At 37.4% G+C, this 62,688-nt stretch overlaps 2 protein-coding genes across 2 annotated transcripts; both read right to left on the minus strand.

Moving 5' to 3' along the window:
- Positions 1-1,233: 1,233 nt before the first annotated feature.
- Positions 1,234-6,758, minus strand: LOC108674605. Its single transcript, XM_018162569.2, has 4 exons — positions 3,601-6,758; positions 2,973-3,076; positions 2,419-2,649; positions 1,234-1,377 (listed from the first exon to the last, which is right to left on the minus strand). Exons 1-4 carry the CDS (start codon positions 6,722-6,724, stop codon positions 1,234-1,236), a joined length of 3,603 nt encoding a protein of 1,200 aa, XP_018018058.2. The 5' UTR covers positions 6,725-6,758.
- A 10,018-nt stretch (positions 6,759-16,776) lies between these two features.
- On the minus strand, positions 16,777-37,101 carry LOC108674606 (zinc finger protein 425-like; the record flags this gene model as incomplete). The annotated part of the gene is made up of 9 exons (XM_047880554.1): positions 16,777-18,770; positions 23,679-23,864; positions 24,692-24,813; positions 25,101-25,133; positions 34,484-34,784; positions 35,555-35,784; positions 36,188-36,251; positions 36,678-36,799; positions 37,030-37,101. Coding segments are annotated over 9 exons (1,922 nt in total), but the record flags the coding sequence as incomplete, so codon positions are not given.
- Positions 37,102-62,688: the final 25,587 nt, after the last annotated feature.

A 62,688-nucleotide genomic window follows, 5' to 3' on the forward strand; every position in this document is an offset into this window, starting at 1 on the left:
CCCCAGGGGGGCGATATCGCCCACTTTGGGAACCACTGGGCACTGTTCTGTGTTCTAAGTCACTTCTAAGTTCTAACCATTTATTTAATTACAGAAGCAAAAATTACTACTTCAGTTTTATTCACGGCAGCTCAGCTTAGGACTCGTCCTTACAAAACCGTCGTTCCTAGGCCAAACAAGAGGATTACTGCAGACTGTGCAGTAATCCTCTTACTTCGACGGCCAGAGCACTCCAGGATGGCTAATGTAGCTAACCATAGTTTCGAGAGACCGGCTTGAGTCGTGACGATGCGTTCGTTCCGCTGTTACGTTAATTTAAAAAGTATTGCATTTTCAATTCCAAATCGAACGATTTTAATTTTTTCATGGGACAATTTCACATCCATAATGAATCTCGTTTGTTTAATTATGATCAGTTTTTGTTTCAAACGTCATGCCAAATCCAAGTTATTTCTAACACGTAGGTGCCTGTGATTTCAACAATGACGATCGAAGTAGACCAAGGCTCTAATTACTCTCTATGCACTTAAATACAACTTCCTGTCAGTTTGCCAATGTGTACACAAGTCTCGTTTTAATTGAACCTCCCGTAATTGAACCATTTCAGAGATTGGAGTAACAATACGTGTTGTAGAGAATGTGTGTTCGAATAGAGATTACAGTTTATACAAGACATTTGAGCTCTGAAGCGAAGACCGCGTTTAATCAACGAGCTTTTTATTTGTTACCATTTTTATTGGATATCAAACAATAAATTTACGAAATACTTTAATATCATAGGATAATTGCATTTATTTAATTAATAGGAGCTTTTTGCTTGACTGGGAACCAAACGCCAATATTTCCTTACATTAAACGTAGCCTAAACTGGCAAGAACGCAGTGATTCCCCGCTGGAAAATGCAAGGCGTGGGCCGCTGCAGTGGAGGAGCGTNCATTGTATCAATGTAATGATAATTATTAACATGGATGCTTTATTGTTCACACTTTCCTTGCCAACAACGCAAGCCTAACAGCCATTGTATCAATGGCACGATTATTTAAAGACGAGTATTCAAGCAAGGGTCAGCTCTGAGCATCACTATAAAGCATGCTGATGGTACATAGGGTAACTAAGCTTGCAAGCTTACGTTTACACTATTTATGGGGAGCCTACTTTCCCTAGGGGCAAAGAAAAAGTATGCTTTTTGATAGAATAAAAGATAACAGAATGATAACTAATATAATATCATTGTCATTTATCTAGTGGTGAATGTTTAGCAGATTTACTTTGATGAAGCCTATTGGGCAGTAGCTTGGGGCTGGATGACTTGAAGACGTCGCCGCTGCCACCAGCGCCTGCTGCAGCTCCCCTAGCAGTGGACGACTCGCCGCTGCTCTGTAGGTGCAGAGGCAGGTCATTTCAAGACAGGTTTATGCCTACAGGTTAACAATCCCTACATCGCTATCAATGATTGGTCACAATCAGCAACTAAGCCCAGTCTATATATGAACTACAAGCTGAAATAGAAGAACAATTGGTGTGGAGAATTGCATATTTCACTGACGTAGCAGATGACTATATATAATTAATTAAGAGAAGTACGGTAAAGACATGAATGAATTGATTGCCACAAAATGCAATAAAAACTAAAACATTAGACTAGGAATCCTATCAGTCAGTAATTTAAACATGATATAAACTAATGGAGGATTAAGACTTGGTTTCTGCCAGTGTTTATCTACAGAATTCCAGTTCTGCTTTGTGCTAATAACCTTCACCTGGAGAAAAAATGGAATATCCTTCACAGTAAAAGAAGAGACTAGCATAAATTTGAATGAAGGTGTGACGTATGAACTTAATAATGATTCTCTGGCAGCAGCCTAAAGCTAAGCTGAAAAAATGAATGCCAGTTTATCCTTCCTTAGCTTTAGCGCTTAACACGTTAAGTTGATACCTTAAACAGCCTTTGCCTTAGCTGAACTTCCAGGCACTCTTTATTACCAAAATTGTATATCAGCAAATATGGCCCAAGCTAAAGGTCTACTGAAAGCTCATGGAATTTGGCAAAGGGAAAATTAGTCGTTTTTTTGAAGCCAAAATTTGTCTATTCTCATTGAGAAATCTAGAATTGAAACAAATAAGAAGTAAAAATGCTTTAACAAATCCCAGCTAATGAAATTCATATACTTGCAATAAGAATATGATAACAAAGCTGGGTATCTAAAACTATATCACTTGCATATGGTAATTGACCAAGCAATTTCCCCCAATTTTAAAAATTGCAATCAATTTTAATTGATGATTCAAGCCACTTGTTATTTTGAAGCATTTCAATGAATCAGTTCATGCTTTGCCTTAACGCTTGTTTCACTCAAGGCAATGGAAATTAACAATTTAGGGCCCGCCAAGTGTCATGTAAATGACAATACCACCCACCTGTCCCTCAGCTCCATCAGTGATGAGCAAATAACACAGAGGGACGTCGTGGCCATCAGGAGCCATGGCAATACCACCCACCTGTCCCTCAGCTCCATCAGTGATGAGCAAATAACACAAAGGGACGTCGTGGCCATCAGGAGCCTCCATTGGAGCTTCCCTCTTGCACGGCACACACAATGGGGGAGGAACCAGCAGGCCCCCCCACCCGGGGCTGGGGGGCTCCAGTGCCTGCAACAACACGTGATTATGTTGGTTAATTTAAAATTGAATTAGACCAGCATTACATGAATACAGAAGAAAATATACAATAAATACAAATGAAGAGAATCATAAAACATAAAAGTAACCCAAGGAAGTTCCCTATCAAGCAATGTCTTCATGGTAAAAGAAGTAAACTATGAAAGCTTGTCTCTTAGTATGAGAACAAACACAAATATGCTTTCATGAACTTATTTAACCTAAATTTTTATCAACTGTAAACCTTGGGTTCCATGATATATTTAATGAGTGAAATTGTATTATTGCACAGAACATGTACCGTATATGTATACCTTATCATCATAGGAGAAGGGTTCCTCCTTGACATCTACATCCTCAGTCCCATCCTCAATCTCGTCCTTGATGTCAACAGGAGATTGAGCATCAGCCTCTAATGCTGCGCAAAAAAAATTATTTATGATTTTTCAAATTCCAGAAACTCTAACAATTGTGAATAATGATGACAAAAATCAATATATTCCTGAGATAGGAATTTTCCTAATGTACAGAACATGAGAATTTTCTGCTGCCCTTGTGAAATATTTCATACAATGGAATTCCAGCATCTGAACCTCACACATTTTGCATTTCAGTCTCCAATCCCAGAAAGAACAGACACAAACATGGCAAGAACTTCTTTCATTTCAAGCATTACCTGAAGACTTTCATACAATGGAATTCCAGCATCTGAACCTCACACATTTTGCATTTCAGTCTCCAATCCCAGAAAGAACAGAAACAAACATGACAAGAACTTCTTTCATTTCAAGCATTACCTGAAGACTTTCATACAATGGAATTCCAGTATCTGAACCTCACACATTTTGCATTTCAGTCTCCAATCCCAGAAAGAACAGAAACAAACACAGCAAGAACTTCTTTCATTTCAAGCATTACCTGAAGAATTACCTGAAGACTTACCTTCAGACTTCACTTCTACAGCAGACACTTGAGGGAGGCTCTGCTCAGCACACCAGAGACTCCCGTCTGCAGCTTCAGCACATTGTTGCAGGACCATGCGGCATTCTTGAGTATTATAATTGGTCAAGTCTTGTCTCAAGTTGGCAGCATTTTTCTCATTGCATTTTTGACAGTACCAGGGACCCTTTGGTACTCTGTTCATCTTCAAACACTTCAAATGGAACCAGTCTCCTCCTCCAACATTTTTTTCAGTCATTCTTTCAATGTATGATTCACATTTCTGAGCACTGGAACATCCAATAAATTTGGAAGATTTAATTTGAGTTCGACTTTCTTTATCGTTCTTCGTTTGGCAGATGCAATAAACTTCCATTTTATTCTTCTTAAAATTTGCAGTTTCATTCCCTAAATTTAGAGAGGTGCCTCCCATCTGGAATTCTTTGCACCCATTTGGTTGGTCAAATGCTATCATGTTTCTGGCATTACCTGCTTTATTTACTGATGCTGATAAAGGAGGTACAACTTCATCATGTTGTAAAATAGTTACATTTGCAGGTGAGTAATTTATTGACTGAGAAGAAACCACCTCAATTGAATTTGATGATGCTGGAACTTTAGAATTTTCTAGAACATTTGGCCCAGTAAAATACATTTTTGTTCTTTTGCAATCCTCCTGTTTTTGATCAAATGCATTTTTTCTTTTATTTATATATTGATTGCTGATTTTTCCACTAAGTTCATACAAGTAGTTATGAACAGCATCACTCATTGTATTAGATTTTTTATTTTTCATTAGAGATTCACCATGTCTGCTCAGAAATATTTGTTTTGCAAGGTCAGCATCATGCTGTACTATATTTGTGTTGCATCTGAGAAATACTTCCATCTCAACACTGTCACTGGTGGTAGAATCTTCAGTTATTATTTTCTTAATGTCATACATGGATTCAGATCTGCTCATTATTGATGCCACATGTGACATCACTCTCTCTGTGGCCCCAAGAGAAGGCTTCATGAGCTGGATGATTTCAAGGCAGCGAATGATGTTGGTTGGATACACATTTTTCTGATTGTTTTCTGCAATGTAATGAGCAAAGGCATGGGTATAGGATTGTGATATAGATGTGCCAGACCTGATAACTCTGTTGTTGGGTGCAGCATGCCATTCAGTTTGGAAAATTGCCATGAATTTTTCATAATCACTTATCAAACAACCACACTCATCAACTCCCTTGCACTTGCTTCCACAAGACACAAATTGGATGTTCACAGAATTGAACAGTTGCTTGATAGCAGCTAATTTGTCCTGCAAATTGTTTTCAAGGTGAAGTGAAAACAATTGTGTTGCAAGAGCAATGGGCTGAGGGATCTTCAAGTAATTGGGAGCTACATTACAAATTTGGTCAATCCATTTAGAATTGTCATTCATCAAATTGCTCACAATGTCTTTCCTTGAAGCTTCAAGCTCTCCTCTTGTTTCTAAGTTGAGCTTCACTGCTGTCTGGCACAAATTTATATAGTCATGGTCAGAATGATTGGAAGCTTCAGCACATGACCTAACATTTCCATCCTTCACAAAACTTTCAACATCAATAGAAGGCGTCTTCAAGTCCTGCAATTCTGATGCCAGGCTGTCAACTAGGTGCTTGTATTGAAATGGTCCGAAGTGAATGTTTTGAGCTATTTTTTCTTTCTCAGACATGAGCTTGTAGAGTCTTCTAATAAGCATGACTTTAATTACAAAGGAATCATTGAGTATTAATTTCAGTATGTCTATTGCTTCATTACTTTGGAAAGTCTGGGTATTTATCAGCGCAGGAAGTGCTTTAATCATGATGGGCAAATTTTTCAAAATTGCGTCCAAGTGAAGGTGTAGGTATTCCGCAAAATGCATCTGACACTGGTCTGGTATTTTAGTGAACCTTGATCCATGATAAATGTTTTTGTATCTAGGAATCATATTTTTTACAATAATGTGGTCATTGACAAATGCTGCAACACTTCTACAGATTGATAAAGTATCAGAAACCCATTTAGGCATGGAGTTGTGCAATAAATTTTCCATTTCATGGCAGAAGTCAGGGAGGCCATTTAAGGTCTGAAATTCACTTGACGTCTTAAGCATCTCAATCATACCAGTTTTCTTTCCTGTGCATACAGCTGCACTATCTGTGCACACAAAGGCAACTGATGTGGGGTCAAGGAATAGAGAAATATTTTCTTTAACATGATTAGTAGTAGCCATTGCATCTCCCTGCTTGATCATTGGAACCCCTAAAACAATTTCTTTGGTCATTCCATCATCATTAACATAGGTTGCAACAATGGCCTGTCGAGATGCATCCTTTTGAGCAGTGCCCTCATCACAGCTGATAGTGATTTTTCTCTTGCCGTTTGTTGCTGCAAAAGTGCTGCTGAAAAATCTCTTCATGGTGGTAGCACAGGCTTCATAATTTGCTGAGAGAACATGGCAGATATCAGTATGCATTTGATGTCGGTTGCCCAATGGATTGCTCAAGTGTGATGGGCTGATAAGGGACAGAAAAGCACACAAGGCAGTATACAATCTGAATGGTAATAAATGAGAAGTCCTGAAGATTCCAGCAATCATAGTGTTTCTTGTTGCTTTTTCCTGTTCTTCTCTAGTTGGGAATCCTAATTTTCGTTGGGTTCCATCATTGGCTTGGCCAAATTCCAAAGCTTCTTTGTGTTGTTTACTTTGCAGGTGCATTTTCATGGCTATATTTTTGTTCCTGGTGGTGGTGAAGGTTATTCCCTCGGTCCAGGATTCTACAATTTTACGCTTACCTTTGCTAAGACATCCACAGCTTAGGCAGACTTTACAAAAATAAACAATTTGATCATTTTTACTGTTGTACTGTGATAAGAAATTAGAACCATCAAAGGTTTTGGCATTGTCTTGTGAAATTATTTGTTTTTCTTCCTCTGTCCTTTCACAAAGCTCCTCAAACTTCCTTTTGCAGCAACAATCTTTTGTTTTGTGCCTGCATTCATCAAGTGCAACCTTCAATGAAGCTTTGAAGAATATATCTGCAGCTTTAAGCGAATGACAAGATTTGCATACAGGCTTGTACATCAGGACAGGTTGCATTTCTCTATTCATGGATGCAGATGAATGACTATGTTGTTCTGGAATGTGTGAAGGTGATGAAATTGATTAGAAATCATGAAAAATTAGAAATGATGAAAATGTTTAGAAATCATAGAAAATTTAGAATCATGATTTATTCATTAGAATCAATTATTTAATCAGAATTGATAAATTGATTATTGATTACCAATTGTTGATTGATATAGCTACCATCAAATGGGTAATAAGGGATGGGCAGGGTAATAAGGGACAGGCAGGGTAATAAGGGACAGGCTTTCAACATTTCATAGAAATGTTGTAGCAGCTAAACTAATTAAAATATTGCAAAGCAAAAAATAGTGGAATAAAGTTCAACATTTTTCCTAGCTATGTAGCATAAAGCAAGTTTAGAAATCATACATTTACTACCTCTAAAAAATCCTTGAAAAAAAGTACAAAAAGTGAGATTTTGGAAAAGTACCTCTGCTAAGGTCTGCAGCAAAAAAAAAATATATACTGTATTAAAAAATTTTACCCACATAAAAGTGGCACACAGGTGTTGGCTTAAAAATGTGATTGACGGAATTAGCACATCTCATTCCAGAAAAAAATGACGGCCATTTCTGCACAACAGGGTAATAAGTGATACCCCCCCTCCCCGGGGTAATAAGGAACCCCCCTGAAAACACATTTACAGTAGGGCCCTGGTTAGCAATGGCTCCAGTTAACAAAAAAAATCAATTAACAACAAAGAATTTCGATTAGATTTACCTCCCTCAGTGAAAAAATTTCACTTGACAAAAAATTAGTGCATCATTGGTCCTCACCAAACTGTGCATAGAATGTCATAGATAGAATTGTTCACCGGGCAACATAGATAGGAGACAAAATGGATTGTGTCGTGCCCATTGGGAGTGAAGAGGTGCTGCACGGAACTGATGTGACTTTCTGTGTTGTGCTAGGAGACAAAATGAATTGTGTTGTGCCCTTTGGGAGTGAAGAGGTGTTGCATGGAACTGATGTGCCTTCCTGTGTTGTGCTAGGAGACAAAATTAATTGTGTTGTGCCCATTGGGAGTGAAGAGGTGCTGCACGGAACTGATGTGACTTTCTGTGTTGTGCTAGGAGACAAAATGGATTGTGTTGTGCCCATTGGGAGTGAAGAGGTGCTGCACGGAACTGATGTGACTTTCTGTGTTGTGCTAAGAGATAAAATGGATTGTGTTGTGCCAATTGGGTGAGAAGGTGGGAAATAGGATTTCATCATGCTTTTCTCTCTAGCATCCAATGAAGAATAATTTTTTCTTTTTTCAAGATAAGCATTATACGCACTCAAGTGGTGACGCTTTAGGTGTTTAGTCAAATTACTGTAACTTTTTGTACTGAACTTTACAATTCCCCCACCAAATTTACAAAAATTACATTTAGCCTGCAATGAACCATTCTCTACAGATTCAACGTTTTTAAAGGCAAACTTAATTATCGGATGATGAGTAGGGATGGCCATTATGTAGAGCTTTCGAAGAAGAAAGTTGACCTGAGGAAAAATTTCACAAATTGTAAATGGAAATAATGTGTTATATAACAATGATATAATATTTAATTTTGATTTAACCCTTACACAGGCAAGATATCATGTATGGTCACATAAAATTGCCAGTTTCTGGTTTGTGTCTGAGGCTTCCTTATTATACCTCAGTCAATCACTAATTATCTGACCATCAACTCACGCATGGCATCACCACCTGCCATGCTGAAAAATTGAAATATGAGCATTTAAATGACAGTTTCAACTTGGACAACGAAATTCATGCTCTTTTTTCATTTTTCAAATGATGAAGTATCAATATGTATTTAATATTTAAGGCAACTTGATTGAATTAAAATTTTATATTACTAATTTTTCATAAACATAAACTCAAGTTTAATAATAAAAAAAATATTTTGGGTAGTGACCGCATTTAATATATTCAAGTGTGATTTAAAACTCCAGTGTGGAAAATTTTAAAAATATATACATATAAATATTTTGTATAACACTTCTTACTTTCTTAAACAAGGTTTTCTGGAATTTTAATTTTTGGATATTTAAATTCTAGCCTATGGAAGAGTTAACAAATACATTCAATGATGAATTAAATGCTGAAGAACTGCACAGTGCAGCTCTGCTACAATTTCTATCATATGCAGCATGATTAGTGGCAAACAAGAGATTTATTAGGCTTATTTTGAATTGCCTAATATTGTTATAAATTTCATTCAAAATCTATATGATAATGCAAGTATCCATGGTACTTTACTGGACACTGATCTACTAATAGCACAAAAAAAAAAATTATTCTAAAATCTTAAGAAATCTCTGCTTTGCCACTATGGCGGTGTGGTCATATGGAATATGGATAATTAATTTGATATGAATGATTTAGAAGACATTACCCTCATTACATACCTAACATAAGCAACAGGAAGTAAGGAATGCAAAACTAAGATGCATCTAATCAATAAAAAAGTGATACTATTATTTAAGCAATTTCACCCAAGTGAACTGTGAATGATTCGAATTAAATATATGAGTTAATGTCTCAACTCTCACATCTCAATAGTCTTGATATTCTTTTTCTCAATAATTTATAACTTCAGTAGTTCAGTGAGTACAGCACACTGCTATATCAGTATGTGTGATCTGGTGTCTAATAATCTAATTTTAGTCTATTATTTAATTAAAAGGATATGATCCAGATGATCAGATTTACTAAAGAAGACTATCTGAAGTTTAAAATGAACCGACAGAAAAATTCACATTGTACACATTTCACAGCCACATGATTCAATTGATCAATTCTCATTATATTGTGACATTGGTGACACTAAAACCTATTCTATGGCATGCCGCATGTGACCTGCATTGCATGCAGTCTGAACTTCTAGGAATGGAAGTTTACCTATGAAAAACTTTCCACCCAAGCTGGAAAGTTTCCTTACATGCAGCTCTCTGCCAGGTGACTGAATATAAAGGAAAAGGGGGATCAAGAGTGGACAAACTGTTTCAGTTGTGTAGTACCTCAGATTTGTTGTAGAATTGTTTAGTTGTTTGATTGATATATTTATTTTTCATTTATTTAATGTATTTTTTTTTTAATTTTCTGGGCCTTTTGTTAGTGATGATTAAGTTAAGTTAGTTCAAGTATCAAGTTAATCAGTACACATACCATTCTTGGGCACAACCAATCACAGCTGGAAAGGATGACATCACAATCCCATCAACCAATCACTGTTGGAAAGGGATATCATCAATGGATATGTATATGGTAGACTGGAAATGAAAAGTTCCTGGATTTTCCAAGCTTTCAGGTCCTGCTTTCAAATAAGCTATGTGTACTGATTAATTTAATACCCACCTAGAATTTCACACTGATTTCATTATGCATGTATATTGCGTACTGCTTTACCGGCTATGCCCATCTACCTTCTAGAATATATGATTTCTTCTTTGTTCCTTTCTCTCTTGGCTTAGGCTTAATTTGGACAGGAGTTCATATTCATATACTAGAGCTGAATATAGTTATAGAATAACTGAATATATATACTCAGTTTAATCAGTTATATTATAACATATATAACCTGTAGTATATAGATTATTTATCAAAGTACAATGGAGAATGAAAATAAAAACTTTGTATAATCATATTAGTACATTCCTGCCTTTAAAACCAGCTTTTATATAAAACATTGAGAATAAACTTCAGCGTAAAATAAATAATGTACGGTTGTTTCTTGTTTGGATACATTAACTTTCATTGAGTTAAATTTGAAGAACCAGTTGTGTCCTAATATCTATGCATAAGTTTTGCTGTCTACTTGTCAAGAAGCTAACAAAACAAAAGAACAAGATAGTTAACTTTATCAAACAATTATGTTGGCGGACTAGTGCCTGCTCTCCATGATTTTACCCATACAGTGAGCAAAAATTATTTTGTAAACTAATGAAAGCAGATTGGTAAAACTTTGTATATATATTCCTTACTTTAGGAGCTAAAGGTGATATTTAGGTCACATACATTTTTTCAAGCTAATCTCTGTGACATATACAGTCATAAGGGTTAAATTCAGCACTGAGCCTAATCAACCACAAAATCGAGAGTGCAGCCGTAGGGCATCCGGCATGGGCCACTAATTTTACTCATAAATAACTCATAGAGTCAATGCACAGCTTCACCATACATTACCTTTACTCAGCCTCAGCCTTCAGAGCTAGAAGCTGCAGACTACCATCAAACGGGGTAAAAAGGGATGGTTTTGAGACTTTTTTGTTAATAACTTCTAACCATGAAACATTTCACAAACATGTTTAGGCTCATTTTATAGCTCTTTGCAAGGGCTATCAAATGGCATCTTCAAAAATTTCCATATGCTATTTGTAAGGTGCTAGATGCAATATAAAAGGCTCCTGAATTTATCAGGAAATGGGGTAAAAAGGGACACTTGAAATAAAACACAATTTTAAACATTTGAAGTGTGCAGAGCACTACTCCACCTTCCTATTACCAGCACTACTCCAAAGTCCTCCTCTTCCTTTTAGATGTAACGTAACGATGAGGAGCTCAACAAGCTTCTTTAGGGAATGACCATTGCATTGAGTGACCTGGATGTTAGGAGTTCTGCCTAACATCCAGGCTGTTCTGCTCCCCAAGAAGATTTTATTTAAATTTAAATTTTCACTTAAATTTAAAATTTAAGCAAAAATCCTTGTTGATTAACACATATTTATCTTAACTGTGGCCTTTGCTAACAGAAGATCTGCTGTAAATGTGTTTTAGGGGTTGTCCCTAATTACCCCGGGGGTTGTCCCTAATTACCCTGGGGGTTGTCCCTAATTACCCCGGGAGGGGGGTGTCCCTCTTCACCCCATGGCGCAGAAATAGCCGCCATTTTTTTTAGAATGAGATAGGCAAATTCGGGCAATTACGTTTTCAAGCCAACACCTGTGTGCAACTTTTATGCAAGTAAATTTTTTAATATGGCAAATATTTTTTTGGCTCCAGACCTTAGTAGAAGTACTTTTCCAAAATCACACTTTTCACACTTTTTTTCAGCGTTTTTTAGAGATAGTAAATATTTTATTTCTTGACTAGCTTTATACATAATAGATAGTAAAAATGTTGAAGTTTACGCCACTATTTTTAGTTTTGCAATATTTCGATTAGTTTAGCTGTTACAACATTTCTACGAAATGTGGGATGCAAGTCCCGATTTACTGTTGTTGTTGACCCTCCCCGCCTCGCTTCATGGCGCGAGGCGGGGCCTAGACCCAGTTCTGGGGCCAGCCAAGTTGGTCGCCCCAGCGGGCCAGCAGCCCTGCAGCGTTTACGGGGTCCGACCAAAGGTCACCCACCAACAGGGATGTGGGCATTTCAGGGCAGGAGAAAAGAACTAAACGATAAATTTCAAGAGTCCTATTGCAATCCCTTACAGTATCATGGGTACCCGTACCAGTATTATCATACATAGGATATTGGCTTAAATCTTGAGTAAATGATAAAATTAAAAATGAACTGATTCTAAAAAATTACTCATTTGCCACTATCATGGCACTATGGACCAGATGCAGTAAGTATGGAGGTCCTGGGTATTGATGTTAGCCATGCTTACCTTACCTTTAGCAAGCTTATTTTGTGCCTGTGGACATTTGGCGCTGTGGTTGTAAGCACTCGACTTTATGGGCTGTTATGCCAATTGCCCTCTAGCGTTCTTACCTAAGGCAAGATATATTAACTAAGTGAGAAATTTGGCCAAGCAGGCCTCCGGCTTGTGCCCCATGTGTCGAAATCTATCTATCCAAAATAGGGTTGCCTGCCAAAGACCACTACTGCCTTGGATGTAATGGACCATCATGATTCCTGGCTTCCAGAACATAGCTTTCAACACTTCTGGTCTGGACAAGAGTGGAAAACACCTACCATTAGGGCTACAACTAGAGCTTTCCCACCATTTCCGGAACTGCGAGATTTCCGCCAAATGAATTACCTCCTATATTAGGATAAATAATTGTTAACACGAGTCCATGATAGGGCCATGAGTTTCCAAATGTATAAAAAAGCCTCACATTGGAGCTGCGAGATTTCAGAAAGAAGTGAGGAAAATTCCAATCTTGCTTCTCATAGTGACAAAGCAGAGAGTTTTTTAGGCTCTCCCTCACCCTCAACTTCTCAAGTTCATTTTTGAGTCTTATAAGTAGACCAGTAAAGTATCATGGATACCATCATTATCATACTTAAGGAATTGGTTTAAATCTTGAGTTATTGGGGAAATTAAAAATGAACTGATTCCAAAAAAGCTCTGGTTTGCCACTATGTTGCTTCTGGACAATCATATCTAGGTCGTGCATCAAACCAGCCCTCGGTCAGCTCGGTGGAATGGCCACTCATTGAAGAATGATAAATTTTGGAACAGAACTATGCTATCTGAAACCTAACCTAACCTCAGAGGCTCAGATGTGGTAAACATAAAATTAGGCATATAATATAACGATGCCCAGTGCCAGAAGTCATATTTGATCTGCGGTCTGGTGGTGCACGCTGCACGGCAGGTTTTATGCAAGGCTGGAGCCTTGGAGGAGGACAAAGCCGAGTGGTTCACGGCTGAAGGCGGATTGGTGGATGTCCAGAGAGATTAAAGGCGTTAGATTCAGGGCTTATTGGTGCAAAAAATTGGTCACACAGATTTGCAGGAGCCTCTGAAGACCAGTCCAATACAGCCCCACGAGCCAGCAGAGCCAGTGAGCCACAACAGGGTTTTGAGTTATATTTGCGAAATTGCGTTTGCCAAGTAATTTGCAGGTGGCACTTCACAAATCAGGCAAGGTGGTGCACTGATTCTCTCAATCAGTGCACCACCTTGCCTAACTCTAGCTCCTTGCCTAACTCAAGCTCTTCCTATTCTTAGCACCTGTTGAAGAGAACACGCCACGGCAGAGCCGTACAACATGGCACAGCCGCGAAACACGGCAGAACTACGAAAAACGCACATGGCAGAGCCGGGGAACACGGCAGAGCCGCGGTTAGCTGAACTATATTCATACACACCAGGCCCAGGTGGATGACCCAACAACAATAGGTGTCCCCACTCCCCAGGTTAGTTTTTACTCAAGGCATGCCCTAAACTTAGCCTCATATGAGAGTCACAGCACCAAAAAATTCAATTTCACTCATAAACCCGGATCGGCCGTTTGCGCGGATTCCAAAATAGATATGAATTTTAATGCAAGAATTGTGCAGGCATATAATTCATACAAGCACGTCTGTGATGCAAGAGGGGCGCATGCCTAAGGCCAGCTTTGCCAAACTCAACAATTAGTTCATATTTCTTTCCCTAGGTAAAAACGCTAGAGGGCATAACAACCTATGAAGTCAGGTGCTCAAATCCATAACGCAGGATGTCCGCAACCACAAAAAAGCTTGCTAAAGGTAAGTTAGGCCATATTGCATCTGGCCAAACCTATTTCGGCCTAACCTACACAAGTTGAAACATTTCTTCACTCAAACAAACCTGAGCGGACCTAACCTAACCTCATTGGCTGCAGGAAGTTAGAAAGGCGGTTCAAGTGTGCTGGTAGAGCCAGTCATTGGCTGCAAGAAGGTTGTGAGCTGGGAGACCGTTGTGAGCCGGGAGAAAATACTTTGAGTATCATAAGAAGCATGGGTTACGAAACACTATCAGTATTTTTAAATAATAATCATATAAATAGCGGTTTCAGCGTTTAGCACACTGCAGGCCTGTCGCAGATTCTTAACATCGCAGAACATTCACAGCCTTTTGCGGTTTCGAACTCGCAGCTCACTGCTTCAATTCTGCTGAGCTTAACCGCCCGGACTCCTCGCCGATTCTCACCAGAATCTGGTGCACAAAGCTGGGTTCGAACCCGCACCTCTCTGCTCCCATTATGGTACACTGAACTGTAACCACTGGACCACCCTGCCCAGTGGTTAGAAAAAAATAGAAAAGGATATTCCGTAAACATGGATTATATTGGCAGTATATTTGTCCGTTGAAAAGTGGTCAACAGAACATGGACAGGTTGACCAAGTTCACTGCAAACGATTGGAATGCGTACGTATTTTTGACCATTAATCTAATTAATCCGTTAATTTCACAAGAGTTTTCATTAGTCGATTGGCGCGAGTTACGTCACAGGCCTATCGTTAGTGTATGTATAGTGCAAATTATCAGGTCTGCGAATCGTGCTGTTGTTGTAGTAGAAAAACAACGAATAGTTCCACTCCAATGAGTTACTTTATATTCCCATTCATTGTGAGAGACGACGTCATCTCACAAAATCCCCACGTCCCTACATCTCACAAAACCCCCACGTCCCGCCATCTCACAAGACCCCCCACGTCCCTACATCTCACATGACCCCCACGTCCCACCATCTCACAAAACCCTCACGTCCCGCCATCTCACATGACCCCCACGTCCCGCCATCTCACATGACCCCCACGTCCCGCCATCTCACAAGACCCCCACGTCCCGCCATCTCACAAGACCCCCACGTCCCGCCATCTCACAAGACCCCCACGTCCCGCCGTCGTCTTCTCTGCAAACCTGGAAATACGCCAATAAATCGTTTACTCAAGAAAGCACTTTCTTTGGCACTCTGGATCCTTTTGGGTTTGGAGTTCCGCAGCATGAAAATACCACCTCCACTTTTCAAATGCCCTTATGCATAAAGGGTACATAACCCTGCTTGGTCAGTTGCAAAACATTCCCAAGGTCCCACCTGATCTGAGTTACCACAAATAAATTTACCAAGCTGTAACTTTCAATGCATGCAGCGCCAAGGCACATCCCTGATCTCCACATGGGAGCTGAAGTGCCACAAGCATTAAAAATTGGGCAACACCTTTCCTTCACAGAAGACTCGGTGAATTTTATAATAACTACAGTGTAGTCCTGTTCCATAGAATATAGTAAAATAACTTCCCAGCAGGCATCTGACGCTGAAACAACGTTGATAAATTGGTTAATATCAGGGTGAAATGGTGAAAAAAACAAAATTAAACGTCCAATCAACGTCGAAATCTGACCAAAACTAGAATGGATGTAAAACAACTTTATTTCAACGTTGAAACAACGTCGATATTGGTACGTTGAATGTTTACTAATTTTTAAACGTTGAATCAATGTTGATTTCAGGTTGAAATGCTGAACAGCCAAAATTAAACGTCCGATCAACGTCGAAATCTGACTAAAACTAGAGAGGACGTAAAACAACCTTATTTCAACGTTGGAAAATGGTCGATATCGGTACGTTGAATGTTTAGCTATTTACCAGCATGGAACTAATGCTAGCTATTTACCAGCATGGAACTAATGTCATCACACCAACATTGAATGAAATACACATGTATAAATGTACGATTAATGACCAGAGAATGCAGTTAAATTTTTAAGGAGTCAAACAATTCTTTAGCTTATTTCTATTGCTCATGCACGCGAGCTGCCGTGGTCAAGGTTGCTAAGGCGTCGCGCGGTCTCCAGCGAAAGAATTACAACATTTTGGAACAAAACTTGGCCTCGATTTAAGAGATTTCACTTCTTCTCTAAAATGAAGGAACTATAGATTCCTCAAAAATATAAAATGGAAGTTGATCAGTAACTCAATATTGAACGCTGGTTCATACGAGTCTAATTCTAATACTCTACAAACATCACTCTAGTTCAAATATCTTTCTCCTGCTAACATTCAAACAAAACTCTATTTAGAAAATTGTTCAGCTATTCATGGAACATCACTTTAGTTAGAAGATTTTTGTCCTTTCAATCTTAAAGCATCGTTAGTTTAAAGATTTTCCTCCAGCTTATCTTCTAAAATCAATCTAGTTTGTAGGTTTTTCTGCTGGACAACAGAATTCCGGAGATATTGAATAGCTGTATTATCTAACTTCTGGGAAGAGCAAGATTTTAGCAAACAAATACAATCAAGAAATGATGATCCTATAGTAGCAGAGCACTTTGATAAAAGCTGTCATCCAGATGGCAACAAATGTGTTGGATGTGAGTGCAGCTGGAGGACAACTGCTTGGTATAAGGGGCTGGACACAACCACACTCACGGCCAGCTGATGGTTGAGAATAAATATGCCGCTCAGTTCAAGGATCAAATAACAGCCCTCATAGGAATAGGGTATATTTTGTTTCAACTGCAAGGAACTGTAATGAAGTAATCAGTCCTAAATCGGCAAAAAAATTCAACATAAATTGATCCCAATTCATGAGCATGACTTTTTCTGCAAAAAAGCAACTAATAAAGATTGAATTACTTATCTTGAAACTTACATCATTACACCAGGGCAAGTTTAGCATTAACTAATCTTATATAGTAAAATAGAAGTAAATGAAATGTTGACATCAATAAAAGATATCAAATTAAACATACAAAATCAATCAGGAGCTCTGCACGGTTACTAAATTACTAGCCAATTCAACCTACACAACAATACAAGAGTGTGTTCTGCTGTCAGAAAAACCATAATTAGTTAGTAACAGTCAGTCAGTAAACCTGGGGATAACTGCAACACAGTTACACTATAGAGCATGAAATTCACTCTCACAAAGCTTTCAGACCCTCATGAAGGCTTCAAGAAAAATGGTTGCTAATATTCCAATGGACCAGTATTTGCTAATATTCCAGCAGTATTGAGAAGACACAACAAGCGAGAAACTTCATTGCTCTTTTTCATATCCACGCCGCCCCAAGCAACTGCCACCTTGAAGGGATATTGAACAGCTGAGCCCCTCTTCCTTGAAGGCAGTGAGTTGTTTGGCTGAGATACTCTACACAGCTTGGTTCTGTTGTCTAAAAAGATCAAATGTTCTGCACTTGATCCTAGTGTCTAATTTGCTCCATCCACATTAAACATGCATGTTAACACTTAGGTCAATGAAACTTTCTCTGGAAGGGGCCTGGGGTTTAGTCTCCAGACGCCTGCAGGTCTCTCCAGGCACTATCCAGAAAAAGTTTATTGACCGAACGGCGCCTTTATTGACATGGAGAAAAATTTTATTGAACGATACATTAGTGATTTACATATAACACTTCAAGCATCAAATGGGCTTTTTCTGTTGAATGCTTGCAATGAAGATGTATTTTCTAATTCCATTTTGTGGCGCCAGCCTAATCGCACACGGAGCACTTGTCTTTCTGCTGAATGTCTGCTTATGTCTTTCTGCTGAATGTTTGGACCGGAAATGACGTTTCAAGTCCCTTTTCATTGTGTAAGCATAATCACATTAAGAGCCCTGAATAGGTTTTTCTCTGGAATGCTTTCGAAGAAAATGTCTTTTCAAGTTGACTTTTGTGGTGCAAGCATAAACACACTCTGAGCATTGACAAGGTTTTTTTGTCGAATGTTTGTTTAGCACATGGCGTTCCAAGTGTGCTTTTGTGGTGCAAGCATAATCACACTCAGAGCACTGAAAAGGTTTTTCTGTGGAATGCTTGTGAAGCCAATGACTTTTCAGGTACTCTTTTGAGGAGCAAGCATAATCACATTCTGAACATTGAATAGTTTTTCTTCTTGAATGTTTGTGAAGAACATGTTTTTTCAAGTTGCCTTTTAGGGTGCAAGCATAATCACACTCCGAGCACTTAAATGGTTTTTCTATTGAATGCTTGGATAGGAAATGATTTTTCAAGTTCTGTTTTATGGTGCAAGAATATTCACAATCAGAGCACCGAAAAGGTTTTTCAGTTGAATGCTTGAGAAGAAAATGGCTTTTCAAGTACCTCTTTGCAGTGCAAGCATAATCACACTCAGAGCACTGAAAAGGTTTTTCTTCTGAATGTATTGCATAAATGTGGTGCTGTAGTTCACTCCCTGAAGTAGAGGTGTGTTCCGAGCAGCGGCGAGGTCCTGAAGCAGGATGTTCCAGATCAAGGTGCTGCTGCAGTTTGCCTGCACCTGCAGGCACCAATCCACGATGGGAACACCCAAGTCTGATGTGTTGCTTCGAGCTGCATGCCCCAGAGACATCAGTGCCACCAGGAGGGTCTCCTGATGCCAGTGCTGAGCCTTCGCCAAACTAATGATAAAAATACAGAGTAAAACAATTTCTCATAATAATGACATCAACAGTCACACTAAACTGTTGACTTATCAAATTGTGACAAATAGGGTACGAATTTTGGAATTTTTAACCAGTCTGTGGTGGATTGCTCAGAATTAATACTTAGTCTGAGCAAATAGGTTAGTTGCAATTATTTGGTCACAACTTCAATTCCTGCTTTAACACAATCCAAATATATCATGGCTAAATTTTGATGAAATGATCACTTTCACCACCCAACACAAAACCATAAAACCTTAAAATTTAATGACATACCAAGTGTCTTCTCATCACCATCATATAGATAATACAAGGTCTAACTACACCTGCCCAATCTGGACCTTGATCACTTTACCACTAACTTCACTTGCCTCCAAGCCGTTCAAAATGCCACCCAGCACACATTAACTGGTTGCCACGACACAATATGAAGACAGCATCATAACTCTGAATGTCAAATGCGATGTCACCTAACTACTGCAATTTTTCTGACCATAACAGTCCAGCCATCAAATCACATGACTAAACCACCAACCCAACAACATGAAAGACACTCTGAACACCAAAAATATCAATGTAAATCAGCCAGTACTACCAATCAACATCACCAGTGCAAAGTGCTACCTTTAGAACAGCCAGTAACAGCCTCCACACCAGTACCATCTACTAGAGCTGCAGTGGTGAGAGACCTTGTTTCTTGCACCGTTTTTTGGGGGGAAGCTCAGCTCTGGGCTAACTCTGCCATTCATTCAATAATGGCTGATAAATGAGGACCTGGCTTGTGCAGGGTGTTGTGTTACAGTGTTATGCAAAAAGAGTTCTACTGGATCAGCAAGCAACTGATGGTAGACAACTACCTGTGGCCTTAGTGCCTTGAAAACTGACCTATCACCCCACACTAACCTAGTGGCCAGTGGCCACTACCAGGATGGGCTATTGCAACAACAACGTCATTGACTCATACTAGGCACCTGTACTTCCTGGCAGCTGGCTTCCTTAACTCCCAAAAATGAACAAATCCAAACTTACCATCCCAGATCTACATGACGGAATCTGGCACAACTTCGTTCTGATAACTGCATTCTTCTAAGCAATAATAATATCAGAATCAACAACAACATTTTCAACATACACAGGTACTGCCAACTCATTGAAGAGACCCAACTCTGGTTATATGTTGGCTGCAGCCTTTCCTGGACCAGGGCCACAATGACACCAACCTTATTTACAGAATTACTGAGCTGAACATAATCTTTACATTTTGCTATAAAGATTGTATTTCGCTGCCTTAATTCTCAATATTATACAACTATATTTGTTTCCTTTATGATGGTACTTATAGGCCATGTCATGCCATGTAAGGAAAAACCAGCTCTGTAATATGTATGGGAAGTAAGTTCACCCAAGGAGACCATGGACAACTTCAGGATATAACTAATGTCAGGAACCCAAGCCTTTGTCCCATGTTGTGATTTGTTGATTATTACCAATTTTCCCCTCCCTTGATGTGATCCCAGACACATGAGCAGAGTGAGGGTGTTACATTTCATGTAACGGGTTCAATTGCATTACCTCATCTTCCTACACTGTATGAACTAGATATCTTATTCCAGGATATTATCCTTGCTTAAGAGAAATTAAATGTATGGCTATGTATTTCAAATGATTAAAAATCATTATAGTTTACTAGCAGGATTAAAGTGCAAGGTTAAAATGAAATCTGTTGCCAGTCTCACTACCAACACTTATCAACTGAACTGATCAAGTCTTTCATCATAGATATGTAGAAATATCATTCATTTGTAGAAAATGCGTGATGAACGAGACGTGGATGAAAGAAGGCATGAGAGTGTGCAAGATATTCTAGCATTAGTGAGCAATAGGCCTAACATGAATGGGTCTCTCTGTTCCACTCAGACGCGGTTATCCTCAACTCCCCTCAATCCCTCTACTCCCTCCCCCGCATTCCTTACTGCTGCCCGACGCAGTACCCCGCCAACCCCAACCCTTAACCGCAGCGTTGCACCTCCCCTCTCCCCTGTAAATGCCTCGAACAGCAGGCATTTAACTGTTAAGAAACGCGTTTGCTGGAGATATCGTCAGGGCAAGTGCGATTGGGAGATTGAAGAAAGGAGCTGTAATTATTCTCACCCAAATATGTCACAAATTTTTAACATTTGGAAGCAAAAACCAACGCGGATGCAAAAATGGGAGAGACTGTCAATACTACCATTCGTTTTTGTGCTGAAATAATATTAAAAATATAGCTCGCAAACGAGATAACTGTGGTTTTCATCACCTTGGACTCAACCTGCAGTTGAGAGGTAATGCTGAAGAGACGGGACTCTGATACTTCCTTCTCGGAACACCGGATAGATTCTAATGGAAAACTCAAAACTTCAGAAAAAAATTATTTCATGGTTAAAAAAATCCGTTCTGGGAAGGGCAAATCTATCGTAATCAAACAGGGCAGTTCCAATAATTACCGCACCGGCCAACACAACCTACCGGAGTGAAGAAGAACAAAGAAGACTCGATTTCAGTTGCAGTAATTTTTTAGGCCTACAGAGGCAAGTAGATCAGATTCAACAACAAATGCAGCAGCTGTTGATATTGCACTAACAGCAGCAGAAATCACAGCAACAAATGCAACAGTTGCTGAGCCAGAGACCTCTGGCAGTGTCTGTGTTGCAACTAAACTAAGAACGCATTGAAAAGAAGAATCTGGCATCATGATAGCTAACATAGAGGGGCTGTTCCCAAGAAAAAAAGCCACAAGATCGTCGTACTTAAAGAAATTGCTGTGACAGAAGGAATAATAATGCTTGCCTTAACCGAGTCACACCTAATAGAGGATATCCAAGATGGAGAAATTGAGATGAAAGGCTTTCAACATTATCAAGCAGACCAAAAAGAAGGGAGGAAAAAAGGAGGCGTTATAGTCTGCCTCAGAAACTCCCTCGCGGCAAAATCAGTTACCCTGCATTTAGGCTCCAATGGGTATGTGTAACATGTTATACTATACAACTCCTATCTCCAACTGTGCAGAGCTATCATATACCGACCGCCCGACTGCACGCCAGAAAAATTCAACGAAAATCTCAAGAGAATAAAAACAGAGGTGACCAACTTGGGTGAACCTTCCCCAAATATTGTGGTTGCGGGGGATTTTAACTACCACATACGATGGCCACACTTGGACTGTTTAGGACGGCGCAGAGATCAGGTCAGAAACCAGGCAACACAGCTACTTTGATTCGCTAGGGAGCATTGAGAGAAGGAAACGTTCCTAGTGACCTAAAGTTAGGGCTAATAACCCCAATCTACAAAGGAGATGCGAGAGACAAACCCCAAAATTACAGGCCGGTTACATTAACATCACACTTAATCAAAGTATTTGAGAAGGTTGTTGCCAGAAGGTTGGTGCAGTACATGGAGGAAGCTGACCTTTTCAACAGTAGGCAACACGGTTTTAGACGAAATCGCTTCTGTTTGTCTCAGTTATTGGAGCATCACCGCCAAATCCTGGCCCTACCGGAGGAGGGGGCTGGGATGGACGTGGTTATTTGGACTTCGCGAAAGCGATTGACAAAGTTGACCATGGAGTGCTCTTCAGAAAAATAAGGCTACTGGGGGTCGGAGGTGATTGCTGGCATGGATCCACAGCTTCCTAACAGAAAGTCTACAAGTTGTCGTTGTAGGAGGCTCGAGATCGAGCAAGGCTAGGGTGAAGAGAGGAGAACCACAGGGAACGGTACTTGGCCCAATCCACTTCCTCATTCACATCGCCGGCACAGATGTGACAGTGAACCACGCCTCTGCATCCTCATTCGCGGACGACACCAGGATACTAATGACCATAACGGACAGGAGTGACTGCGAGAGGTTGCAAGAAGACATCTCTGCAATATATGACTGGGCCCAAGTGAACAACATGCAGTTCAACGGGACCAAGTTTGAGATTCTGAGATACAGAGGTAGCGGAAGTGCTGGTATGGAGCACCTCTACCTAGCACCTGACAAATCGGAAATAGAAGAGAAGCGACTTGTTCCCGATCTAGGAGTGTTGACGAATAACCAGGTCAATTTTGGTGATCGCATAACGGCAATAACCGCAAGAGGTAGGCGACAGATGGGGTGGATCTGGCGGACGTTCAGAACAAGAGATGCGGAACCAATGATCACACTCTTTAGAGCCTTTGTAATACCAATCCTTGAATACTGCTGCCAGCTCTGGACACCGTTCACACTTTGCGCAGTTTGGCAACTGGAGGGTGTCCAGCAAAAATTCACTTCCAGGATCAGAGGGATGGAAGAGTTGAACTACTGGGAGAGGTTGAAGCACCTAGGTTTGTAGGTCTGTACTCACTGCAGAGAAGATGGAAGAGGTATGTCATTCTGTATATATGGAAAATGATAACCGGAATGGCACCAGACTTCGAGAGCGAGACCTTCAGGATTGAGACATATCATAACGAAAGAAGGGGGACACTATGCAAGATCCCCCCACTACGTAACAGATCTGCAGTCAGATTTCAATCCCAGCGGGAAGGAAAACGTTCCGTGACAGGGCCGAGGCTTTTTAACGTCCTACCAAAGGAACTAAGAGAAGGGGAATTCATCCTGGAGACCTTCATAAGACGACTGGACGTGTTCCTGGGCACAATCCCTGATCGACCTCCACAGCAATACCACCAGCAGCAAGCAACTGCATCGTGCATCAGCTGGCCCAAATGAGGGCGGATTTCATACTACTATTTCATACAATAATACCAACAATAAAACAAAACATTGATAATTACAAATGATCAGGGAAATCTTTCAAAAATTTGTGGCATAGTGTAAATTAGGGAAAGCTCAAACAGCGTCTTCAAATATAAATACCTGATTTAATGACAGAGCAGAAATGTCTTGTGAGGAGTTTGGGAGGGCGTCACGAGCCTCAACCTGAGCTTCCGTCTTGCACGGCACACAAGATGAAGGTGTAAGTGCTGGGCTTAGATGTTCAGTTGAACAAGACTGGGGAGAAGTGAAGAACAAAGTTGATGTTGCTGCCGTGATGTGTGCATTCTACAAGGAAAGATATGGTATGCAACTCTTGTGATATTCTGGGGAAAAGTGGAGGACAATGTTGATGTGGCTGGAATGGTGAGTGTTTTTTTCAGGAAGGCATAGGATTCTCTGCAAGTTCATAATTTCTCACTGTACATAACAAATTACCTTCAAATTACTTCTTTATCAATGCGGTATGATGCAAATATTGCACTTGCCAGTTTTCAAATTAAATTATATGTAAAATATAAGCGGAAATTTCAGCAGCAAGTGCACACTCTTATCAAGATTTCATTGAATCAAATTGGCATTAGTAAATGTTGCAAGCCCTTCTACACATTGTATATATGTTGCATCATTCAAGTTAAAAACTTACATCAATTCATAGGAATGTTCTTCAGTTCTCTTCTTTGAAATTCTGTGCTATACTCTAATTTAAAAGAATTTGAAGAAAATTTTGACAGTTTTATATGGTTACTGCCAATAAGGGCTATCGCATTATCATTTGACCACAGACAACTACATAAAAAATGATGAGTTTGGATTTAGAATAGAAAACCTGATGCAGATAGAACTTCCCATAACTTCTAAGTAATTATTGAATTAAGAAGAGGGTTTTTCACAACTAATTATTATTGCTTTATATTCCATACTTGATACTGGGTTTGATTTGTCTTTTGATCAGAGAGATTTGTCTTCTGATACCTTCTTAAGATTTGTCTTCTGAAGCCTAACTTGAAGGTTTGATTACATAAATAGGATTCTGCTCATTCTTTTTCATGGAAATCTGTGTATGAATTTCATATGCTATGCTGAACATTTATTTGCATATCAACTTTACCTACCTCATTTCCATATAAAAATGGTTCCTCTTTGATGGAAACTTCTTCAGTTTTATCCTCAGGCTCCTCCTTGATGTAGATAACAGAAGCTGGTAGGACTAGTGGAGACTCAACCTGTTCCAAGGCTGTAAAATAAATACATAGATGTACTGGTACCATTGAATTATGGAGCAAGTGATCTCACAATGCATATAATGCTTACCAAATGATTGGGTCATGCAATCTTCAGGCAAAAAAATAATTATCATTCAGATGAGTGACACTCATGAGGTGGCATATTTCCACACAATGTTACCAAATTTTATATTGAAGCACCCAAGATATAAATACAGATGAATATTAATTCACATAAGCCCAGCTCTTCCACAGCACAATAGCAACTTATTATTGAGGCCCATGGAATCTGGCTTACCTTCTGACTTCACTTTGCTGCCACCAGGAGACGCTTGAGTGAGGCTATGCTCAGGGCATCTGCCACTCCTGACTGCAGCATTGGAGAGTTGGTGTGGCACAACACTGCATTCTTTGGTTATGGATGCCATTGCCAAATGTGATGATAATTATGCATCACCAACGTTGAAGTTTTTAATCTATTATGTAAACAGTAATGGTAATATCACTGGGAAAATCATGGAAATTTTATAGAGTGCCAGAGGTGCTCAAAAGAAGGTATTAATTTCAACATTCTCAACAAAATTGACTTGTCCCAAGTTACTCAAGCACACAATGGCTCGTTTGATGCAATAAAACTCATTGATGCCCATAACTTGGCAACATTTTAATGTGAAATATTTGGATTTGTATCAATGTTGCATATTAACATATCAATATATATATTGCTATGTGTATATCAATATTTGTATATATGCATAACAGTACTCACATTGCTTTGTTTATATAAATATTTGTGATATTTCACATATACTATTTTTGATTAGGTTGCCAGAACTTTAGACATTAATATAGATATGAGCTTGTAATAATCCTAAATTTACAAATGGTGAATATTTTCCAAGAATTAAAAGTTTGAATCAAAAAGACTTATTATATATGGTAATAGTTAGTGCATAAGTAGTAATTTCAGTGACTCCACACTCCTGCCTTTTCTGTCATCTTGTCTCCCTTCAAACTCATGTCTAGTCCCATGCACTTTATACAAATCACTAAATCTCTTCTGTCAAGTGTTATTCCTATACTGGCTATTTGCAAATGTTTTATACTACAAGGTAATATTGTTCTTTTCAGGCTGGAATAATGCCTAGTTACATCAGAAATATTGTCTCATGGTATTTGTGTTATCTTGAGAGAACTTAACATCAGTATCCCATAGAACACAAGTTGCATACAGCGATCATACAAAATAAGACAAATGCCTAACATTTTGATTCAATAACTTTTTAACATGTGATATTGAATGATAAAAACTTGACACGTTTTAATTTAAGCATCTCATCTCTGTCATTTGGCCTCCCACTACAATCATCAGACATACCGTCAATGCCAATAACTTTGCCACAGAACTCAGGGTGGCCCAGTGGTTGAAGTTCAGAGTAGCAAGATTGGAGCAGAGAGGTGCAGGTTTGATCCCAGCTCTGTGCGCCAGTTTCTGTTCAGAATCGGCAAGGAGGCCTGGCGGTTAAGCCAAGAAAATTTGATGCAGTGAGTACCGAATTCAAGCCCACAACGAGCTGTCAATGTTCTACAATGTAAAGAAGGCCTACGGCATAATAAATACTGAAATTGCTAAATTATATTATTTTAACGGCCATTTGGCAGACTTCATTGAAAAGTCTTTTCATAGGCCACACTTAGAAGCTAAATGTGCTAGAGACACTGGTGTTTTTTTACATAGATTCGAAGGCTTTGTTAGGCAATTAGCACACATCCCAGCCAGCCTGAGCACACCTTCCAGGCTTAGCACAACTGGGATTTTAAACACCACTTCACCTCACTTTTAGATCTTTTTACACTTTAGCACTTCCACTAGCCAGTGCAGCAGTAAATTGTGAAAAAAAGTACAATTCAATTAGGCTTTGCAGAACATTCACGGCCTGATCACCATATTGCAGCTGAGTAAACATTTCCCTGAGAGTACAGATCACAGCAGAGCTTCTTCTCATTGGGGCATCAAAACTGCAGAGAGCTGAGGAAAAATCCCAGGGAAGTGAGAGGCCCTCCTGCCTTGTGCGGAATAAAATGTTTGATTGTGCCCTCCACATGACATGTCTCACTATTACTTGATTTGACTTGATGTCCTGTGATAGAAGCAACAGGAACCAAATGGCAGGCCAAAAAGTTATTTTTGGCAAAGTCATCATCATGGGCAGCAACTTGCAATGGATAACAGAAGTTCTTATAGGCCTACACTGAATTCTGCGTATTCTTCTCAGACTTCTCCAGTGGTTGATGGTAACATGGTGTTTATATACTCCAAGCTAATATGCTCTTTTTAATTTTAAGGTTTCTAGCCACAACCTCAAAGCACTTGTATTCAAAGAGATTTGCAGGAGTAGGGGAGCACCACAGTTTGCCTTTAGCTCTATATCTCAGCACTATGGCCTTAGAGCACTCATCATTTTACCAAGATGTGGAGAAGGGACAGTTTTTCCCGAGCTACATGACACAGAGAGAAAGACTGCCTGCAAAATTTAATTCGATAAAGGTACATCGGCGCTGTTAGCCTCTCCAGGACCGTACACAGACACAACCAGTTTATTGTCAAGAAGTTGCTGATAGCATGGCTAGGTTGTTTGTATAGTTTCTTCCAAACTGGAGTCATTTCAGAGGATTTACATATTTCAATCCCAATATAAAAAATGGAAATTTTGATCTATAGATATAAAAAATTGTCTTGTGCATTCTCAGCCCTGTGGCACAAAGACAGACATCTGCTTTACTCTTGTATAAATAAAGCTTTATTTCTGTGAGTTTCCCATGTCAGCCATTGCAGTTAAGTTGCAATATTTCTAATCCTAATTCTATTCTGTGTTGATGGGTCAACTGCTGGGATTTTAGTGAGTAGCTCATTAAAATTGAGGTGAACTATCAGCAATCTTACTTCTAAGTTGCTCCTTAGCTCATCCACCTTGCTTGAAAACCACATTAGTTAAGTGGGAGGTGATGGATTGAAAAGAAAAATCATGCATCCAACTGACATCTGATCAGCTGCCTCTTTGGGCAGCAGGAAATCCAAGACACAAACTTCGGAAGATGCTCCCACAACCTGATCATGAGCAGAAATACCACTACTGGCAGACAGCCACTCTCTGTGTAGAGACTCACCAACCTCCTGCTCAAAGCATTTCACAGAAGGCTAATCAGAAGCAGGGATCTCTCCTTAGTACTTTCACTTAGTAGATCAAGTTTGAACACCCCATTTATGAATTTTCCCAATTTGACTGACAACTCAGTAAATGACCCACAATTAGTCTCCTCAATACCTACATTTCTCACTAGAAGCTAGCTCCTCCCTCATAACTTTTCTAAAGTCTGCTAACTAACTTTTACTAGTTTGAATTTCTAACAGTGACAGCTGAAGTATTACTACATTTAGCAGCTTTTAGATCGGTCTACAAGCTTTTCTGGACTCAGATCTTTGTTTGGAGACAAAGTCTGAGTTTGGTGTATCTATAGGAATTGTCACAGTAGAAAGAGCCCCTGGTAAAGTTCAAGAAGGAGATAAGCTTGCCAAAGGAATAGAATGAGGAACGCTTGACATTGCATCTTACTGATTTGGAACCAGTCTGTGTTCATCTATCTTGACTTCTTTCACAGCCTGAGCATAGGAACGGCTACCGTCAAACGGGGTAAAAAGGGACGGGCGGGGTAAATCGGAATGCGCATCACACATTTCGTAGAAATGTTGTAGCAGCTAAACTAATGAAAATATTGCAAAACTAAAAATAGTGGCGTAAACTTCAACATTTTTACTATCTATTATGTATAAAGCCAGTCAAGAAATCAAACATTTACTATCTCCAAAAATTGCTGAAAAAAGTGTGAAAAGTGCGATTTTGGAAAAGTACATCTGCTAAGGTCTGGAGCAAAAAAAAATATTTGCCATATTAAAAAAATTTTACTAACATAAAAGTTGCACCCAGTGTTGGCTTGAAAATGTAATTGACAGATTTAAGATAGCAGCTTTTTCCACATGGCAGGGCTACTCGGGACACCCCCCCCCCGGGGTAATTAGGGACACCTGTAAAAATGCATTTACAGTAGAACCTCAGTTAGCAAAGGTTCCAGTTAACAAAAAATTGATTAACAACAAAGAATTTTGATTACATTTACCTCGCTCAGTGAAAAAAAATTCACTTATCAACAAAATTAGTGCATCATCAGTTGTCACAAAATTGTACATAGAATGCTATATATAGAATTGTGCACCAGGCATCATAGAATGAAAAGTAATTGACCTAAACTATGATTCATTTCTCCAAAACATATGATGGTTGTCACTAAAACATCATTTTCTGTTTCAGGTATGTTTTTCACGATCTTTTTTGTTATAGTGAAATCACTTGACTCAATTAAAATTGCGCGAAATTACAAACCATCATGTAAGCTTACAGATACAGAAGAAATGCTACATGGCTGCTGATATGAAGCTTGCAGTTGACAATGTCGTTGTCAATGCTCAATGGCATGTCCATGGATACAGTAATATCACATTACTACTATGGTAATTAATGAATGTGGTAAATAATATCAATAAAGGAAAAACAAGTAAAAATCACAGAAAATGTCATTTATATTACATCTACATCATCTACAATGGAAGAGGAGGACTTCAAAGTACTGGTAGTAATGGATGAGTACACTCTGCATGCTTCAAACGTTTTAAAATTAACTTTTATTGCAAGTGTACCGGATAACCCCGTTCCCAGGGGTAAATCGGGATGGTTTTATTTTGCGTCTGGCACCTTACGAATAGCATATGGAATATTTTTAAAGATGCCATTGGATAGCCCTCGCAAGAGTTATAAAATCAGCCTAAACTTGTTTCTGATATGTTTCATGGTAAGAAGTTATTAACAAAAAACGCTCAAAACTGTCCCTTTTTACCCCGTTTGACAGTAGTAGCATGCAGCTTTTCAACTGCAGCTTTAATGATGAAAGAAAGCTCTAGAGCATTTGCTCAATGGAGACCCTTGCAGTGAGCACAGTACTTTACAGCTGATGTACACATTGAATGTTTGTTGAGACCTGCACATATATGGCATCTCCTGGGAGAATCATTATCTTCAGTGCTCCAAATTTTGACACTTACCTATATCGTCTTGTTACAGCAGCCACAGAATGCCTTCAAGAGTAAGATACTTACCAAATTTTTACCCCTGCTGGACAAAGTTTGTCCCTCAAACATGATCTTTAGGGTGACAGAGGGCTCATGAATTCCAATTTGGGTCCTGGATAGGCAAGTAATATCTGCAACAATATCTCCAGAATTTGTAACTTCCAGTATGTCCTTGACCTAAAAACTGGGATTAATTGGGCCCAAAGTTACACAAACTTGTATATCAGAGCCAGGTTGATAACTGTGAACTGCTTATTATCCAATTTTTGGGACCGAGAAATATTTGGACATCTGACCACTGAATGAAGGAGACTCCAATTGTCCAATGCAATTAGCTGGCATTGAGCAGAGTGGTAAAGAAGAAAATTTTTCTTGTTCTTCTCATATTCATTTGTGAGTCCTATAAGTAGGCCAGTAAGTATCTTGGATACCAGCATCATCATACATGAGAAATTGATAAAAATATTGAGATGAGAAAATTAAAAAATTAACTGATTGTAAAAGATCTCTGTTTTGCCTTTATAGCATTGAGCGTTAGTGCAAACAATTAGATCACTAATTGTACCAAAAGATAAGCTTATAATACCCCAATCAAAACCAATTAGGTCCTTTAGAAAACTTGAGGCGCTTGATATTAGTTTCACTGTTGGTATGGCTGCATAAAGCCTCCATGTATAAGGTTAGTTGGGTTAGATACTTTTGGATGCAGTTAGCTAACCACAGCTGCTGAGCTGCATGTTTTGCATGGTGGCAAACCAGAGATTTTTTAGAATTAGTTCATTTTTAATTACCTGATTTACTAAAGATTTAAACCTTTATCTTATGTATGATAATGCTGGTGAGGTATCCATGATACTTTCCTGGTCTTTTAATGGAACTTAAAATTGAACTTGAGGAAAAAACTTAAAAACTCTCTGCCACAGCTGCACGCTTTGCTCTGTTGCTATAAATGCTCTAATTTGGCCCATCAGATTCACCATCCCTGTGCTTGCATAAGCAACTGGAGTAGCTTTAATGTTACTGTCTAGATCGGAGTCTTCAACAACAAAATTACCAGGAATATCAACGTCATTCTCTATCATTGCACACTCGGCTAATTCACCAACCTCTGCTGTACTGGAGGATGCTGGGGAACCAAACCCAGATCTAGTAAGGCAGCTAGTATCTCCCATGTCAGACAGACATCAACTCCTTGTCACATATGAAATCAAACACCTTAGAAAAAATTAGAAAAATAAAATAATCAAAGCAGACTGGCAAAACCTCTGAAGGAGACAGCCACTTGTAAAAATGCATTTTTTAATAAGTAGATAAAAAAATTAATGTCACAAACTTTGCCGGTGTTTAGAGAACATGATATACACACATGCTTCTGCCGTGAACGCAACTGACTTGCTCCAGATGCTGAAGTGCAGAGGTTTTGGGAGAATGATAGGTCTCTGTTTGGGTGCCTAATGTCACGGAAGCTCTCTCAATAATGCGGTTGGTAACTTAGTGAGATTGAGGGTGCTTGCTGCATCAGAAATTTCAAAACATGGGTTTGATTGTTGGACTCATCCTTCCCTACAGACATCTCAAATCACCACTTAGGTAAATTTTTGGTTTATTATATGTCTTGATTAGAGTGAGGATCAATTACAAAAGGAGGGAACAGCAGGCATACATAAAGAACCAAGACCAAGAAAGAAGCCAACTCACACGAGTTGAGTATTCAATTTTCATTCCTCATTCCTAGAATATCGCCTGTTATATCCCAGTTTGGAATTGCCACACTTTAATTAGAAACGTGATTAGCCTAAGGAGTGTACTTCATCAATATTGGAGTAAACTGCTATAGGTACTTAACATAGACTAGTCAGTAATAGTCATCAGACAAAAATCAAATCGAACATCTTTACTCAAAAAACTTGTACATCAGGAAAGGGGGTTTGCAAATACCCCTTAGCAAGAAACTCCTGCTACCTTGCAAAGTGAATAAAAATGGGTCTACCCACAACAGTCAGCAGAAATATTCCTAAATCAAATCACCACGATTCTATATTTGTTATCAATTATTTACCAATCAATAATTTTATTAACTTTGTATAAAGCTGTTGTGGTATAAAGCTTTTTGATGTTACAGACGGAACAAAATACATTGATACAGCCAAACTATGCATGGTCAATTATTAGTTTAGCCATGATCCGTTCTTTCCCATGAGGTCTCTTGTTTCTACTTCTCATGACAATAAAAGGAGGGTAAGAAGAAAACTAACAAAATCTGCAGCATAAAAAGTACACAGTTTTGCTAATCAGTTGTAAAGCATTCCCAAGGTTCCACCTTGTCTGAGTTAATACTTATAAATTTACCAAGCTGGAACTTTCAATGCATGAAGGGCCAAGGTGCATTACAGATCTCCACGTGGAAGCTGAAGTGACACAACCATTATATATTAGGGCAACATCTTCCCTTCACTAAAGACTCGGTGAATTTTTTAACAACTATATCATTGTCCTGGAATTTAAAAGTAAAGAAAATAGCCAAAAAGTTCACCATTTCTTATAAGAGAAAACGTTTTGGAGTCCAGCTCCATCGTCAGTTCAAAACCTAGAACAGAGGNCTTATACACATCTAGATGTGTATAAGAGACAGATTGGACACCGGGACTTTGCACTGCTCGGCATGAATACGTACGGCTGAATGAGGGGGGTGCGCAGGTATGTTCCCTGTTCTATAACTCCTGACCTTATGCAAGCCTAGTATAAAAATTGTGCAATGTCATACCGACATACACAGGTGCGCACTGCGCACAACTATATTGATAAACTAGGGATGATCGCATAAGAACAGAGAGAGGATCTTTGTACTTGAAAAACGAGCTAATTTTAAAATTGTTCACTAGCAATACATTAAGATTTACATACAGGAGGTATTTAAAGAATAGATCTTTCAACTCCTCTGCCAACGTCTCAGATGCGGGGCCAAAGTAAGGAAAAGAACAATAAACACGACTATTATCGTCACGTTCGGGAACCACCTCAGCATATTGTTTAGACAAGAATTTCTTAATTTGAGTATACACCAATTGTGAAGGAAACCCATTCAGTGAGAACATACTGCGCAAATATTCAAATTCGGTGTGCATACTATGGGAACAATATATATATATCTAGATAATGACAATAATACGCATATCTTCCGGATTCTTCACTGCTATTAGGGGGCTCAGCGTTCTGCAAGCTCGATTCGTCACCGCTATTAGGTGGCTCGACTTTCTGCACGCTTGGTTCTTCACTGCTATTAGATGGCTCAGCATTTTGCAACAACATCGATACAGCACTGTAGTAATATATAAACATGGGCTGTACTTCATCGCAATCATTAGCATTCACCATTGACATTATTAAAAGTTACTATAACAAATAAAGGAATTTTCAACTTCTATTTTAGAGACCACTTCCTGATGAGATTCAAATCTTGTTATATCCATGATAAGTAACGACTGTAATAAATCTTACCTCCATCTTTTCAATTGGAGACCTTTATTGGATCGTCGTGATAAAAGGCACAGTTTTTTCGATTTGAGAGAGAAACTCATGTTGCCGCCAGTGTCCTCGCACACGAACAATGATAGGTTGTAATCTAAACGCGCTAGCCTTTTAACACCTACCAGCCAAGAGGGTAAGGGGGTAAGGAGGCTGTCCCTCTACCCCCAAGGGAGAGGGTAGACGAGAACTATGCAACTTCACGCCAGCTGATTTATGACCATCAAGAAAGGCATCGCTAGAACGGTACGACACTTTTAACATGCTCAGGGCCAGCTTCCAAAGAAAATGGGAAATCTACAATTCAGGAGTGATGAAAAAGTATTTTGTTTGGAAATTTCTACGAAATAGAGGGTGATTCAAACATGACTTTAATACCGATCAATAGAGAATATATAGTACTACTTCCTCATGTCTCAAAAAATTAGGTAAGTCCCATCACTTGCATGTATAATGAATATCGATGTGCAACATTTTACTCTATCATAACTGAAGTTATACAAAATTTATGTAGATTTTGTAACATGTAGGGAAATTGTAAATAAATAGTTGAATGAGCACAAAAAAAATTTAGATTGATATTTCAATTACGAGTGGAGTTATAACGACTATAAGTAGTGATAGATTCTCATAGGGATCCAGCCAAGCCTGCCTGAGGGCTCACGGTTCTCAATCTCAACCTTAAGCTTTCTTTCCTGGCGCAAGCATATTTGCACTTGGAGCAGCGGAGAGTTTACACAAATGTATGTTTTTGAAGATTATGATTTTTTAGCTTGCTCTTAGTCACATAAGAATATTCACATTCTAAGCAGCCAAGACATTTTTAGATGAATGCTTATAAAGAAAATGCCTCGCCAGATGGCACTTAGTCACACAACAATATTCACATTCTGAGCAGCTAAGAGGTTTTTTAGATGTATGCTTGTAAAGAACATGCCTCTCCAGCTGGCTCTTAGTCACACAAGAATATTCACATTCTGAGCAGCCAAGAGGTTTTTTAGAGGAATGCTTATGAAGAACATGAATGTGTTTCAGAAGTTGAAGCTCTGAACCGCAGGAATATTCACAGTCAAAGCATGAGTACAGATTTGAGGATGCCTGCTCATCTGGATGGCGCTGCTGCATTTGGCAGGTAACCTTGGCATCAACCAAACCCCGCTGGGAATACGGGAGAATCTCGCTGCACTGCTGGGAGCTGGACGCTTCCGAGACGCCGCCGCTGTCACCAGCGTCTTCTGGATCTCCTGCAGGTGCGGACTGCCTCCTACCCACGTTCTGAGGGCACATTGGCAACAGGGATTTGTTACAGGAAATACATCCAAATGAATCAAAATTTTATTGGCGCTTACCTGCAACTTTGACCAAAATCTACACGAAGCTTAGCTTCAATTATTCAAAAAGTCATGGAATATAATGTAATTTTGTTGAATTGCATTTAGTAATTTTTGGTTTGTTTTTGTGTGTTCATACTGTTTTGGGCTAAATTGGACATTTTATGCGTCAAAAAGGATTATTTGATAAGCACGTCATGCTTGGATTGATTATTCTATTTAATGTTGATCTGTCACTTATAAGAACAAGGAAGAGCTTGATGGCGTTTCTGAGAGAAGGAGATGATGAAGAAATAAAGCGCTCGGCTCTCGCCATGCCCAGAATCTCACAATGAGCTGATACAGTGCGGCTCTATAAGTTTCAAAATTCTGTGTGAAGCTTTTGCACCAGATGGTACAGCTCCATGGTTGGCTTATACACCTTACTTTTAACCATCTCAGTGTATGCAGAATTTACTGGTAAAGTGAAATTGGACAATAATTTTAAACAAACAAGAAGTAACAGCAGGTCCAAATGAAGTAGGCTACAAGGTAGTATGATAATAGCAGGTTATTTTATAGTTAAATTAGCATATGAATATATCCATTAATTAGAACTTAAATGCCTGATGATAAGTGATTGAAAAAATCAACCAAGCTTATGAGGCTTTTATGAAAATCATCAAGTGATGCATTACTTTAAATTCTCAATCGTCCCAGCACACAACCACCCACCACATGTCCAGGCATGGTAGAGGAGAGCGACGCAGGACGGTGGGCTACATGTGCTTCACGAGCCTCAATTTGAGCTTCCATCTTGTCCGGCCAACCGGATGGGGGAGGTGGAGCTAGCTCATCAATATCAATAGGCTCATCCTTCACAGATATGTCCTCTTCCTCATATAGAGGCTCAATTTTGATGTTAGCTGCAACGACTTTAGGGCTCAGAGATGAGCCACTGGCCGCTGTTGTGGGATAGAATTGAAATAAAATTACATGAAGGCAAAACTGGTACCAAAATCTATAGACACATTGACGAAATCCACACAGTAATTCATTGTATGCACATAATTTTGAGCAATGCAGTCTTGTTAATATAAAGGGAAAGTCTTATATATATGTTAACCCACAGAATATAATTTTCATCTTCATAATCATATCTCAAGAAATTGGTGCGTTTTATTTCAATTGATCCTTTTTGCTGTTGATGTGATAGGGACTTTAAAAATTAGGGACTCCCATGTAAATATAATTTTTTCATGATTTTAGAAATATGAAAATACACAACAATACTTCAGGTATTTTTTTATACCACTCAAAAATCATTTCAGTGATGTCGCTATATTTTCGTTTGTTTGTGGTAAATACCTGATGGGGAAGGTGGAGCTAGCTGGCCACCACACCCAGGGCTGGGAGGCTCACGTGAACCAGCCTGACACAACAGGTGGTCACATCAGTCATGTATACTTTGATAATATCCTAATGAAGGCAAATTAGTTGCGGTGGATTTTGAGCTAATAATTCAAAATTGACCTCAAAGATAAAGTGTTAAGTGTATAATGTTACTTCAAACACTGGCATTTGCAATGAAACATTCGAATAGAATTTCAATTCAGTCATTCATCATCAAATGGTTCCCCCTAAAGAACCTCGATTTAAATGAAATATGAATGAATTGTATACAGCATGCATGGGAATCATTACACCTAACAGGGCTCAGGGAGCAGATGCGTGTCATTACAAAGTTCACTGCCAGAGACATAATCATGCAAATTTTATTAGAATGCAGAATTGTGATCAAAAACCATAAACTCAGTTATTTACATAATATAACTTTACCATAGAGAAATAACTTTACCTGATTTTCATCAATATCAATAGGCTCATCCTTCACAGATATGTCCTCCTCATATAGAGGCTCAAGCTTGATGTTAGCTACAATGACTTTAGGGCGCAGAGATGAGCCACTGGCCGCTGTTGCTGGATAGAATTGATAGAAATTACATGGAGGCAAAACTAGTACCAAAAGATATAAACATATTGACGAAATAAAAGCAGTAATTCATTGTATGCAAATAATTGGAAGCAACACAGTCTCTGATAATATAAATGGAAAGTCAAATATAAGTGATGGCCCACACAATATTATTTTTATCTACATAAATTAATCCTACCTTGGATATTGGTTCATATCTAAATGTTGAGCTTACCATTAGACTTGCATTTGCCAACACCAGAAGGCCTTAGCAGGAGAATCAGCCCAGACCACCAGCCTCTCTCAACTGCAATAGTCACCAGATACAATTCCAATAGTTCATGTCTACTAAATCAAATTGCACTTCAGGAATTGGGGGTTTGCAAATACCCCTTAGCAAGAAACTCCTGCTTCCTTGCAGAGTTAATGGAAATGGGTCTCCCCACAATACAAACAACCAAGATATTCATATGGTATCAAAACAGCTTAATGAACATTTAATTAGCACTAAAGATGAAGCTAGTAGATTTAAGCACATTAATCACAATCAAATAATAATTTGAGTTTACAAACTACTTTTTAAAGACAACACTTCTTAAGAATCCATGTCTCCAATGTTACACATGTACAGTGAATTTCTAATTTTATTATCAAAAATTACAAAATAAATTTTTTAATTTTATTTTTAAAATTACAATTTTTTTAAAATTAGTCATTCTGTTAATTGATACATGCATTGTCTCCAACTTTACACAAGTGTGCAAAATTTCAGATCGATTGAACAGGTAGAACTGTGTTAAATATTGATTATAAGAATTGTAGTGGACAAAATTATTTTTTTCACTTTTTGAGGTAAAAAATAAAAAAAATATAAATTTTGAAAATTATTCATTCTGCCAATTGATTCATGCATTGTCTCCAACTTTACCCAAGTATGCAAAATTTCAGATCAATTGGACAGGTAGAAGTGTGTTAAATATTGAAAATAAAATTTGTAGCAGACAGACAAACAAAACAAGAAGTGAAGTTAAAGAGAAGTGTTGTAATAAAAGTAAGATAAATGGAGTTAAACCCAACACAAACTTTCAGATAACATATATAAGTGAACTAGGTGACATGCTTGTCAAACCACCAACATGAATTTTGGATAAATATGCCAAGGACACTCACTACCATCAAACGGGGCAATACAGGACGTTTTAAGCTTTTTTTGTTTATAAATTCTTACCATGAAACATTTCATAAACAAATTTGGGCTTATTTCAAAAGCCTTTGCAAGAGTTATTGTATGGCATCTCTGAAAAAATTCCATATGCTATTCATAAGGTGCCAGATGCAAAATATAAGCATCCAAATTACCCCTGGGAATGGGGTAATCTGGGACACCTGAAATAAAACTTAATTTTAAAACGTTTGAAGCATGCAGAGTGTACTCATCCATTACTAACAGTACTCTGAAGTCCCCCTCTTCTTTTGTCGACAATGTAGATGTAGAATAAATGACATTTTCTGTGATTTCCCTCGTTTTTCCTATATTGATATATTACCATATCCATTCATGACCGTATTATTGATGTGATATTACCATATCCATGGACATGCCAATGAGCATTGATAATGACCTTGTCCACTGCAAGTTTCATATCAGCAGCCATATAGCATTTCTTCTGTATCTGTAAGCTTCAGGACAGCTTGTAATTTTGCACCATTTTAATTGGGTCAAGTGAATTCACTATAACAAAAATAGATTGTAAAAAAACATACCTGAAACAAAAATGAATATTTTAGAGACAACCATTATATTTTTTGAAGAAACAAATCATAGTTTAGTTTAATTACTTTTCATCCTATGCTGCATGGTGCATAATTCTATTTATGACAATCTACACACAATTTTGTGATGAATGGTGATGCATTAATTTTTTCTTAAGCAAAATTTTTTGCTGAGCGGGGTAAATGTTATTAAAATTCTTGGTTATTTATTGATTTTTTTGCAAACTGGAGCCTTTGCTAATTGAGGTTCTACTGTACATGCATTTTTAAGGGTGTCCCTTATTACCCTGGGGGCAGGGGGGTGTCCCTTTTTACCCCATCTTGCAGAAATGGCTGCCATTTTTGGGGGGGGGATGAGCTACGCAAATTTCATCAATCTCGTTTTAAAGACAACATCTGTGTGCAACTTTCATGGGAGTAAAATTTTTTAATATGGCAAACATTTTTTTTTTGCTACAGACCTTAGCAGAGGTACTTAAATCCAAAATCTCACTTTCACACTTTTTTCCAGGATTTTTTAGAGGTAGTAAATGTATGATTTCCTAACTTGCTTTATGCTACATAGACAGTAAAAATGTTGAAATTTAGCTACTATTTTTAGTTTTACAATATTTTTATTAGTTTTGCTACTACAACATTTGTTCAAAATGTGGGATGACTGTCCTGATTTACCCCACCCGTCCCTTATTACCCCGTTTGACAGTATTGCTGAGATGCATTATTGCTATTTTTCAATGCAAGGCTATAACAAATTTGCTGCCAAGATAGCAGTTTTGTTCCAAGTCAGGGTTGGCAATGATTAAATCAAAATGATTAAATCATGTCATTAAATCACTTGATTTTTTTATAAAAAAATCATGATTTTTTTTATTTTTCCGATTTTTTTGATTTTTTCATATATTTAAATATATTGAGTGGCAGTCTTTAATTTATATTGAGGTATTGTTATTGTTATTCATGGTTTAGTATAAATGTACTATAAATGACAAATTGGTATATAAACTTGTTGCCTTTAGTGTGTATTAGGTTCCAATAAATTGAATGTTTTTGGTACAGAGGCATATGAAGCCAGTTAAATGGTCAATATTTAGCTTATTACCTTGCTCCATACAAACTTTACAAAGCTAATGAATAGACATAGTACCAATAATTGTTTACCCAAAAATCCCTAAGTGGTAAACATCACCTTGGCCTGTTGGCCATTATTGAAGGCAATAAATGCCCTTTTTAGCCATCCATTATGATCCATATACTGGTATTGTTAGTAGGCTAATTGCAACATAAAAAATAACACATCAAAACGACAAAAAAGTTGAAAAAACCAAAAAAATCAAATAAATAAAAAAAATCATGAAAAAATCAAAAAAATCATTGATTTTTGTTTTTTTTGATTTTTTAAAAAAATCAAAAAAATCGCCAACCCTGTTCCAAGTTCCACTCATGAATACTGATTGACAACTGAAGCTTTTTCTGACATATACCATAACTCTGATCCAGTTATCTATAAATTTTCACAGCTTTATTCATCAATGGTTTACTAGTCTGTATTACTTCATTAAAACTAATATCAATTAGATGAGTTTACTTTCCAAAGTCTATAGACAGATGATTATGTGGTACTTGTCTTAATGATCGCACTAGCTTCATTGTGTCAATCCTAATCTTGATGTTTTCATGTGTAATCCTTTATAATTTTTCATCACAAATTTCCACACATCTCTGCTGCTAGATTAAATTATCAGTAACTAATTTTCATGATTGTAAGGATGTAAAATTAGGGACATAAAACGAGTTCTAGAAGGCACTGAATTCAAGGCAACAACAGTAGGGAAAGACTACGGCATGTCGGTTTGTAGCCAGTAGTCATACTGTTAGCAACCCATGTAATGGCATTGTCAACTTGCTGTAGCGCATCTTAGTGACTTTAGTATAGCTAACAAGAACTGCGTTTATTGGGTTGCTGAGTTGAGGAGTCACTGTGCTTCGGGACTGTGGAGAGCGGGACGTAGACAGGGTTGAAAGTTGAGTTTGAAGATCCCGTCTGGGGTGTTCCAAGATCAAGGCATCCTGATCTCGTATTGATATGGTTAAGCCACTTCCCGTAATTTGTATCTATAATGCCAAGTGAATGTATTTAGGGTGTTCCTCTGATAAATGTATATTTGCATTAATGTTTAACTGTTCCATTTAGTCCTGTTTGAAATAATGCTTGTTGATTAATAGGAGAGTTTTAAGGAGAGTACCTCACAATTGTTAGAAATGAACCCAAGGAAGCAACCAGCTTCATCGCAATGATTATGATGATAGTACATTGTCTCAGTTTTGGAATGAATCTTCAAGCTAACTTTAATTTTGGCATGATAAAATATACTCCCTGCCTTGCATTTAAGTTTAATAGTGTTATTAGCAGTATCATTCATTCTCATTTTTATTTCTAACAGCAATTATTATGCACCATTGCCCCATTCTGTGCTCTATATACCAAACTATTCAACATAATATCTCAAGCAATAAATTCATCACCCATCACCTTAAACATAATCTCTATCTACTTGCACTCATTGGCTTGTCACGTCTTTACAAGTTTGACTAAACTTTATTAACAAAGCATCTCTTTTATTCACACTTTTATTAGACTAACTTAGCTTCCATTCCTAATTTATAGTGCTTTTATTTCTTAATCCTCCCCGCAAATAACACGGGAACATCACAATCCATGTACGCCAAGATTCCAATGCTGATACATTTATCAACAATATGAATTGGTGGTTACCATTTAAATTATTTGTCTAATTTTTTAGAATTTCATTTATATTACATAAATTTGTTTACTTCCATGTCAGGACAAAGGGGAAAAATATAAATTATGTAAATTGACATATTTGAAAAAAACAGTACAGAAGGAAACAATCATGAAAGCCAAAATGTTTAGCTACAGAAGCAATGCCACTCCCCCTACAACAGCATGACTGGTAATAGTTTAGAGATCAAGATATAGTTTCATCCATCTAGTTATGAATCAAAGTTTCATCAAGCTAATTAATGACAAAACGTGAATACCATTCAGATGATCCATCAGAATCAACAAGTGAATTAGAGCGAGATCTTTTAGCGAATACAAAGCCTATTGCTTGATAATGAAGCTTATAGAAAAAATTAAACTGGTTTATAATGAATGGAATAATGCAATTAGAGGGATATTATTGGCAATTTGAGCTGACTCAAAATCATATAGTGAATTTGGACAAGGTTATAAAAGGCACCACCCATTGCATATTCTTCAATAAGATCAAAGATTTTTTCTTAATATTAGGGGGCTGAGGTTACTAATGACATTTTTGCCGTAAATCTAATTGGTGTACCGGTATGCCTTTTAATAATTTTTATTGCAATTTCAACTAGATAACAAATCATCATTGTACCAGGCTTGAGGAAGCAAAAAGAAATAATTACAAGTAACAATTGATTATATTCTATTGCAGTCTATCATAAATGGCAATAGCATACCTAGAATAGCATAGTATAGTAGCATCAGTGCTGAAGAATAGCCCTAGGCAGATTAGGCCTGTTGCCAATTCTCGTACTTATTGTGACTTGTCCACAGATCTAAAAAAATATGGCTCATTACTCACTGCAGTTAGTGACAGAGCGCATTTTCTCGTGCGTGAAGTCCCAGACAGACGGACGGACTTAACAAGCACAATAGCGCCTTTTTTCCATAAATGAGAAAATGCTCTGGACTTTTATTAGTTCCAAGGGGTGCTAGGCATTCCAAGTTTGAACATATACTTATGATTTCCAAGCTCAGGAGTACCGTCAAACGGGGTAATAAGGGACAGGCGGGGTAAATCGGGACACGTTTCCCACATTTCATAAAAATGATGTAGCAGCTAAACTAATCAAAATATTGCAAAACTAAAAATAGTGGCGTAAACTTCAACATTTCTCTTATCTATTATTTATAAAGCTAGTCAAGAAATTGAACATTTACTATCTCTAAAAAATAGCTGAAAAAAGTGTGAAAAGTGCGATTTTGGAAAAGTACCTCTACTAAAATCTGGAGCAAAAAAAATATTTGCCATATTAACAAATTTTGCTCACATAAAAGTTGCACACAGGTGTCGACTTGAAAACATGATTGACGGAATTTGCCTATCTCATTCCAAAAAAAAATTGCAGTTATTTCTGCAAGACAGAGTAATAAGGGACACCCCCCTGGGGTAATAAGGGACACCCTTAAAAACGCATTTACAGTAGAACTTCAGATAGCAAAGGCTCCAGTTAACAAAAATATTGATTAATAACAAACAATTTTGAGTACATTTACCTCGATCAGCAAAAAAAAATTACTTATCAAAAAATTAGTGCATCATTGTTCATCACAAAATTGTGCATAAAATGTCATAGTTAGAATTGTGCACTGGGCATCATAGAATGAAGTAATTGAACTAAACTATGATTTATAAATATGATGGTTGTCACTAAAACATTCCTTTCTGTTTCAAGTGTTTTTCACGATCTTTTTTCCATAGTAAATTCACTTGACCCAATTAAAATGGTGTGAAATTACAAGCCGTCCTGTAAGCTTACAGATACAGAAGAAATGTTATAAGGGTGCTGATATTAAGCTTGCAGTTGACAAGGTCGTTGTAAATGGTATGTTCATGGATATGGTAAAATCACATCAATAATACAGTAATTAATGAATATGGTAATATCATATCAATGAAGGAAAAACAAGTAAAAATCACAGAAAATGTCATGTATTTTACATCTACAATGAAAGAGGGGGACTTCAGAGTACTGTTAGTAATGGATGAGTACACTCTGCATGCTTCAAATGTTTTAAAATTAAGTTTTATTGTAAGTGTCCCAGATAACCCCATTCCCAGGGGTAATTCGGGACGCTTTTATTTTGCGTCTGGCGCCTCACGTATAGCATATGGAATTATTTTGGAGATGCCATTCGATAGCCCTCGCAAAGAGCTTTAAAATGAGCATAAACACATTTCTGAAATGTTTCATGGTGAGAAGTTATTAACAAAAAACGCACAAAACCATCCCTTATTATCCCATTTGACGGTATGAATTTATGGTAAATGAGTAAGCATTTGATGAAAAGTCATGAAATCTATAGGTAACTCTAAGTGACTGCAAGTATGAGGATGAGTGGAGGATCCTAGTGGTACTACTATTGGGAGTTGCGATACTATGGTATCTGGTCTGAGACATGTTACAATCTGATAGTTTTGCAAAAAGTTCAGTGGTTTATTAAGTGGTTAATAAAATCAATTTTTTTTCTTCATATTCTTTCCACAATTTCACCAACATTGAAGCTCAAGAATTTAGTTCATAAACTCAATAGCCAAGGTACAGTGTATCAGGTGGCTTGTCTTAGCAGGGCTGGTTGCAGTGTCTAACAACACAATCAGTGCTATAAAAATGTATTGTAAAAGGCATAGAGAATGATGAGAGAATGAGATTGACTGCACTAACACTGACTCAGTAATACTCAATATGGATATCGAGTGTTTATCTAGTCTTGCATCAACTCGGAACTTGCAGAGCAGTAATTCCCCAAGTGGGTTCAAACGTCAAGGTAGCACCACTTGCTGGCAGTATGAGAGATAGCCCATAACAAATGCTTTAGTTCTGCAGGAAAATTACTGAGCAGAATGATTACATATTATGTTAAAGCAGTGTCAGCATTCATCAAGCCATTAGACATGTCACCTATTCCTAAACTTGAAGAACATTTACAGCTTGTTATGGTCTTGAACATGAACCTCACTGCTTCAATTTTGCTGTGCTTAATGGCCTCCTCACCAATTTGACCAGAACAGTTGCAGGTAGCTTAGTTCACACCGACAACTTTCTGCTCCAATCCTAGTACTATGAACTGTAACCACGGGACCACCCTGCCAAATGGGTTTTGTAATAATTTTATTACACAGCCTAAGCTTACTGCTTAGTTCTGCCGAGCAGGTACTGAACAGTGCGATGTGGCTTCTAGTTCCACTCAAATTATGAGGCTTGAACAAAGTTGGAGCTCCCTCCCAGGATATACTCGACCAAAAATATTCCAGAAATTCATTTTCGAATTTTGATGGTGGTTAGGAAAAACTGAAGAGGCTAAACCTAGATTCCCCATATGCAACAATTCTGATGCAACATCATCCATATAATTAAACTCAATAATAGCTAAATCATTACTAACAGAGAATCAATATTTTCAAAATGTCACCATAATTACAATTACTTGCGAGGTTTTCGAACACACCACATACTATGAATACTAGTACTACTTTTAGATCTGTCAATAAAATAAGCTAGGTATTGGCAGAGTCATGAAAAGAGATCATTTCAAAGAGGTACAATGCTGCTGAAGAAATCATTCTTGCATAGAATATTTCATATTTATATTATTATACAATATTTGAGTGCCATTGCAATAAAAATCTTTATGACACAAATGTTTAAATGGGAAGACACATTAAGTATAAGAAGCATTGGATCAATGATTTCTAAGCTTAGGTGAATGAGATAGTGGGAAAACAGTGGAAACTTCATTAGCAAAATACAATGAAAACTTAATAGCTGCAGAATTACAGATTCATAGACAAATAGGTACAAAATTTGAAAACATGCAAGATTCTCGGTTCACTTATGAAATTTTAATCAATATTTTGTGGCTGCAAATTATGACAAGACACACAGGGAAAGCCTTGCCTAATTATGACTATAACCATGCTGATCTGAAGTCACAAACAATTTTAAATGCCTAATTCTGCCGTGAAATTCAACAAGAAATATAAAAAACTTTCTTGTAATGATACATTAATTTGATTATTAGAGAGAACTTAGGATATTCCAGCTGATTCTTTGTGTCATTTGTAAAATTCACATGCATTCTCAAAAAATGGCGTTATGACGGCTTTTGCTGTGGTGCTTGAAGTAATGGAGCCTTTGAAATGAAACCCTTCACTCACACCTCCAATGCCTTCTTTATGATGAATCAAATTATATTTCTGGCTATGAAAGCCTTTATCTGAGATATAAAGAGAGTGAAATGATTCATTCTGCTAAGCTTCTCTATAGAGCCACTGGTTGTAGTTTTACTGATGTTTCCAATTATCTTGGAGGCAGGTTGGTAATCAAATGGGTATAGCCTTGGACTCAAAAAAAAAAATTCTGTATTTTCTTCACCTCTTTTGAAGAATTGTGCTTAGCACTGTGAAATTTTTACCAAACCTCATGAGTACTACTAGTGTATATACTCAATAATTTCCAGGCATGTAACGCTAATAGTTTTTATTTAGGGAGCTAAATTATTATAAATAAAAAAAATTACATTCTCTCAAAAAATATCCCAGTGCATTATAAGTGAATTTTGCCCTCAAAAACAATATACCTATACCTAGAGGGTTTGATCTTATTTCTTCATTACCAGCTTTCTTTTGTTGAGTTCATCAAGATTTGGCTCCATTTAATGAATTAAATTATCAACTGGTTACATGTCAAAACAGATGAAAGTCTAAGGCTAGGCTCTCCAAACTGCAGCACGCGAGCCAGATCTGGCCCACAGCTAGGTTCCATCCGGCCTGTTGGATATCTCATAGTTCAATATAATTTTTACAAAAATCAAGCTTGATATTTATTTTTGGTTACGCATGAACTAAAAACCAGTCATCGGCATGACCGGCCTGTGAAAATTTCAGAAAGCTTGCTCTTAGTACTTGGTGAAAAAAGTTTGAAGGCCCCTGGTCTATGGGCTTGGCTCCCTTATTTCACACATATGACTGTAGGCTCGTATCGATGACTAATATTTTACAAATTAGTTTTATGGATTTTGAGTTGATTTATGCCAAAAATAACAACAAACATGAAGTTATAGTCTCTAAAAACATACTGTGTCTATATTTAATTAGAAATATATTATTTCCAGCTAATTTTTTATTAGTATTTCACTTTGAGAAAATACAGTACACAATTTAAGCTAACAGCAAATTGAAATTGCTGTTAAAGTTACAGACTAGGTGGGATTAGTATTAAATAGTAGTTACAATCTCAGAGAAATATATTTCTCCAGGAATGATGCAACAAATATGACCGAAAAAGCATCCAATAATTTATATGAAAATGCATAAAATGCAAAATGTACCTTAACATTTAGGAAATATCTGGTAGTTGCTCTCTTTATTTCATTGCATTATAATAGGTCCTGAATGACTAGGTATAAAACAAATTTTATGGCCTAGTAATATCTACATAACTTTTTAATTTGTAGGTTTTTTTACTGTCCACTATTGCCATAGTTTGTTTTTAGTCTGTGACAACACCATGCAAACTCCAAGCTTTTGCCAGGTTGAAATAACACACAAATAGTTAAGTAAATTCAAGAAAATGATGAGGAATCCAGTAATATGATGAATTTTTCTGCTTTACAACAGCACTCAATGAAAATGATCATAGAAATAAAAGTTCATGTGATGCAAGCACTTTTGATGCTGCCAAAAAATTACCTACCAATAAATTTATTACAGACAATTGTATTCTCTGAACTGAACTCTCTGCTTGGCATAGAAATTGTGCACTCATATATTAAAGTGTGTAATTTGAATATTGTATTTATTACAATTTGATTACATAAGATGTGGGTCATTCAAGAGGAAAAGGAGATCAAACAACCCTCTTTTGATGCCCTAGCTCTTAAAAAATGATGATAGTAATGAATTCATGACTAGGTTTAAAAAGGCATTCAAGGTTTTAGAGCAAAAATGACCTGAACAGCTGGGACTCCCAAGACTTTCAGATGCCACACAGACTTCCAAATCCAGTCTATACAACAGAATGTTTCCAAGGAAGGCAGTTCTAATGCAGATCACCATGATATATTCAAATGAATCATGTTTCTTTTTCCAGGAAACTTGTAATGATAATAATAATAGCGGTTTTAGGGTTTGTAAGGTTGTAGGCCTGTCGCCAATTTTTAACATTGCAAGGTTGTAGGCCTGTCGCCAATTTTAACCATTGCAGAATATTCACAGCTTGTTCAGGTCCCGAATGCGCAACTCACTGCTTCAATTTTGCTTAACCACCCGGCCTCCTTGCCGATTCTGACCAGAAACTGGTCCACGTTGCTAGGAACGAACCCGCACCTCTCTGCTCCAATCACGGTACTCTGAACTGTAACCACTGGGCCACCCTGCCAGTTGTACCATTCCAACAAAAAAATGGAAAGCATTCTCTCATGTACCATTTCAAATTATATATTATATTCCCCTACTAATCCATTTCACACTGAATTTGCTTGGAAAGAGGGCTACATTCTTTGTCATTGATTGAGACTGATTGAGCTTTATAGAATCTTTGGTAGGGTTCACTAGTTCAACTTCTTATTGACTCTCACACCCATTTCACTGCAGAAGCTATGAAATAAACTCAGTCAATACTACTTCAAGAGTTAAAACTTATTTGAAAAGCTCTTTCAGCACTATGAACAAAGCTTGCCACTTGATTAACTTCTATCTCATATCCTTCCCCATTAAAAATTTGGCATCTCACCGCAAAATTTACAAATCAATAGGTTGAATGTGGGTTGCATACATCCTAACTTAAGAAAATAATTTATATACAATTTTATAAACTTTATAAGCAAGCAGCTTTACCAATAGTTAGGAACAAATGGATGCATATATATCTTGGTTACAGCCTAGCTGCACTGTTCACCTGTTTCTATCAATCATTGATGAAAGTGCAATTTGATAATGTCCTAATTAGACACATCAGACAACACTAAAATAATTTGCATATAATAATAAAATGTGAAACAGAAATGTGAATTACTTCTTTTTATGAAAGAAATGCTCATTGATGGAAGGTGATCATTCAAAGTTTGCAAGTCCGTGCTTTTTCAAATACTTAACTGGTTGAATAACCACAAAATATTCATTGCAAGGTATATGCATAAATATCTCAAAAATGACTCCCTAGATGATTGAGCATTGCCGACAAAAAAAAAAAAAACAAAGTGAGAAACAATTTTCATCTTGGCCAGAAATTGTTAAAGGCTGCTAAGTCAATAAAATTTTATCCATATTAATCCGGCTGCAGCCTAGAAAAATATTTTTTACACCTAAAACAGACATGAATTTTAGACCTAGCCACAAGATTTCATTCAAAGCAGTAAATAAACTTCATGTTCCTCCAATATTTCCAGAGTTTCATTTAATCGTTCATGGTAAGATAACTTGTGGTTCAGATGCTCAGGCATGTAACAGAATCAATATTATTCAATAGTATATATTATTTACCAGTATTAAATTAATACCGGTCACAACTACAATTTGTAGCCTACAATAGCAACATGATGACTGTAGAGCCGTTTTGACTGTGACAGCATAGAATTACAGAAAAATGTTGTTCAGTTTTGTTTACATAATAGATTGTTTCTATTGGAACTGAAAGCCAGCAACTTAACCGCAAGTGGAAAATTGGGCAGAAACTTGTGTGAATTGGACAAAAATACCCATGACTTGGAGCAATTTCATCTGTTCCTATAGTCTTTTACAGAAAAAATTAAGAAAAATGGCCTATTTCCACCACAATTTTTTTTATAATCACCAGCAAAGCTATCTATCAGTTTTAAGCCATCAGTGCCATGTAATACCTGGATTGCCTGCTATTTTGAGAAATTTCTGCCCAATATTCCAAATTAAGTACTCTGGTAAGCAATAACATTACTGCAGGTGACATTGATTGCAGCAAAAAATTTAATTATGCAGGAATCCAGTGAATCATTCATCAAATCAGAAAAAAATATTTCCTGGAGATCGGGTATATACTATATACCTGCTAGCCAAGCCAGTACCTGCTACCTGGGTACCAGAGTATCAGACCAGTATCATGAGTATTAGGTATAACCATTTGCATGATTTACTGGCATGGAATATGTCAAACGTTTGAGGCTTTGAGCCACAACTAGAGTCTAGAGCTGTCTCCCAATTTTTGGAGCAGTAAGACTGAGACTCCTGTGCTGGGCCCAGCCTGCAGAGAGTGGATGAATATTGCAAGATCTTTGGCGACGCTTCAGTAGCAAAATTTACGCCTACAGAAGATCTTGCCAACACATTTAGAATGAAATTCTTGCATTTAATATATTTGTCAGTCTTTGGCCAACTATTTAAAAAAGTAAGGTTTCCGGTATGTTGGATGGATCAGGATGCAGTGAAGCCTGTCCAGAAATCAGTTGCGCTGAGTTCCCGCCAAAAAAATGTGAACATCAAGTTTACGATTACGTAGTTGAGGTCACATTAGAGCAGTCAGACTGCATTATCACATGTTCAGTTGACACTTGCTGTACAATTAACAATCGGACTGTTTTTAGGGTAAAATTAGGTATTTGGGGTAACACGTACATGCAACCTTGTAAATAAGTTCGTGGCTTGTAAATAGTTTTTCATTACTCACCGTAAATGGCTTTTCATTGAAAATAAGATTACATTCATAAATAGGAAGATTTCTATGTGGAGTCAATTTGGATGATTTTTAGGAAAATTCTCTTTAACTTAAAGTAAGATAATTGAAGACAATTTTGATTAAAACCTTGACTGCTTAACACTAACATTGAAAATTTTTGTTTCTCATGAATTATTTGAATACTTTAGTTTAGAATGTGATAAATAAGCTGCAAATGATTGAAGATGAATACCAAACTTGCAGCATGAATATGGATGACTCTGAAGACTAGTTCAATGTGGCCTCATGTCATGATGTCAGGACAGTTTAAAGAATTTTATTTTCAGGTACAAAATTGGGTGTCTTGAAGAGTTGCTCAAGGTTTCTCAAAGGCTGAATGGCTACAAAACGGGGCTCCCAAAGTAGAGACTGGTGAAAACACCGGGGCAGAAAGTCCCACACCAGGGCAGATGATGCAGATCCTGGGGGCACTAACCGCTCACGAGTCACGTGGGGGCACTAACCACTCACCTGGGAGCACCAACCAGTAATTAGGGTCACCAACCGTCAAAGTGTCACGGAAGCTCAGCACAAGAATACCCTTGCTTCGACGGTCAGAACAGGAATCCAGCGTGAAGCAATTGCTCGACGACAAAAAACGGAGAGCTTCAAACTTTCCGCGGTAAATGAAAAATTACTGGATAAATAAATTCATTTTAGCAAAATTCGTTGGAACATTTATTGTATGTATTTCTTATCTATGTATATCTCATATCACCATTTTCAGGTGCATGACATCATTCTAGGTTATCACTTCGACGAAATATGCCTGACATAACGTCATACATGCAACAATGCCGTCGTTGGTAAACGAAATGGTTGCAGAATTGACAGAATAGCACAAGTAATAGAGGTTGGAAGATTTTCCAAATAATTATAACAGTTTCTGAACATTACAGTAGTTTCCTCACCTAGACACGTTCTTTAAATAATCGTATCTTGTTGCACCTGGCAATGGTATGCCAACTCATGTTGACGTCACTACTCGCTCATTCCCAGGCAATATCATTAGAATATATTTGGTCGATATGAGTTAAACATTTCTCAATATATACATGCCTCAATTTTAAATTTCGTAATAAAAATGCCCCGAGTCGGGTGGTGCCGTCACGAGATCGCCATTATTCAGGAACGAAGACATTTCAGGATCACCCGCACGCCAATCAACACTCGGTAGCCAATGAAAATTAACCGTTAAAACCAACATTTGCCATTCAATTTTATCCACTACTCATTGTGATAGTATTTTGTATAAGATCTCCAGATAACATTGCAATTAGTTTAGTGAATATAAATGAAGTAACCGCCCGTGGTTGAATGGTCATGATAAGTATAGTATAGTATAGTATCTTCAGCATTAAATAAATAGGCCTGGATAGGCCTGTCGCCGATTCTTGTACTTTTCTTGACTAGACTGGCCTTACGGACGGAAGAGATAAGATAAAATCCCGTGGGATCGATGCAAATGATATGTTTAATGCGTAAGGGTTGAATGTTCATAAACGCGTTTGACGTCTACGGTAATACTGTCAATGAATGTTAACACAGATCCTAACAACACAGATCCAATATTCATGAACGTGGTAAATATCCACGTGTCTGATATACGTAAACGTGTTGGATGCTAATACTGAATAATTTCATTTTCGTGTTGGATGCTAATACTGAATAATTTCATTTTCGTGTTGGATGCTAATACTGAATTTAAATAATTTCAGTTTCGGCCGAGTGGCGACTAACAGTGACACGCAAAAGTATTGGATAAATTACAGTTATCTTTATATCTCAAGTTAAAGCGCGAGATTTTACCTAATATTTGGTCAGTATATTGATAATGGTACCAGAAATATTATATAGAAAGGATATTGATGAATGAGCATTGTTTAGATTTTATCCAACAAAACAGAACAATAAGCCCACGTAAAAGTCTTGGGTACATGTTCAAAAATTTACAAAAATAGCTATTTTTAAGATACTCAAAACTCGTTTTTCGCTTTGGACGTTCCACTAATCTCATATCGTTATCTAATTGGCCAATCAGAGCAGTTTGCCATTGTTTACAAGATTTTGTGTTCCGGTGAAAATATTATTAAGCTTCATTTATAAAATTTAATTTATGATTGTGAAAACTTGACATTTGGCGACAGATTTGAGTCAAAAGATCATAGATTGTCACAAGAAAGGAAGGGGTATCGAATTATATCCAAAGAGCTTGACCTATCATTGAGTACAGTTTAAAATATCATCAGGAAGCAATCATCCTGATGATATCATCCGAGCATGCTGTTGCTAACCTTCCAAGACCTGTGGTCGTCCAAGGAAACTAACGGACGGTAATGCAAGGTGCATTAGCAGAAAGGTAAAGAAGAACCCGTTTTTTGCTCGTAGTGAAATTAAAAGCGACCTGGAGGAAGATGGTATTGATGTAAAAAAGGACACAATCAGCAGAGCTCTAAATCGTACAGGTCTTATATCAAGATCCTCACGAAAGGTTCCTCTGTTGAAGTACCGACACGTGAAAATAACAAGAAATGGGAAATCGGACAAAATCCTGTTCAGTAGAAACAAAAATCAAACTTTTTTTGACCAGTACGATTTATAGGTCTGCTGGTTGTGTCCTTTTCTTCTAATTTTCGTTACGATGAAGCACGAAAATCTCTGCCAAGTTAATGTCGACGTGGTGAGAATAAATAATAACTTGTGGATTACATCATGATCGCATGTCTCCGAATCACCATGTATAAAATATCCTCCGTCCTCATGTCTGTACCCTGAATTTCATTTGATGATTGGCATGCATGTCTGAATTATTGCCGCACACTCACGTATCTTTTGATAGGTATAGGTAAAATATATAATATTAAATATAAATAAAATATATACAGGTAAAATCTTGCTAGCGCTGCGACCACGGCCAGCGCGGGGATATTCTATAAGGAGGCTACGGGTTCAGGGGCACGGGCGGTTTTGGCTCATCGACGGGTGACTTTTTCCCGATTTCCCAGACGGGAACATCCCAGTTATTTTCCCATATAAACATCCCAGTTATTTTCCGCAATCATTTTTTCAGCTGAATATATTATTTTATAACTACAACAATTGCTGGGCCTATGGAGGCTTGCTTTCCATCAAGTAAGATAAACATAAACACATATGGCTCTTATCTGTCGCTTGCTGCTTGAAGAAGGTAACTACAAATGGGTTTCCTCGTGAGAACCATTGTTTGTTGAAATGTTTTAACTGCTCTTTTTATTTCAGTTGTTTGCGCAGAATGATAGTCCATTGCCTTTACTATATTTTTATGTTATTTAAAGAATTGCCTGTTTGTGCAGGCTGCAGGGCAGTGAAGCTACCGCATATGTCTTTTAAAAGAAGTACCCCTTAAAATTTCGTTTTCTTTAAAGAAAATCTTTCATGGCGGACTGCAATACTCTACCTCCCCGCTACTTACAGTATATAATGAATCACTTTTTTACGTGTTTAATACTGAATAATTTCTTGATCTAATCACTTTTTCAAGTCAATAAGTCGCTTACCTATTCATTCCATTGTGGTAGAGAAAGTCATGTAACGGTTACATAAATTTTTCTCATCTTCATCTTTTCATCACCAAGTAATGCCAAAAAATAATGACACTCTAATTTTCGGTGTTGGTAAGTTACCAAACTTGTTATATATAAATTTAAATTGATCGTTCACGCGACGTATTCCAGCTAAAATTCATAATATAGACGTGTATATAACATCCTTGATTGGAAACCTGTTTGTTTCACTTAACTTAAAATGAGAACATTTTATATTTTTTTTAGTTGCAGACTTAAATAATTCATTTCATTTTCCGCAACCAGCTGTGAATGTTCCGCAATATTAAGAATCAGCGGCAGTTCTACCGGTTTAATCAATCAATGGTCCGCTTTTATTATTACTATTATATGTCGAACAAATGTGTACTGTGAAAGTTAGAGCATTAAAGCAATTCGGCGGATCCATTTGGAAACGTGAAAGGACTTTTTTCATGATAAGTTCAGAACACTCATGAAATCTTGATGTAAACCGTGAGTACTTCGTTATATTGACCACAAGAACATTAACTATGGAGCGCATTTTGTAAGTTTTAAAAAGGAAAAAATATACGAGTTACTCCTTGAAAGGTATAACTAAAAGTTTTTTGATCAACCGAGGTGCATGGATGACTCAGCAGGGTAGTTTCATTTAGTCACCCTATCAAAAAGTGATATCATTTATATGGATTCAAAATGATATTTTAAGTTGAACACGCTTATTTTCTCATCGTATCATATGAGAAAATGAATCAAATCACCGAAATTGGATAAGAAAACTCTTAGAAATAGATAAATTATGACTGACAAATTATTCCTCTATATTTATCCATATAACTATGAAATTACGTGCCGGTCTTACTCCAATTCTGCTATAGGTATGTAGGGTAGCAATAAGAATAATGATTATTTAAGAATTTTGGAAGTTGAGAAACTTCAAATAAACGGCGGTGCTTTTAAATGAAATGCATCCAGAAATAATAATGTGTGATGAGTAACCATTCAAAGATTAGTGTCTCCGAAAAATGTACGCGGCAGAAAATCGATAAAAATCATTTGCCATGAAGTGATATTCTTCAAATTCCAGGGCGGAGCGTTTTTTTCAACTGTTTTAAGTTCAGTTTAATAATAGTGCCGAAAAGCTCAGGAAGTTTATGAAAACGATGTGTAGAATAATTTCAAACCCCTAGGTAGATTCTTCCATAATTCGAGTGTCGTATAGAAATTTGATATTTACGGAGGAATTGCATATAAACGAAAATTTTAACGAAGATCGACACAGCATTTTTAGAAGTCAAAATGGACGGAAATCATCATAAAACGTCTTAAGAATACTTGAGACTTAGAATACTTGATACGTCTTTAGAATACTTGAGACTTGAGACTTAGAATACTTGATACGTCTTTAGAATACTTGAGCTGTTTCCAGATTAAAAGGTGTTAACATATTGACAATATTAACTTACCCCATCCTTTTAAGTTCTGATTCCTCGTTCATTACTTCCTGGCTTGCCTCATGCTGACGAAAGCTGATGTAATGGGCAATAAAGAATCGCTACCTGTCAATTAAAATTTAAAATGTCCATTAATGCTGACCTTAACTTTTAAACATTTTGTGAAACACTGAGAGAGAGTTAATACTACTTCAATTTTTGAGATGATATTTTGATATCAACTTTCCGTAAACTACTAGCCTCCCATTCCCGGAATTTTGACTTCCACAAACGAATGGCTTCTAATAGCTTCGTCTCTTCCTACTACGAACGACAGCATCATCGTCCAAATAGCGCTCGAAGCATCACATCGCCGCTTACATTCGGTACGTTGAATGGTACGTTGTCTCTACTCAAATGTGATTGAACTCTACTGTATATGTGGGCGGCACTTGCACAGAATAGATTAAACATTTCACCTGCAACTATCACGCCGATTAGCTATCGAATAGAAATACTAACTCAGTGATACAAGCGAATGCCATATGAACGACTCTTCGTTAGAGAGTTTTAGATTTCGGTTGAGAAATTCTACGTAGGTATTATTCCTGCAATGCGTGAGCTCCTTAATGTGTAATATGTCTCATTCACGATGACATCAGGGGTGTGCTTCAGCATTGTGACCTCATGCCGCGGTCACGTCACGCAAGCGGCGGAACAACTCTGCTGTGTTGCTGCCTAAACGTGAGTGAAAATACGACTGAATCTGTCATCTTTATTAGGCTGTCAATGTTTAAACATATTACGTACAACCATATTACGTATCCTGTACAATATTTCTCTTGGCTGATGGAAAATAATTCATAACATACTTCAACTTCTGAGTACATTACACACGCAGGAATGTACACAAACTCTCTTAATAATGCATCATTGTGTGTAAGAAAGCATCATTATTTTACGAAAAAAAATTCAGTCTCATCGATGATTGTTATGCCCTTTACGTTCGAACAAGCAAGACAATATGATTGCATTCATATTTCTTGATCATACCTTGGAATGTCCAGCGTCTCTCGCGGATTTAAATTCTGTTGCGGCTCTCCTCCTGTGACTGTGAATGTGCTGAGAAGAGGACCAAGAAATCTGTCCGCTTGCAGCTCTTTAGGTATACATAATTATACATAGTTACCGGCCGAAGCCTTTATTTCTCGCCCGTCAAGCCGTTCATTGGAATGCTTTACTGACATTAAGGAAGGCCCCAAACACCGGAGGTATCAAGAAACTTATATTACTTGTAGTGTCTTCACGATATTTTTACTCCCGTCGTGCGGCCTTGCCTGTCTTCAAGTTATCTATCACTAAGAAGTATTAATGTCCACCGTCCATTCCCTCCCCATGGAGGAGGTTGAGTCTGGTCGCATAGCTAAGCCCAACGAAGCTACTGACGAGTTCTCAGCTTCTACAAGGACTAACACGCGTAGTATCTCGAGGGTCGAGCTGTGATTAAGAGATGGAAGAGCAACATGTTTCATGTAATAGTTCATTAACTTTATGGTAGTTTTTATCTGCGATTGAATTCGCGGGGTTTATATCTCGAAAATTCTATTATAATTTAACATATCACATATCGGCCATGTTTTCGGCCACGAACAATCGGTCACGTTTTTATTATCTGCCAATTTTGGCAATCGGCCACGTTTTCGCTATGAAGTTTGTGCTCATATTTTAAAATATTTAATAAATGCATAGACTAGCCTTTCTCGACATATGAATTAAGTTGTCAATTTCAGACTAGATGCTAATAATTTGGCTAGTCTGCTAATTGCAGCAACTCCTGGATGTGCCCACCTGGGTCTCAATATATCTTTGAAGTTTTTCAACTTCCAATAATTAGATTTTGAAATAAAAAATAAGATTGAAATAAATGGTATATGCAGAATTATGCGATGCAGTGAAAATGGTATAAAATTTTGAAAGAAATATGGAGAAATAAAGGAAATTATTCCTGAATTACATGAATTGTTGATTTTTGCATAGAAACACTCTCAATAGTAAAAACATGTTTCAGTTATCATTCACTAATATGAAAAATGGAGGTAATTATTGTAATATTTTATTGAAAAATGAAATGATTTGTAATGTTTTTCAGATGGGTGACTTAATTAAATCTTAATTGAGTCGATTCATTCAACTTGAGTTGACGTTGCACAAGTTTTTTGCGACACCTTTCTTGTTTTTAATGCAAAACGAAAGTCACTGCTTATTTCATTTCAACGTGATTGTAGGAACTGACTTCCTACAGTATCCATCCTGTTGGCATCTGTCTTCGTATCATCAAGTATAAAATTCCATCCGTCCGCGTATACGTGTAGTTCCTCTCAATTGCATTTGATGATTTTCATGCGAGTCTGAATTGTTGTCGGTGACTTACACATCGCTTGATAGGTACAAGTGAAATCTTATTAGCGCTACGAGCGCGGCCAGCGCGGGTGAGATTATAAATGGGGGCAACAATCACGGGCTCATGAGCACGGGCGGACATTACGGGCGTAAGGCGTTGTCTTGTTCATCCGCGCGGCCCTTGAGGCAAATTTTTGTTCATGGCGCCATTTTTAAAAGGAATCATTGACAATCACAGCAATTACTTGTTCAGCAGAAAATCTTGTTCCCTGAATTCAGTCATTGCTTGGCTAATAAAGGCATGATTTCTCTACAGTAAAACAAACAATTATAGCTTTGGAGATAGCTGTTTTAATATGACAGCCGCCTATGGGTTTTATCATGAAAATTATTCCTGCTTTTTTCGTGTGTTTTGACAGTCATTTTTTTATTTCGTTTGCTCTCACTGAATAAAAAATAAACCAACGCCTTTCTTATGATTTTTAGTCGATTGATTTTTTGCAGAGCAGCCGTAGATATTGTTTCATCGTTACCTTGAAATTTCGTTTTTATTTCACAGAAATCCTGCAAGGTTCCCTTCTATTTTCACTTAACTTTTATAATTAATCACTTCTTGTTCTAATCATTTATTTAAGTGAATAAATCTCTTTTTCATTCCTTGTGCCAGCCAAGTTGTGGATATAACAAAATTTTCTCATGTTCATTTGGAAAACTGGGACGATAATTGTCAATATTCTTAAGTGGCCAAATAAATTATGTAAAAAATTTAAATTGATGGTTCATGGCATCAAGCAACATATTCCAGGCTAAATTTTCAATAGAAACGTATTTATAACTGTATTTTATATCAATTAGAAATTAGATTGTATCAATATATCAATTAATTCATAGGATATTCGAAGAGAGGGTAGATTTGGAAACGTCTCCATATAATATGTCGAGCAAATATGCATTTTATAAGTTGGAACTTTTAAGTAGTTCTTGAGAAAGATTCGCTTCCGCATAAAAATCTCTCATAAAAAGCATTAAAGCATTCACACCAGCCGTGCAAGACACCTGTCATGCCCAGGGTGTGCATGCTTCTATAGAAATGCATTAAAGAATATTGGACTGGACCGTGACTGGCATATGCCTGCCACGTGCCAGGCAGTCTGGTGTGAACCCGGCCTCAAGCCGTTCCATTTAATCCTTTACTGACACAGGAAGGACACCAAACACCGGAGGTATCAAGCAAACTACCCAAGTTATTATTATTATTATTTGTGTCTTCAGGATATTTTCAGTCCCCTCATGCCTTCATGCTTGCTGGTTTCAAACCACTGCTGAGTCCTCATCTCCTACAAGTTCCTACGCGCCAAGTATCTTGAGCTTTGAGCTTTGATTACGAGACAGAAAAGCATGCGGTTCCAAGTTAACGTTCATTCCTTTCATTGTAGTTTTTATTTGTGACTGGATTTGCTGAGTTGGTGTTCGAAAATTCAATTTTAAAGTGCCACAAACTAACTATATAAATATCGACCAAAACTATCGTAGCAAACAATAGTCCTTTTTGGCAGTGAAGTTTTTTATTAGCATTGACCTATTTTCTAGGTCAGTCGCTAGTCGGCTGAGTGCACCAACTTAAATATGTTCTTGCACTCTATTTTTGCTAATGAAGTTTTCCAACTCCCAAAATTCAATTTTTAGAAACGAACGTAGTGTTTGTAATGTTTGGAATTAGAGCCCTATTAAAATTTGAAAAAGTTTGGTGGAATATTGTATGAAACCTTGAAAAAACATCATTTAATAAGTTTCACAGAAATTGATCATCAATAGTTGTTGATCGTTATTATAATCATGCAAAAATATGAAGAAATGTATGCAGTTATTTGTAAAAATCAATAAAAATTAAACAATTGAAGCATGTTTTTGTGTGGGTGACTTAATCAAACTTAGCAACAAATATTGTTCCTTATATGCACAATAAGTGCCGAACTGTAGAACAGTGTTTAAATTTTACTATAATGTTAACTTTAATTAGTTAATTCAGAGTGTGCCCATTGAAATACTGTAGTTAATTTTCCTATGAAAGAACTTATTCCTGATCTTATATCTGAAAACCATTTTTCGAAAACTTAATTCAGAATTATATTACTTCACTACCACGAACAACAGATTCAGCGCGTGACATCCACTGGGTTTGTTTTGGGTTCATTATTTTGTTCTTTCACAAATTCCTCATTTTGTTTCAAGTTGCATCTCAATCATCCACCAGTGCCTTCGTTACCAATAAAAGTGTCGGCAATACCAAAGTTCACTTCCCTGCACGGTCAAAGTTTGGATGTCTGGCTGGCGCTGACGTAAGAGCGTTCGGAAGGCACCGTCGCGCTTACACTGCAGTATATTCGTGTTTTTACTTGAATTGATAGCAGTATAATAGGTCATTTAATATGCGATGGTCTAACAAATTGGAAACTTTAAGAAATAAATTTATTCCAGATCAAACTCTAGTATCTCTAGATGGTCATTTCTCTCAATGTTCTCACACAAATGACAAACATCGCACAGTAAAAATTAATAACAATAACTTGTTTGAACTAATTATTTTCACCAATATCGCATATTTGTTAATTTAATTTTCATTTTCTTTAAAATTTTTCCCTATTTATTTCCTACTAATTTCATAGAAGCTCTGGTCACCGTCAACGCCATTTGCGTCTCCTCTTCTCTCAACTCGAGGTTTCCAATAAAAACTTTGTAATACAAGTTAGAATAAATCTTTTATGTTCGAATAGCAGCAAAGTTGCCCGAGACTATGGCGACTCTGGGACTCGCCTCCAAAGCTTGCGACGAGGCGTGAATGAAACGCGTGTGGGTAATTCAATCACATTTTTATTGGTATAATCAATTCCATACAAAACAAAACGCAGTAAAATTAATCCCACACAATACAAACTGTCTAGTTAATGACATTTGTAAGAATGTCATCTTGAGTTCACTCACAATACGCGCAGTCTTGACTTTAATGCAAGTCTCGTAGAATGTAACTTGTGGCGAGAAACGCTCTTATAACTACTGGAATAAAAACATAACGCTAATAAATGAATGTTGCAAGACGTGAGCAACAAGAGGCTCACTCCGCTCTTATAACTACTGGAATAAAAACATAACGCTAATAAATGAATGTTACAAGATATCGAGATAGCAATCCGAATCAGTAAATCAAGATCAAATAATGATAAGTATTACAAGTGAATCCATACATTTTATACCAAAGGGAACATTGAATTCGTAATAAACATTATAAATACCAAAAGAAGTATACATGTATTTCTTGTCAAAATAATTTTTAGAAATGCTTACAAGTTAGGTCTAGTTTCTCAATGCACTTATAGCTTCGTTTCGCTCCAAATAACACTCTCATCAGCATTAAACACATCAAGGATAGTATGAAGATGAGACACATTGAAATCCTCGCTGATCTTAATATCACTAGGGACATCATTTACGCTACGGAGCGAACATGCAGAAGTTGTGAGCCAGCCTCGCGCTCCCTGAAAATCTTCAACTTGTTCACATGGTAAGTTGGTTCAGAATCATTAACTCTAATGACATAATCAGCCTTATAAATCCGTCTTACTACTTCAAAAACCCCTTACGTTCTGCCAACATTGCAGGCTCTAGTACGAAGCTATAACAAAACCATTTCTCCAAAATTAAGCTTTCTAGCGACACTTTAATCAATGGTATCTTACAAAGACGACTACATGCAAATTTCAACCATGAGGAAGATGAAATGCGGAACAGATGAATGTTGTTTTAAAAACCAGAATCAAAATAATGCTGCATATTCATATTACTCTATCCTTCGTTTTCTGAACTCTCAAGTGTTCAGCAGAAATGGAGTCATGTTCTAATTTCATTAGTTTCTTCCTCATTTCTAAAGGCAGCACGAATTGTTCAAGTATATTAAACGCAAACGTCCTATCACATGCCTGTCTAATCAATACATCTTATCTAATGAAAATGTTGGCATGTTTGTTGAGTCGGCATCTACATGTTTGACAGACTTAAACAATTTTTTGATCGTCGCTGCAAGGCATAATCTTGGGTATTTATTGTCGTTAAATCAGAGTTAGATTAAAAACGTTTCTAACTCTTATTTTGAACCGCTTATGGATTCTGAACAGTTTAGTTGGTCGTACATGCATATGCTGCACAAGCAATATTTTTATTGAAAACTTCAAATAATAGTTCAGAAATGCATCAGCATCTGTTATCCCTTGGAAAATACACAGTCCGAATTGACCCGAGGTTTAAGAGCACTTATTGCACGGTTATCTGCTAATTAAGACATAGATTCTTGCCAGTCATTTGGTTTGCTGGCACAGGTGTCTACCTCACAAGGACAGTGCAGGTAGCATTCGTATCTCGCAACATTTTGACTTCTTTCCACTTACAAAAACCAAAAGTTACGGCAACGATTGATCTACCCTAATCTTCCAATTGCACTTCACCAAAGAATTGATTCAAGAATGACGATTGACAGATAAATTGGTTTTGGAAATGAAATTTGCACTTGAATGAACTCTACCCGCTGCAAATCTAGATCAACAGAACTAAGCTATAGGCCCAGGTTTATTCCATCGCAAACAAATATTAGGCTTGCTTTGATCTGCAGGCAAATGAGAGGGACTGACAAGAGCATTGCTAGTTTTAATGCTACAGTTATGAGAACTGTGATCTTATTTCCACACTGAAAGCAAGTAGGTTCTTTGTCCGGCGCAAAGTTTGAAGGAAATTACTTTGTTCCCAAATTCCTCTCTATATAACATGTAATACCTGACAGTTGTCTGACAGTTGCACAATTTTATCTAACGGCATGTGAAAAATGTCTTTCTTTGATATATATTACGAAAGATTTATATCAACATAATTAGCTAATTGTCGTTTATGATTCAACTCCAAAACGTCTTCGAAAGATTTTCCCATCAACATCACAGTAATTTTCAATATTATTGCGTAAGAGCCAGAAGATTCCAATGCTCGCGTCGAAGGTCAAAGAGTCTTCTCTTTTTCCCTGTTTCTCTCTTCCCTCACTAGTCATCAGTTCATCTTGATATTTAGAACATATTTACTTTAGTTTGCCTTGACCGCCATCATTCACCATATCGTCACCATCATTCACCATGTCGTCACCATCATTCACCATGTCGTCACCATCATTCACCA

Source organism: Hyalella azteca, unplaced genomic scaffold, assembly GCF_000764305.2.
Source record: "Hyalella azteca isolate HAZT.00-mixed unplaced genomic scaffold, Hazt_2.0.2 contig654, whole genome shotgun sequence".
NCBI classification, from domain to species: Eukaryota; Metazoa; Arthropoda; class Malacostraca; order Amphipoda; family Hyalellidae; genus Hyalella; species Hyalella azteca.

Coding starts and splice junctions, on each gene's coding strand:
- LOC108674605 (XM_018162569.2), bottom strand. CDS start 6,724: ATGAATAGAGAAATGCAACCTGTCCTGATGTACAAGCCTGTATGCAAA. Junction 2,650..2,972: donor CCTTCTCCTATGATGATAAG/GTATACATATAC, acceptor GTGTTGTTGCAG/GCACTGGAGCCCCCCAGCCC. Junction 1,378..2,418: donor CTGATGGAGCTGAGGGACAG/GTGGGTGGTATT, acceptor CTGCACCTACAG/AGCAGCGGCGAGTCGTCCAC.